The following is a 50977-nucleotide window of genomic DNA, read 5'->3' as shown; positions in this document are numbered from 1 at the left end:
AAACCAATCACTGGACAAAGGGATGGGACGGACCAATCATGATACATCTACCTGGGCCTGATGGATGTACGAACAATTGAAAACTTGGGATTCTGTTAGCAAGAAAGGTTTGAAGCAGCTGTTTGGTGGGTTACACTGTTTCTTTCAGGAGAAAGAAACAGTGTCTGGCTGTTGTAGCCAAAAAGGGAATTTATTGGGAAGAAAATATAGGGTGGGGCCTGGAGGAAATAGGCAGAAAACAGCAGGAGCTTTTGAAATAAATGCTTTTCAGCCAGAATGGCCTGGTACAGACCCCTCATCACTGGGAAAGAATTCTAGTGCCTCTGTGCCTTGCGTCACTTGTTCGAGACAAGTCTTGGCAGAAGTAGCATATTGAATCAGGCTGGGGTTCAGGTCTATGACCTGGACACCTGGGTGCAGAGAGGAGCACCTGGCCTGTTTAGTCTCCCAAGTAGCCACCTACCAAGACCTTATCCAATGGGAGATTCTCATCCAATAGGAAAGAGGAGTTGGAAGCTGCACAGACAACACAAAGCCAGACAGCACAGCTAATATCCAGGAATTAGAAAAGCCTCTGTGAAGCCTGTGGCTTGGGAGATGCAGTCCTTGGGAAGCAGTGGTTGGCCTTATTTATTTCCACCATGATTAATTACCAGGAAACAAAGTAATGACTATATGCTCCATATCATTTTGCAAATCTTATTAACTGTTGGGTAAGTTCAATTTATTTACAACACTAATATCTGTTTTTGTCAGCCAAGTTGGCAGTGTGGTTAGCCGTTGGCAACTTCAAGGAATTAGAATATGGTTAAAACAAACATTAGAAGGAACATCGTCTCTGAGGAGGCTGGGCTGGGGAGGAGTTTCATCTTAGGGCCTTAACTGCAGCTGCTTCTCCCTTGGGTCTTTTCTGCAGCCCCGTGCTGCCGCCACTGCCCCCCCCGGCCCCCCCCCCCGCCCAGGTAAGACATTGATAGGAGCAGAGGCTCCTGAGGGGCCCAGGTTACATCTCCAGTGACTTGGCGATGGGTTGAGTTGGTTAGGAGGAGAGAGGCAGGTGGTCTTGCATTTTACAAGTTCTATTGAATTGAGGCAAAATTTCTGGTCATCTGTAGGACCTTCAATTAAAATGAGTTGAATACGAGTTTACACAGCCCTGTTTCATCAGCCCTGAATGCAGGGACCTGGGTCTGGGATGGAGGAAAGGATGGGGCAAGAGTGCGGACAAGGGCTTCCCTCGTGGCACAGTGGTTGAGAGTCCGCCTGCCGATGCAGGGGACGCGGGTTCGTGCCCCGGTCCGGGAAGATACCGCACGCCGCGGAGCGGCTGGGCCCGTGAGCCATGGCCGCTGAGCCTGCGCGTCCGGAGCCTGTGCTCCGCAATGGGAAAGGCCACAACAGTTAGAGGCCCGCGTGCCGCAAAAAGAAAAAAAGAAAAGAAAAAATAATAATAATATATAAATAAATTAAAAGAGGGCGGACAGCCAGTGATGCGCGTGCGCACGGTCGCGCACACTCGCACCTGCGCATGCGCAGACTCGCGCATGCGCACAGTCGCCCCTGCGCACAACGGCGCAAACCGTGTGCGTGCGCAGTTCGTCCAGTCGGCGCCGGCCTCCTGCGATGTTCGTTGAGGTGAAGTTGGCTCCTGGAGCCAGTCTAGTCAGCCTTGAGAATCCTGTGCCGGCTGTTCCTTCTTCTGGAGAGGATGAAGCCACGGAGTCTGCTGAGGTAATGGCCTGGATATTAATTGGTGCTGAGTGACCTCTTTGCGGGAGGCTTCAGGGTTCGATTCATGCTTACACTTAGGGACAGACGAGGTTCCCTCTTCTTGGGGGCCCACGGGGGTGGGGATCGTCAGCTTAGGGCACGTCAAATGTCCTTGGCTACATCCACTACAATTTAGACGCTTCCGATGTTTAATATCTTTCCTCGCGGTGCACACTGAACCTTGGCGGAGAAACTCAACAGTGGTGGTTGGCACATCATGTAAAAAGAAACATTCTCTTATCAATAAAACTCCTGACTAGAATATTCAAGTCTAATCACTATGCAATTTTAATCATCTTCTTTAAACCCCGCCCCCCGGCCTGCCGCTTATCAGGCCCACTGAGTAGCGTCCTGAGGGACCATCACAAAGTCTCTTACCAGGAGCTCCATGGGAGGGATTGACCCCCGTGCTCAAATCACCAGGCCTGAGGCAACCCTACACAGCCAAAGAGGAGTGAGAGAGGGGGGAAGGGGAGCCCACCCTCCTTCTGCCACCTGGATTCCTCTGGGACTCAGGAACCCAGCTGAAGTTGTCTCTCTGCCCTCACATACCCCTCACACACTCAGATTTCCTCCTCAGAGCCTCTTCCTTGCCCAGGTGGAGCCATGGCTGTGTGTGACAGCTCAGTTTCCATCTACCCACCAAATCCAACCTTCTCAATGACCCCATGAAGGCCTGCTTTCTTCAAAGACTCCTTTCCTGACTGTCCTGCCCCTCCTAGACCTCGCACCCCAAACTCACTCTCTCCCCTACCATCGTTAAGGCAAGGCGTTTATTTCCCTCCAATCAGACACAGTGCTTCTTTCCTTGGTGATCTCTTTTACCTGGCTTAAAGGCCACCTCTGGTGTTTACTCAGCGTGATTTCCCCGGACTACAGATATGATGTGTGTAGCAAATAGAAGGGGTGGGAGGCTAAAGGTAGTCGTTACCATCCATGTATGACATTCCTTCCAGCTTTTTTCTTTCCCAGTTCGTTCGTTCACTCGTTCATTCACTCGTTCATTCATTCATCAGTCAGAGCTTGCTCATTTGTCATGTGTCAGGTGCTATGAAAGATAAAGGGCATGAAAGAAAATGGATAAGACATGGTCTCTGCTCTCACGAAGCTCAGAGTCTAGTAGGGCAGGACAGTTACACAAGCAGATAGTAGTGAGTGCAATGCTGAAGCATTACGGGAGCAGTGTGGAGAAGCACTGAACCTGGGTGGGGATGAAGCTGAATTGCAAAGGATGAGGAGGCATTGGCCGGGAAAGGTGGGGTGGGGGACTGGAGATCAAGAGACCGTGGTCTCCCAGGGAGAGGGGACTGCACAAATAAGAGCCTGGAGGCCAAAAGGCACCAGGTGTGTGTTGGGAACTAAAGGTAGTTTAGAGTTGCTGGACCTTAAGGCAGGAAGTGGTGAGCGCTGAGGCCAGAGTTGCTACACACCCAGGGTGTCATCATACTGTAGTCAGTGCCGATGGATCCCCCTGCTGGGGACAGTTTTTGTGACCTTAGACCATGGCCCTGAATGGGTCCCAGAGGCAGGTAAGGGCTGAGCTTGGTGGGCGTTACAATTTGAAAAGGGCCAAAGGACATGAACTTCAGCCTCATGCTAGCCCAGCTCCCTGGAGCTCCCTGGGCCTCACCGTATGTATCCTTCCAGACACCCACCCTCTGGCTCTCACTGTTGTGGCCTCTCCCGTTGCGGAGCACAGGCTCCGGATGCGCAGGCTCAGCGGCCATGGCTCACGGGCCCAGCCGCTCCGCGGCATGTGGGATCTTCCTGGACCGGGGCCCGAACCCGCGTCCCCTGAATCGGCAGGTGGACTCTCAACCACTGCGCCACCAGGGAAGGCCAAGTCCCTCTTTTAACAAAGAAAGACATGGAAGCCTGGAAAAGGGGTTGCCGGCGGTCACACCGCCAGTTAATGGCAAAATCTGCCCATCTGTTCTTCCCTCAAACCCAGCTCCCTACTGGCTGAGTGGACAACACACCCAGCATCCACCCCCTCCTCCCAGCTTCTCTGGGTATTTTCTTTCAGGCTTTCGGGTGTGCCTGAGGCGAATTTACTTAAACCTCTCCTCCAACAGTTCCTGTTTGGTGGGGGTGGGACCTGGGGTTGCACAGTAAGGCCGGAGGAGAGGTTTGTGGGAAATGCACTTCCTTACTCTAATGAGGACGTTTCCAGAAGTCCTCGCTCTCTGGTTGTGGGGCAGGGGCTGGGCACAACACAGGGTGGAAACTGTCGGAGGAGGTTCGGAAGAAGGAGGCCCCTGGGAGACAGACACAGATGTGAGGTAGGAGGGCCCCCCCACGTAACCTCTCGGTCAGGTGTGCTGGCGTAGCCTGGTGTGTGGTCTTGAGGAGAGCACAGAGAGCGGACACCAAACAGAAGGACATCTTGTCCTGTGGCCCTCCCCTTGGTAGTGCCCTCTGGGGGTTAGGGGCGGGGAGGGCAGCATACCAGGAATTATGGGAAGTGATCAGGAGGAGCGGCTGGCTTGCCGCGATGCTAGGGGTGATGCCTGGAAGCCCCTGGTGCATGTGCGGCAGTAGGACGGGGTCACACGTGTATCCGTTCTGTAGATGATCGCCTGCAGGTGTTCACTGTATCCTCGTCCCCTCCCCTTGATGTTGGTCTGTCCTGTGACTTGTTTTGGCCAAAGGAATGGAGCATAACATTAGCAGAAGCTGTAAATGTGCTCGTGTGGTTGAGCTTCACCCTGACACACAGAGCACGTCCTTAGTGTCCACTAGTCCCAGAATTCAGAGACGCGTGGGGCAGATGTGAACATGACCCGCGGTCTGAAGCAGAGCCACCGCAGCCCACTTGCAGGCCTTTGAATGAGAGAGAAATAAACATCACCATCTGAGAGTTTGAGGCTGGCCAAGAGCAAATCCTAGAATACAGGTTCCTTTGTGAGTGACAGAAAGTACAAATGAATTGTGCCGTAAATCAAAAAGGTTTTATTTTCTCACATCGAATGTCCAGAGGTAGGCCATCCAGGGAGTTGTCCAGAGCCAAGATCCTACTAGCTTTCTGGTTCCTCAGAAGCTGTGGCCCTCAGCTTCGTGGTCAAAAGTGATGTGGATGCTCAAGGTGCAACCATCGTGTCCACACTCCAGCCAGGAGGAAGGAGGAAGGAGGGGGAGAAGAGCATACCCATCTCTCTAAAGAGACTTCCCAGAAGTTTTTGCACACCAGAAGTCATTTTCCAAGTATTTACAACATGGATTTCAATTAATCAGAATGGATGCCCTCTGTCAACGACAGGTACATGGGTATCTGTACTTGTGGGTTGTCCTGATCACATCTTTCCACGTACAAATCTCATTGGCCACAGCTCAGTTGCGTGACCACACCTGGCTTCAAGGAACACTGGGCAATGTAGTCTTTATTCCAGACGGCCATGGGCACACTTAGCTACTATCAAAGAAGGAGAGGACCTTTACAGTGGGACAGCTAGCATCTCTGCCACACTATGGAAAGTACTTAAAGCTCTCAGTACAGGTCCACAAACCCTTGCCACAATTTGAAAGACAATTTTTCTGAAAACAAGTATTTTTCAGAAATCATTAGATGGCAAAACTTGACCCGAAGTGTGTGTTTATCCCTCTTGTGAATATTCGTATATTTGCTGCAGAAATATAACGTTTGATCATGAGGTGCTGCCCTGGATCCCTCTAGGGTATTTGTATGTGTGTGTGAGATACACACGCAAGTACAGTATTTCCTGTAAAATCTTTTAAAAGTCTGAATTTGAAACCCATTTGGCTCAGGGGTTTGGATAGAGTGATCATACATCCCAGTTTGCTTGGGATATTCTGGTTTGCCCTTGTCCTGGTGACATTATTAATAGCTCTCCCAACTTTCACTTTCACAATTGCTCAGTTTGGATGATACATTTATAGGGTCAACCTATGGATAAGAGACTGTGAACCTGTACAAACTAAGCTCTCAGTTAAGGGCAGCTGTTATTACTGTTCCCCAGCAGAGCTTCTGTAGTGCCTATTGATATATACAGATATGCTAAAATGTTTCTTCAAGTAACCATTCAGTTCCTCAGGGCTAAACGGTACCCTCCTGCCGGTTTTGTCTCCATTCTTCATGAATTGGCTTCCAAGATAGTGTGGCAGTCAGTTTCATCCCAGCCACGTCTCAGAGAGCACAGGCTTGGAAGCAATGAACACTAAAATCAAGGCAGTTTTACTGAGTCAGGAACATGACTAGCAAATTCTGAACCTTGGCAGACTTTTCTCTCTTCATTCCTGGCGAATTTAAAAAATAGGTCTGGAGATGCCTGTGGATGCAGCAGAATTCCACAGGCATGATACCCTCTTCGCACCTGAGCAGAGATGTAAGGGAAACAGCTGAGTCAAAAGGCCTTTTCTTGCTTTCGTTAATTGTCCTCTGGGTCTCATGGCCAGGATCCCAGCTGTGAGCAGGGCCGGCCCTGGACAAACCCATAGAAGGCCCCCTTGTGTTCTCTTCCCCTCTGCTCCCTTGGCATCCATGTACCCTCTTAGCTTTCCCACCTCGAGGTGCAGAGAAGTGGATCCCAAACTTGGCTGGTCTTCAGTCAGGCCTGGGGTGTGTGCGAAGAGAGATTGCTGAGGCCTGCCCCAGGTCAGTGATTTGGGAGTCTGGCGCCAAGCCCAGGAATCTGTGTTTTAACTATTCCCCTGGTGATTCTGAAGAGCAGCCCAGTTTAAGAAAACACTGCCATGGTGCAATGAGCAAGGACTTTGGAATCAGACGAAGCGGAGTTCAAGTTTAACTTCTGTCACTGTGGCCTGGGGCTGTTTCTAAGCTTCTCTGAGTCTCAGTCTGCCCATCTGTAAAATGTGAAACTTCAGGAATATAATGTATTTTATTTTATTTTTAAAAGAATTAAAAACTCTCCTTTGAATATATAGTTACATTGCATTTTTTAATGCTCAGTGTTTTTATTGTGTTCACGCATGTGGGATCTTAGTTCCCTGACCAGGGATCCAACCCACGCCCTCTGCAGTGGAAGTGTGGAGTCTTAACCACTGGACCGTCAGGGAGGTCCCAATGTATTTTAAATTTAAAAAATTGTTTTTCAGATTGAAAGTCTATTCTTCTTCTCAAACATAAAATCAGACACTCCCCAGGTAGCCCATTAACACACTGGGAGAACCAAGGAGAATCTCATTGCTGAAAAGAACAGGCATAGGCTTGCCTCCCACCTTATCCTCTGCTCCCCTCCCATCCGGGACAGCAAAGGGCAGAGTTCATGACCTCAGGGTGACAACAAAAGCAGATTTGTCTATGCTTGGCAGGTAGTGTGCAGTCAACAAATATTTGTCGATTGCTTGCTTGATTTTATGTTTTTGTTTACCCAATTTCCTCTAAAATCTTGAGGAATCTAATTCTTGTTTGTGGGAGAGGCATGGTGGGAGAGAGGTGAACTGTGGGATTAGATAATATTTTATAGATGGGCTTTTATATTTCTGCTGTATTTGTGTCAATACGTCTCAATGAGAGAGGATGGTCTTTAGAGTCTGATGGATTTGGTGCCAGTTCTTGCCTTCACCATGCGGTCAGGACAAACGACTCTTTTTTTTTTTTAATTAATTTATTTTATTTGTTTATTTTTGGCTGCACCGTGTCTTCATGGCTGTGCACAAGCTCTTTCTAGTTGTGGTGAGCAGGGACTACTCTTGGTTGCAGTGCGTGGGCTTCTCATTGTGGTGGCTTCTCTTGTTGTGGAGCATGGGCTTTAGGCGTGCAGGCTTCAGTAGTTGTGGCAGGCGGGCTCTAGAGCACAGGCTCAGTAGTTGTGGTGCACGGCCTTAGTTGCTCCGCGGCATGTGAGATCTTCCCGGACCAGGGCTCGAACCCGTGTCTCCTGCATTGGCAGCCGGATTCTTAACCACTGCGTCACCAGGGAAGCCCCAAACTAAACTCTTAGTGGATTTACATGGTGAAGGTTTACCTCATCCAAGTCACAGTCCAGTGCAGGGAGCAGAGGACAAGGTGAAGGGTGCTCTGTTCCATGTAGTCACTCAGGGAGCAAGCTCCTCCCATCTTTTTGGCTTCCTGGTACCCTGGGTCATCCAGATAGCGATGGGAAAGGGCATGATGTACCAAGGTTTTTATGGACTAGGACCGGAAGTGGCAAAATCACTTCTGTCCCTATTTCACTGGCAGAATTCAGTGATGCGGTCAGCCTAATAGCAAGAGGACCAGGAAATATAGTTTAAGACGTGCCTAGAAAGAAAAGGAGAAAGTGGATAGTAATGAGCAGTAGAAGGTTCTGCCAGAACCATTCATCAGCTCTGTGACCTTGGGCAAATGCCTTTAACTCTTAGCCTTAGTTTCCTCATCTGTACGATGGGAATGATACACATCTATTGGGCTAGTTATAAGACTTAAAAGAGATATATTACATGCTTGATACACAGTGTGCCCTTGCCTTTTACATACATGGAAGAGCATGTTTTCTTTCCTCTGAGTAGCCCCAAATACTGACTAGTTGAAAGTTTTGGCCTTCAATAAACTTTCCACCAAGCTAGGGGAACACAGATGAGAACACAGCTCCTGTCCCCTGAAGTGGAGGGTTCAGTTTGGATCATCTCCTTTAAGCGAAGCAGTGAGGCGGTCCCTGAATCTTGGGGGAGTTTGTCTTCAGGTGTTTTCATGACATGTGTTAAGGGTTTGCCGGTGTATTACCTTAAAAACGAGAAACGGGCTTCCCTGGTGGCGCAGTGGTTGAGAGTCCGGCTGCCGATGCTGGGGACGTGGGTTCGTACACCGGTCCGGGAAGATCCCACATGCCGCGGAGCGGCTGGGCCCGTGGGCCATGGCCGCTGAGCCTGCGCGTCCGAAACCTGTGCTCCACAACGGGAGAGGCCACAACAGTGAGAGGCCCACGTACTGCAAAAAATAAAAAACAAACAAACAAACAAAACCCAGAAGCATCTGTACTCTAGTTACCTGAAGGAAAGAACCAGAAGACAATGACGTCCATGGCAGCACCAAGCAATTATGTTAATACAAGTAAAAACATTCTGATGACGCTTGGTAGTCTGTTGGAAAGATTTTGGAAAAAGTATTTTCTTCTCTTGAAATCTTTAAGCAAAGGTCAGTTTGTGCCTTTTGGAGTTAGTCAGCACCTCCCAGCCTAGGGGCAGAAGAACGGAAGCTGTTTCTTCTGTGGCCACCTTCTTCTCTCCTGTCCTTTCTTGGAATGGTCCTCCTGCAAATGAGACGCCTAAGGCTTCGTGCCTGAGTTGACCTACCCCAGAGCTATCCTCTGAGGTCTTCTTTATTGGAACATCCAGACTGCTGCCTAACCACTCTGGCCAGGTTGCAGAACATTCTGTGTACTTGACCAGCCAGACCCAGTGAGGACAAGTAGAAGGGGGTGGATGTAGGAGATGCAAGAAGAGGGGAGAATAGCAGAGCGTTGTCATGGGGAGTGGGACATAAATAATGCCTTGTTTCAGAGATGCAGTAATGCCCTGGGTGCTCTGCCCTCCACTGTGTACCCCGTTGGGAGGTTTTGGCAGGGCATGGGGCGTAACCAGAGCTCAGAGCCAGGAGAGGAGAAGGGGGGAGGGCTTGGCAGCCAGATGCTTTCTCTTCCTCTGACTTTTGCTGGGTCACTTACTAATGACAGGGAAGCCAGACTGTGCTTCTTTTCTCCGAATGACTTCCAGCCACATCGCTCCCCAAACTCCAACTGGAGGCCACTCTATTTTTAAATTTCTCTTCGGAAGTAGATTCCAGAATTTCCCTAAGTCTTCCCGTCAGGGGAGCTGCTGATCTCCAGTAAATCCAGGGTCACATAGCTTTCTATACTCATTTGCCTTCAGTTTGCATAAATTAGCATGCCGCCAAAAGCAAGCAACCCCAGGAATTAACACAAAAGGACTCAGCTTTTGTGCCCCAGGGAGGTGATGAGGGAGGCAGCGTCATCCCCAGAGAGAGCGGCAGCCCTGACTTGTTGGCAGGAGGTTCCGTCGTCCCCTTGGCCTGCAGGTCCTCAGCGTGGGCTGGTGGGAGGAGGCATCCTCAGATCTGAGTAAACGTCAGAAGGGAGGGAAGCTGGGGGCAGGGGTGGGAGCAGATGTGGAAGGTCCCAGTGAGACGGAGTGCCATTCCAGTGGAGACGGAGACAGCCCGTGGGGCGGGGACAAAGGGAAGAGGGGAGAAGGAGCAAGAGTGGGTGGGTAAGTAGAGGCAAGTTGGTGGCGAGCACTACATGGCCAGTTAGGAGGGCACACGGTGGACATTTGTTAGCTAGCGAGCTCACGGTCCGAGAGAGCGTGTGGCCAGGCGAGTTTCCCAGGAGCCATTTGCATCCTCTCTCGGCAGGCGCGTGTTAGACTGGGTTTTCTCGCTGGGGTCTGGAAAGTCATCCCTTGGGTCTCTGAGGTGTCCCAGCCTGAAAGTGCAGATGACAGATTTTAAGGTGGTTCCAGATGAGACAGGTGACAGCAGGACAGGACTCTGGGTTGTTTTCCCAGAAGGAGGAGCAAGCTACCCCGTCCGCCAATACCGCTCATTTCCCCGGTGGCCGCGACACTCTTGAACCTGAGTGAAGGGCGCTGCCTGGCATAGGAGCAGAGGGAGGTGGAGCGGCCCTCACAGCCCGGGGAGGCTGGCACCTGATGCAGTGCCCACTGTCCTAGGTAACACACCTGTCTCTAAGCCACGGAGTTTACTGACTGCTGGCTGTAGGCTGGCCACTCTCCATAGTGCAGGGTCTGATACCTTCTAAGACCGTGCACTCCGTGGAGTCAGCCCGTGGTACGGTCAGTAGTGTGGACTTGGGTGTCAGACCCCTTGGGGTTTAATCCTGGCTCCACCACTGGGGATCTTGGGTAAGGTATGTGAACACATCTGTGCCTCAGCTTCTTCATCTGTAAAATGGGAATAACACTGACTACTTCATAGAGCTGTGGAGAAAGAACTAAACACAATAATCCCTATAGAAGTCTTAGAACAGCAGCTGTGTGAGAGGAAGGGCTCAATCGATACAAACATTATCATATGCGGCAGCCCCAAATAAGATGCAGTGAAAACGATTGCAGAACTTGGAGAGAAACACGGGGTGGGCTGCTAATTTCTTGGCCCCGTGCCCAGTGTGGCAGCTGCTCATACAATTTCTACCCAAGCTGATGCAGCCACAGCACCAGACCGTGTGGACAAGGGCCAGTCGTGGGGTCTGGCCAACCACAGGCTAGGAAATAACACTGTTAGCTGATGATGGTTCCTTGTTATTTCCCCCTCCCTCCAGCAGGGGAGTATGAAGGAAAAGAAATGGCTCCTGTGTTCGTTTGGCTGGAGAAAGGGACCCCAGCAAGAAAGAAAGGTATGGGACCCTTGGTGACTTGTTTCTACCACTCCCAATAGAGGGCCCCTAGGGAGGGCCTGGCATCGTGGGCAAGAAGGGACTGAACATTATGAATGGTCTCTCTCCATGTCCTGGGCCTCCCATCACTTAGAGCTGGCAGAGGGCTGCTGGAATGAGGGGAGCAGGGACTGTGGAAGGTCACCGTTGTGCCTGGATGCAGGAGAATGACGGATGGACTCGTGACTGTAGGTCTTTATAACAAACATTTATAGAGCCTCTAATATGTGTGCTGCACCTGGGGACTCAGAAACTGTAAGACATGGCCACTCCCCTAAAGGAGGTTACAGGCTGTACTAGTTGAAAAGAATTACTTCAATCCCTTCTTCTCAACACAGCCCTTCACAGGTGCCACTTCTCCCTCTGTCCTGGGCACTTAGACAGCCTTGGGGACTCTCACCGTTGGCCTAAGGTGACTTCCCTGACAGCACACCTGTGTCCCACTCTCAGCTTATCACCGACTTGCAGAACTGCTCTCTGCCCGAAAGCACTGGGCTGGCGGATTACAAAGAGTTCTGAGAGGCTTCTTAACAGGCTGTTCTCCACATCATTACTACTCAGATCCCAGAGCAACGTGCCAGCCGCCTGCTTTTTCTCCAGCCCATGCTCTTCCCTCAAGATCAAGCCGCTGGGAATTCCCTGGTGGTCCAGTGGTTGGGACTCCGTGCTTCCACTGCAGGGGGCAAGGGTTCAGTCCCTGGCTGGGGAACTAGGATCGCACATGCCTCGAGGCACGGCCAAAAAAAAAAAAAAAAAACCTCCGGCTGCTGATGTTATGGGATGTCTCATAGCCCAGCCTGGGCTCCCTACTCTGGGCCCCATAGTCCGCTTGCTTGAAGTGAACGGAGGAAATAGACTGTAATGTAACAGAGTTGTTGTCTCTTGGACCTGGCCTTAAGAGTTGTGTCTTCGGGGCTTCCCTGGTGGCGCAGTGGTTGAGAGTCCGCCTGCCGATGCAGGGGACACGGGTTTGTGCCCTGGTCCGGGAGGATCCCACATGCCGCAGAGCGGCTGGGCCCTGTTAGCCATGGCCGCTGGACCTGTGCGTCCGGAGCCTGTGCTCCGCAACGGGAGAGGCCACAGCAGTGAGAGGCCCGTGTACTGCAAAAAAAAAAAAAAAAAAAAAAAAAAAAAAAAAAAAGAGTTGTGTCTTCTTGTTTTACATCACCTCCAATTTATCCTCAGCCTGACTTCAGTCATCACCAGCCTAAGTTAAATCCTGGATGCCCAGAAAATTTCAAAACTGGCTGCTAGTTGATTCTTGAATTCAGGGAATTCTTGGACTTTGGGATCAAAAGAAGCTACTTGTGTCTGGAGTACAAGGAGGTGGTTGGAGGGGGGCTGGTTATATGGATCCCAACTTGCCGTATCTGTGTTCCCCCCTCCCCCCATCCATCCATCTCTGAAGGCCAAGACCCAGGCCAGGGCTGGGACAGGCCTCTCTGGGCACAAAAACCTGCCAGCATTGATTTCGCTCCTGAACCAAGAGGCCAAAAGGACATTGTGACGGTGAGGCAATGAACGTGAAACAGAAACGAGTGGCTTTAGTTTCAGGAAGTCCGAAGTGGAAAGCAAGTGTTGACATTCTTTAAGACCCACTGTAGGCTGTATTTTGTGCTGCGCTAGCCAGAAGTCTGCTACTTACTTGAAGTAAGACCTTGGGAAAATCCCCTTCCTCTCTAGGCCTCAACTTCCTCATCTGTAAAGTGCATGTGGGATTAGTCAAGATCCTTCTGGGCCTGACCTGATATGGTTCTAGGTGTTCCAGTAATCTGTCACTCAGAGGACAAAGAGCCTGAAGGTATGTGGGGAGAGATGGGGAGGAAGGGACTAAGAAAGGTTCAGTGGGAGTCCCTGTGAGTTTAGCTAACTGATAGCAGAGAGGAAGAGAGGGGAGTAAAAACATAAAGCAAAAATGGGGAAAAGGGAAAAGCGTTTAAGAGTGGGGACTAAGGGGGCCACCAGCATGACCTCAGCGCTCCTCGGGCACATCCGGGCCAGTTTACTTAGTTAGGATGGGGGGTAGGGTTGGGAAGTGGCAAACTGTATTTTCCAAAGAGGGCCACGATGATATTGCCACCCGCCATGTTCTTTGACATCGTGATCTTACCATTTCCCTGTCAAGAGGTGGAGTCTCGTTCCTCTCCCTTCAAATCTGGCCTGGCCTTATGACTTGCTTGTAACCACAGAATGTGGTAGAAGTTATGCTGGGTGACTTCTGAGGCTCAGTCAGAAGCAGCTTCCACTTGGTTATCTTGTGTCACTGGATCTGAGGGAAGCCATCTGACTACCTGAGACCATCATGCTGGAGAGGCCACATGTAGGCATTCCCGTTGACAGTCCCAGCTGAGGCCCACGTACCAGCCGTTTCCCTCAAGGCACCAGATACGTGGAAGAAGCTCCTTTTGACTCTCCAGGCCAGCCTCGCTTGATACCACGAGGAGGAGAAGATTTACCCCGCTGAGTCCTACCCAGATTTCTCATGTAGAAGAATCTATAAAATATAAGAAAATGACTGTTGTTTTAAGCCACAAAGCTTTGGGGTAGTTTGTTATAAAGCAAAAGGTACCGGCACAGGATGGTAGGAGATGTTTAAAAATATGAGCTCCCTTGCAATGAAAAATCCTTAAAAATGTATAAACAAGACTTTAAAGATTTCAGAGATGTGTGAAATTTCAAAATTAATTTGGAAACCAACTTTAAATTTTGCCTATTAAGGACATTACAAACAAAACTACCGTTTTCTGTAGGTCACCGTATTATATATTTGAAAATATATTTTTATCATGAGAAAGGGAGAAAAGTCACTATATCCCACCTGAATGGCTGAAAGGAAAGAGGTAACCAGTATCAAATGTTGGCAAAGATGTGGAACAACCAGGACTTTCATACATTCCTGGTGGGAATTATTATTTCCACAGTCATTTTGGAAGGAAAATAGCTTGGCAGTATAATCAGAAGCTGAACATATGCATATATTCAATTCCATTCCTATGTATATGCCGAACAGAAGTTTTTATATATTTTTACCAACAGATCTGTATATAGATGTTCATAATAGCACTATTTTTATTTTTATTTTTATTTTTTTATTTTTTATTTTTTTTGCAGTACGCAGGCCTCTCACTTCTGTGGCCTCTCCCGTTGAGGAGCACAGGCTCCGGACACGCAGGCCCAGCGGCCATGGCTCACGGGCCCAGCCGCTCCGCGGCATGTGGGATCCTCCCAGGCTGGGGCACGAACCTGTGTCCCCTGCATTGGCAGGCGGACTCTCAACCACTGTGCCACCAGGGAAGCCCAATAGCACTATTTTTAATAGCCCAAAGCTGGTAATAACTTAAATCAATAACAGAATAAGTTGTAGTATCATCACACAAAGGAATACTGGAGAGCAGTGAAAATAAATGGACGATCGCCAGGAAAGTCATGCACAAACCTCATAAATATGATGTTAAGGAAAAGAAACCCGAGTCAAAGAGTACATACTATGTGATTCCACTATGTAAAGTTGGGATTTTTTTTGGTTTTTTTTGTGGTACGCGGACCTCTCTCACTGTTGTGGCCTCTCCCATTGCGGAGCACAGGGTCCGGACGCACAGGCTCAGTGGCCGTGGCTCACGGGCCCAGCCACTCGGTGGCATGTGGGATCTTCCCGGACCGGGGCACGAACCCGTGTCCCCTGCATTGGCAGGTGGATTCTCAACCACTGCGCCACCAGGGAAGCCCTGTAAAGTTGAAAAGCAAACAACATTCATCTGTGGTGTTGGAAGCTAGGGTAGTGGTTACCCTTGAGTGGCTGCAAGGGGGCCCTTCCAGAGTTGCAGGGATGTTCTGATTCTTCGCCAGGTGCTAGTTTTGTGGGGTTGCTTATCTCGTGAAATGTCATCGAGTGGTATGCTTACGATGGCACACTCTCCTGCATGAATGTTATAAATTGACCATTGATCAACATTGGGGTTAGGAACCTCCCCACCCCCAGGTGAAAATCCCTATATAACTTTACAGTTGGCCCTCTGAATCCGCGGTTCCGCCTGTGCGGGTGCACCCAACCACGGACTGTGTAGTACTGTAGTATGTATTTAGTAAAAAAAAAAAATCCAAGTTTCAGTGGACTCGAGCAGTTCAAACTCGTGTTGTTTCAGGGTCAACTGCACTTCAGAATATAATGTTAACAGACAAGGAGGCAGGACATGATCTCAAGGCCAAGGATAGATGTTTAAAAAACTAATTTAGTTTTATGAGAAGCAATATATTTGTTCTTATTTTTCCCTTGAACCAGTGTATATTGCATTGTGGCAGGGTCCTGGGACTGTGAAAGTGTCAGTGGGAAAAGAAAAGAGGGGTGCCGTGGTGAGCATCAGCTGAAGCTGTGGGGAGCAGGCTAGCTGTCCAGGGAAGGCACTTCTCAGCAGCTCCTTGCTGCTGCATTCACAGTACCTGCAAACTGTATCATGTACATGCATGTGCCGATCTAGAAAGGTGTTTCCCAACCTTTCACAGGCTGTGGCACATGTGGAAAATGACATCATTGGAATGGCACACACTGGGGTACCAGATGGGGCTCCTGGCAGCCCAAGCCAAGTGGCCTGGTCCTCCAGGTGCTCCCACGATGAGGGGGGTAACAACCTCAGCACACCGGTGGGATAAGGTCCTCTTACAGAGAGTGTGGGAAGCCATGGGCCTCCATTATCCATTTCACATTCTCTGAACTGGCAAAGGGGAAGAGTCTAGGTTTCCATTGCCCTTCTGCTCTTGGAGAAACCAACTCTGCACACCCCTCGGCCCTGGGTTACAGGTCCCATTTGCAGTCATGAAGATCATGGGGTTCAGGGGAGTTGTGCGGCATTCTGGGTCTCTCCTCTATGCTGTGGCCTTACTTCTATTTCTAGCCTCATTTCCCACCGCACAGCCCGCTCTCTCTGCCGAGCACATTACACCCTGGGCACACTGCAGTTGTCTGTCATCTGTGAACATCTCCCAAGCCCTTCTCCCTCTCCATCACACCATTCCCTGTGCCAGAGCACTCAGCCCGCCATCCCTGTGCTAAGCCCTCCACTTCTCCGTGAAGCCTCTTTCTGTACACTGAGGCCACTACCACGCTGTGATTTGTATTATAGGCGCGCGCGCGCGCGCGTGTGTGTGTGTGTGTGTATTGTATGTGAACATCCTCATGGTCCCGGATTCCCTATCTTGCCCACAGTAGGTGCTCAGCAGTTGTTTCTCAAATGGCTTCCATGCTGCAGAGGGACCCTGGCACTAACTCCACCCCTGTTCTTGGCGGTGACTCATTGTCCCCTTGGGTTCGGATCCCCAGCCTCTCAGGGACCTTTCAGCCATTTCAAGCTCTACAGCTCCACTGCCAGGGGCCTGGAGCCATGCCGCCTGGATGAGACACATCCTCATTGCCCAGACCCCCCCACCTCCCCTAGCTCACACCTTTGGGGTTGGCATTAGACTAATTGTGGTGTGACAAAGCGAAAGGGTCACGGTGACTCAGCCTCAGTGCTGACTCCCCTCATTCAAGCGCCAACCTGCAGTACCAGCATGTGGCCACAAGGGGCTCTCTGGGGCGACTCTTTGCCCAGGGGAGGAGGGCTCTCAGATAAACAAGGAACTTCTCAGGGGCTCTGCCCCTCTCCAAGTGCTGAAGCCCCACTGACCGCCTCGGCTGCCTTATCCTGATGTTTTACCCTTAGCCGTCTAGCAGCTGTTGTTTTCTATCTGAACACATTACTCCTTGCTTTCCCGTTGAGCCTCTTTTCTGGCCACCCACTCTACTGACCAATAGCCGCCACAGGGGCAAGTCACCTCCACCTCTGTCAGTTCTACTTCCTTTAGATGAGGGCCAGACCTACACCATGAGCTCCCCGTCTTTCAGGATGTGGGCTGGAAAATTGTCCTGTTCCATCTCTTCAACACCTCCCGACTCTGCCCCCTTCTGTCTCCCCAGTGCCACCCAGGTTCAGGGCTCCCCAACTCTGCCAGGATTAATGCAGTGGCTTCCTGGAGGACCCCGTGTCTCCAGACAGCCCCCTGCCCATCAACTCTCCACCCTGGAGCCAGAGGGATCTTACTCCCATCAGACGCTGGCCTTCAGTGGTTCCGCAAGTCTCATACACTCAAATAGTACCCCAGGCTCCCCAAGACCCAGCTGCCTGATTCTCCAGCCTCACGTCCCTCTTCTCTTGCCCTCCAACCAGTGGTACTGACATACCTGTAGTTGCTTAACACACCGTGACGTTTCAAGCCTTTGTACTTTGCACGCGCTCTTTCCTGTGGCCTGATCATCTCCAACCCCTCCCCCACCTTTACCGTTGCTCCTCATACTTCCTTCACCTGGCTGAGCCCTATTCATCCTTAAAAGTGCCAATTCCCCTGTGAAGCCTTCCCTAACCCCAAAACCCCTCCTCTGAATAGATCCAGTCCCCAAACACACGTCTCTGATTGTATTTGTCACTCAGAGTTGTGATAATTACTCGTGCTGTCCTGTCTCCTCCACCATCCGTGTACCTCTATGCGGGACCGGGTTGGCACACTGTCTGAAAGTTGTTGCACTGAGGTAGCTCCCTCTCTGCACCATCACCTCCCACCCTGAGCAAGTCCTTTAAATGCTCTGAACTTCCGTTTGCTTATCTGCAAAATAGAAAGATGTGAGCATCGGAAGGGGGCACACACATTCAAGAACTTTATAAACGACTAAGGGCTATGCACATGGTTTTAACACTTTTTCTTCCTTCAGACTAGTGTTTAGCTGCACTTGCCTGTGTGGAAATCATAAGATCAAAGGAATGTGATGTGATCTTTTCGTAATTTCTCCACCTTGGGTCCAAGGAAAAGCTGGTGGAGAGTAAACCATTCATTGTGTCTCCCTGCAGCTCCTAGTCTTCTCGGAAGCTCTGGGTTAATCCTGGGGTCAGGAACCTTGTCTGGCCAGGGGCAACAGTGCCTATGTGTAGGTCTCGGGCTGTCTCGCTTTCTCATCAGTGCTCCCCACCAAGTGCCCTCCATTCCCTCCACCAACAGAAGAGACCTCTCCCCACCCTCCCGTGATGAGGTCTGTGGAAGTCACAAACTGAAGGTCCAATCAACAAGGATGCTCTGACCTAACAAATAATCTCACTCACGTGAGGGTTAAGGATTTGATTTTGGAGCCCCAAGAAGAAAAAAGTTCCTGAAGATTTGATATGGAAAAACCCTTCTGAGTAGGGCATTCCAAAGTTTAATTAGTGGCTGCAGGAGGACTGGACGCTGGGTGTTCCAGGAGTGGACGCTGGAATTCCAGGTGGGAGCGTGTTTATGGCTGCAGCGCGGGTCATGCCAGAGGCTAGAGGTAGAAGCCAGGGAGCCAGACGCAGCTCAGGGGTGGTCTGGATGCTCTCGAGAGAAGGCCAGCTAAGAGCTGTGAGCTCACTGAAGTCCGATAACCGGCTCCCAGCCCCCACCCCTCCCTCCGCTCACTCTAGTAAAATTGATGCTCATCTCTGTAGTTTTGGAACATGATGGTAAGAATGCTGGTGCCTCGGGTTCTTGTGCCGGTCCTATCTCAGGCTTGTTTGCTTGCCTCCTTCCCGTGCCCCGGACAGGGCTTTGCGTAAAGAAGTGGGCTGGTGGATGACTGTTCTGCAAAGATCCCATGTGCGACTGGAGCAGGTTACCTTCTCTGAGCCTCAGTGTTCTTACCTGGAAAGTAGGCATATCGTTCCTTCTTTTCCTAATAACCAAACCAGCGTTCTTGTACTTTACCTTAAATAAATGTAATTTAAAGATGCCAAACCTTTCGGACATCACCTTTGTGCATAAAGAAAAGTGAAAAATAGAGAAAGACATTGGCAATAACTTCATCACAAGTGCCGCGATGCTGATTTCAGAGTTAGTAAAATGTGAAAAATACACCACCTGTGTACCTACCATCTTGCCTAAGAGACGGAGCGATTCCCAGCAGCACTGACAGCCTTGTGTCAACCTCCTTGACCTAGCCTTTCCACCCTAGAGAAAACTGTCCCGAATTTTGTGTTTACTCTTCCCTCACGTTTAGCTACAGTTGTTTTTAAAACATGTACCCTATGCAATACATTGTTTGAGCTTGTTTCAGAATGGTTGCGTGAGTGGAATTGTATCCCATTCTTTTGATGTTTTTAAAAATCAGGAGAAGTTGATCTATGCTAATGTGTGTAGCTTATTTATTTTTCACTATTGAATATTGCACTCACTTCATAGTCTGCTGTATTAATTCTGTTGATGGAAATTTGGGCTGTTTCCTGTGTTTTGCTGTTAAGTTATTTTTGCTATACACATTCTCACAGTTGTTCCTTAGAACATGTGTGTTTCTCCAGGGTATATACCTGGGAAGGGAACGGCTAAGTCTAGGTGAGAGTGCTTGCTGTTCTGATTGCTAGCCACTACTGCTGCCCTTATTTCTGTCCACTGAATAGCCCGAGGGGACATGCGTCCCTGTTCTTGCTTTGTTTACAGGCCTTCAGAGGGAATAAGCATTTATAAAAAACAATACGGGCATAGTGAAGGAGAGCTTCCCAGGCCATAGTCTGACTTTCCACCATGGCTGGGGGTGTGGGGGGGCAAAGCCAGAAAGGAGTGGAGGCCAGATGGAGCACCGCTGTTGGCGCTGAGCATGTGTGTGAGGTGGGGCTGCGCTTGACTGGACACTGGGTCTCAGACTGTGGCGCAGCTGACCTCCCAGAATCCACTGTGAGGCTCCGTCTGGGCTTCGGGACCTAGAAAGTCAGACAGAACACGGCATGCATTCTCAGATTTTTATTTCAATTTCCGTAGGAAACTGCAATGGGCTCTCCAGGGGTATTTCCCTGAGCCCTGGTTCCCTTTGCAGCTCCCAGCTCTAGGTCCTTCAGCGGTCGCTGGCTCCGTGGTCTCAGATGTCACACCACCAGTGATTTCCAGGCCCTGGCCACTCTCTGCTGTCTCTGTGATGGCCTCCATTCGGGTCCCTTCCACTGCCTTCGGCGGGATGCTCACATATTCCTCGCGTGATGAGGCCACACTGTCTTTGTCGTAAGCTTGGCTCTGACATTCCTGAAGAAAGAGCCGATCCTGCTGAGTCTCTTGGTGATGGAACCTGAACTTGCTGTAGGTAAGCTCCTGCCCGATTTGTGCGAGGTCCTGGACTCGTTGGTGATGGGAGCACGGCTGATGGCTTTGTGAGCAGTGCCCTGCTTGTTGTCCCCCGGGCTGCCGTGGCCTTTCTCCTTTTGGTCGTCTCTAGTGGCTCTCCGGCTGCCTGAGCCCGGGCCGGCTGCTTTTTGGATGGTCTTGTTCCCCGCAGTGCCCCCAGTGGCTGTGTTGGTTTTACTTGCTCCTGGACCCTTGCTGGCTGTGGCTGCTATGGCCATGCTCTGCTCTTCGGGGGCAGGAGACTTGATCTCTGCCACGCTCAAAGCACCCGCTGCGGTGCCGCCTGCCACCTCTGCTGTCTCCACCTTTGTCGTTGCCCGCGATGCTGACTCTTTGTCAAGCACTGTAGGTTTTGCTTTGGCAGTGGCCACATCGGACATGGTATCGGGCTTGTGGGAGTCCAATTGGATCCCCTCCCCGCCAGCAAAAGCTGCAGACCCGACCGCGGCCACCTCAGAGGGCGTGTGGAGGCTCCTGATGCTCACCTGGTCCTCATCCCACTCTCCTTGGAAATCCTCCACTGCCGGGCTCCTCCCGTCCTCCTCCTCCTCCTCGAACAGAGTCCTGCAGATCATGTCCCCGGCTGGAACAGCGTAGGTGCGGCTGTGACCGTCCAATGGTGGTCGCAGGAGGTAAATCAGCTCTTCCCAGTAGGCGAAGAGGTCTTCCTGCGCGTCCAGAGGGGCACACAGCTGCAGGTAGAAGGAGCGGCCAGTGGCAAACTTCACGCGCAGCTGTCGTTTGTCACGATCGTGCGTGGAGATCCTCACAAACTTCAAGGGAAGGAGCCTGGTGAGCTCTAAGGTCTTGGCAACCTTGTGGCTCTTCCCCTTGGTGGGCTGGCTGTGCTCAGCGTGCTGTTCACAGCCGGTGGCCCGTCGGGCCAGCAGCATGATGTCTGGGAGTGGGAGGACGGGGCTGGTGGATGCGATGCCCACGGTCACCGTGCAGTCACAGTTGTGCACGTCAATCACGTGTCCCCTCTTCGTGATCTGGATAAAGTCGCTCTCGAATATCGGCGCGTACTTGAATACGTCGTATTCGCCGTTGTGCAGTTGCTGCTGCAGCTCCCCCATGGTGCTTTTGAACAGGCCCAGCCCGGTGCTGCTCTGGGCCGTGTGATACGGGAGCAGAGAGTCCCCACTCATGGCTGTCTTCGATCACTGCCAGGCAGCGTGGTTAAGGCGGGCCCCTGGCTCTTCCCTCCCTCGGCCTAATGGGCCGAAGAGCAGAGCGAGCTGCGGTGCTCCTGCGTCACGCAGGCGGCCTTACGGCAGGTCTTCCAAGCCCAGCCCACAGGCCCCCACCTTTGCCTCAGGGTCTCCCAGAGGCAGGGGTGTGGGTAGGGGCACCGCTGGTCACAGCGGGGACTCTGTAGGGCGGCTGGACCCCAGGCTGAATCTCTTCAAGTGTGTAGAGAGGTATGGTAGGCTCCCCCTCGGCCTCAGCTCACTTCCGCTTCTGGGTTTTTATCTCCCCAAGCGGCTGTGAACGTCAGTCCTAGTGAGAGAAGTAACCACTTTCTCGGCCTAAGGCCCTGGCACAGCCTATTTATCCTCTGATGCCCTTTGTGACCTATCACTGTCACATAGCCCTTTGCCTCATCCCCCAGCTGCCCCGCCCCGCCCGCCCAGTGCAGGGCCCCCATCCTCTCACAAACGCGCCATTGCCCCCGCGGAGGACAGGCCTATCCTGCCAGTGACTGAGGTGGCTACTAGAATAAAAATGTCTTCAACTGGGAAAATTTTGTGTGGGTCCTTTTTCTTTTCCTCCCCCAGATTTAGCTACTGGATGAAATCTATAGGAATGTATGATGATGGGCTAAATTTGAACCATTTAAGCCCATGGTTTAATTGTATCGAATAACGTAGAGCTGGCAGTGGCGATCCTTACTCTGTCCTTTCATAACATCTCAGTAAACATCGATGGTGATTTTTAATAATAACATTAAAAATTGGTAGGAGGAGGCAAGAAAAGATAGAGACAGACAGAAGACTACATTAACTATTTAGGGGTTCTGGCTGCTAAGATCAGGAAAGGAACCTCAGATCCAGAACTGCCCTCCAAGCCCAGAAACCGTGAGGTCTCACCAAAGATTTCTCTTCTTGTTTTTTTGGTTTTTTTTTTTTTTTTTTTTCCACTGCGTTGGGTCTTTGTTGATGCACGAAGGCTTTTTCTAGTTGCGGCAAGTGGGGGCTACCCTTCGTTGTGGTGTGCAGGCTTCTCATTGTGGTGGCTTCTCTTGTGGCAGAGCACGGGCTCTAGGTGTGCATGCTTCAGTAGTTGCAGCACGCGGGTTCTAGGGTAGGTGGGCTTCAGTCATTGTGGCGCGTGGGCTCAGTAGTTGTGGCTCCTGGGCTCTAGAGCGCAGGCTCAGTAGGTGTGGTGCACGGGCTGAGTTGCTCCACGGCGTGTGGGATCTTCCCCGACCAGGGATCGAACCCCATGTCCCCTGCATTGGCGGGTGGGTTCTTAATCACTGTGCCACCAGGGAAGTCCTCACCAGAGATTTCTATGAGACTTCTCTCCTGGACAGTTGCACGTGCAAGCCCCTTACCTGACTGAGTGAGATGGGTTGTAGTTTTTGATGATCAGCAAAGCCTAAGTAAATCAATGCCCACGTGGGAAGTCCTCAGTCATCTTTCAACTGCCCGTTCAAATGGTACCTCCTTTGAGGAGCCTCCCCTGAATTACCTAATCGAACCTATTCTTCCTTCCTCTGTGCTATTGTAGAATCTCATATGTGTCTCTTTTACAGCATTAATCTTATTTTATTCAATTTTAGATTTACTGTATTATTTTTAAAATTTCATATTAATTTAGAATTATCTTGTCATTGTCTAGAAACCATAGTTGTCTTCAAATATGGTTGCATTAAATTTATAGGTCAATTTGGGGAGAATTGACATTTGATAATCTTAAACCTTCTAATCCATGCGGGTGATACTATCTAGTCTTTTATTTAAACATTTTAAATATCTCTCGGCTTATACAATGTATTATAAAAATTCACTGTAGATGTGTTGCACATCTTCCAGTAAATTTATCCCTAAATATTTGATGCTTTCTGATATTATTGTCAATGGGATTTGTAAGATTGTAATTTTCCAGTTGTTCGTGCTGGTTTATTGGTTTTTGTGTGTTGATCATGTGTCCTTTCACCTTGCTAAATTCACTTACTAATTCTAGTTTTGGTGTTTTTTTTGTTTGTTTTTTTTTAAGGATTTCTTGGAATTTTCTCTGTAGACAATGATGCTGCCTGTAAAGAAAGTTTTACTTTTTCCTTTCCAAACTGTGTGACTTTTATTTCATGTTCTTGCTTTATGCATTAGCTAAAGGCTCCAGCCTAGAATTTAGTAGATGGGTTAAGAGCAGTTATCTTTTCATTGTTCCCTCTCTCAGGGGAAATCTTCAATCTTTCACCATAAAGTATGTTGTTAGCTGTAGTTTTATTTCAGAATTGCCTTTTGTCAAGTTTAAGAAATTCACTTCTAGTTTTAGTTTTCTGGGCATTTTTATCGTGCAGGATTATTGGTGTTTTTCAAATGCTTTTTCTGCATCTATTGAGCTGAATACTTGATTTTTTTTTTTTTTTTTTTCGGTACGCGGGCCTCTCACCGCTGTGGCCTCTCCTATTGCGGAGCACAGGCTCCGGACGCGCAGGCTCAGCGGCCATGGCCCACGGGCCCAGCCGCTTCGCGGCATGTGGGATCTTCCCGGACCGGGACACGAACCCGCGTCCCCTGCATCGGCAGGCGTACTCTCAACCACTGCGCCACCAGGGACGCCCTGATTACTTGATTTTTAATCCTTCATTCTGTTAATGTGGTCAAGTACACTGATTGTTGTTTAGATGCTGAGTTGGCCATTCACTCCTGGGAAACCCCATGTGGTCGTGGTGCATTATTTGAACATATTGCTGGATTCAACTGGCCAGAAGTTTGTCAAGAATTTTTGTATCTGTATTTATGAACGATGTCGGTCTGTGATGTTTTTCTTGAACTGTTTTTGCCAGAATTGATATAAAAGCTTGTTTTTAATTAAAATTTATTTTTAATCAAACATATACATAATTTAAAATCATCAGATAGTGCTAGAAGGCTGATGGAGTAAGTAGCATTAGTTTCAACTACAGATAATTTGGAACGCCAAATATCTGCACTTAAACAAGATATATATGTACTCTCATTTAAAAGCAGTCTGAAAGGAAGGGAGTCAAGCTGGTATGGCAGCTCCACTGTGTCATCAGAGACCTAGGCTCATTGTCTTTTCCTGGTTATCCTTAGGGTCACTTCATATTCCAAGATGGCTGCTGGAGCCCCATTCATCAAGTCCATATTCCAGGCCATCAGCAAGAGAAAGGGGAAGGAAAGAGAAAGGTGGTCTGCCTCTCACTTTTACAGAGCCTTCCAGAAGTCCCACATGACCCTTCTAGTTATGTTTCTTTGGCCATCATTGTATCATATGACCACATCTAGTTGCAAGGAATGCAGGGAAGTGTAATCTTTTAGCTAGGTACATTGCCCAGGATTTACTGAGGAAGAAGAGGAGGATGGATACAAACATTATGCTGAGGCAAAAAGGCCAAGACACAAAAAGGGTACACACTGTATGATTCCATTTATCGGAAACTCTGGAAAAGCCAAATCTAATTTCTAGTGACATTACTGATTGCAGGTCAGGACTGAATGGGATGGAGCAAAAAGAAACTTTGGGGAATGATGGAAATGTTCTGTAACTTGATTACATGGGTGTATGAATTTGTCAGAATTCATCCAAATGTATACTTAAAATGGGTGCGTTTTTGTGTATATACTTCAATAAAGTTAATTTTTATAAGTTTGGAAAATCTCAGCAACCATAACAAAACTACTCGTAAATTTTGTTCATGTCCGTCATGTCTTCATTCGTTTGCTTACCTTTGCATGACTGAAATCAGAACGTACCTAATGACTTTGAATCTTGCTTTTTTCATTTAACATTACATCATAAAATTTTCCATATTGCTTCATTAATTTTCATAATCACCATTTTAAATGACTCTATAATCTTTTGGGAATTGAAAATGTAATCTATACTTACAGTAAAAAAAAAAAAAAAAAAAACACAAACAAACTTCGGAGACCCCCTACACAGTAAGAGCTAACTCTTCCCCTGAACTCTGACCTTTAAGGCCCCTTACTTAGAAGTAGTGGACAATCCAGTTTCTAGTATGTACATTCAGAAATATTCTATGCATATAAAGACAAGATGTGAACGTCTTTCCCTCTCCTTTTAGACATAACTAAGACAATACAAGATGCTTGCTTTTGCCCATAATACAGCTTGGTTACCATCTCATGTTCCTACATCAAAAGGGGCCTTGTTCTTTTTAACCACTACATGTATTCTACAGTGTACTGAACCAATATTGATAAGCACTTAGGGTTTTCCCAGGTTTTTTTTTCTGTTTCCCATACCACAAGGTATAATGTTAAAGTTTTGACTCAGCTATCAATTTACAGTAGATGCCACATTCCAAAGGCAGTGCTAGCCTGTATGCAAAATGTACCACAAAAGTAGCTGAGAGCTTGTCACATGATCATTGAAACCTCTCAGCTAAGCTGAGGATATAAAAGGGTGGAGAGGGAAGAGATTGTGAAGGGATTTGGGAGGGCTTCCTCCACCCGTTAAGGTCAAGAAAGACTTTCTTCAACAGGTAACTCAAAGGGCTCAGTATACGTCCCTACAGTCAGGGGTCTGACTTCTGTCTAGGAAACACCGAGGAGGAAAGAAATACTAGAATGATCTCTTAAGGGTATAAAGTGGTGTGGCTCCTGCTGTGCTCATCCTGTGGGCTCAGGACTTTTCCAGAGAAAATTACACAAGTTTTCCCGTGCAGCGGTTGGCTCTAAGTCGGTGCCATCTACACCCCCCTCCCCCTCCCACTGGCTTCCTCTGGTCTGTCAGCTGGAGGCAAGGCCAGCTTTGCCCATGAATCACAACCTGTTTCTCTCATATGCTCAGCACAAGTCAGGGGCGGACAGGCCAGGACATCTGGATAAGGTCTGGGTCCAGTTCTCAGCCTGGCTCCTTGCCTTTGACCATCTTCGGCCCCTAGCCCACCTACCCTGTGGGCTGGGCTGAAATAGAGACCCCGTGGGTCACTGTGCTCAGCCTGAAGGGCTTCTCTCTTCCTTCCTACCACCTGCATCAAGACAGGTGCTTCTTCTCACCCCGCTGCTGCCCTCCCGGGAGAGCCTGCTTTCTGGGCTTCTTTCCCCTCATTTGCTCCTCTTGATCTAGAGGCCAGTTGCCAAGGTCATGACATGCACACACTCCCTACGTGATCTGTCCTTGCAGTCCTTGGGTTGTTCTCTCTCTGCTCCTCCCGCCCTCAACTCTGCCCAGGGCTGGCTGTCCCCAGGACAAGGCATACGCTCAGAGAAGACGAGCCCCTGTTAGCATCCTTGGGAGCAAAGCAAAATTCTGCAAGGAAAGTCACTGCCCATGAAGATAATATCCAACAAGGTGCTTCTCAAACTTTAATTTGCATTGGAAGCATCAGAGGATCTTGCTGAACCGCAGACCCTGACCCAGGCTATCTGGATGATGAAAGTGTGCATCTCTAACAAGCTCCCACGTGATGCCAGTGCTGCTAGTCTGTGGACCAGACTTTGAGTGGCAAAGACTTAGGACATTCCAAAGCCAAAGTGATTTTTAAAAAGTCATTCTTTGGGGTCATCTCATAGGTAGAGAGAGCAAACAGAATTAAAAATAAATTACTGGGACTGCCCTGGTGGTCCAGTGGTTGAGAATCCGCCTTCCAATGCAGGGGACGCAGGTTTGATCCCTGATTTGGGAACTAAAGATCCCACGTGCCGCGGGGCGACTAAGCCCGCACGCCACAACTAGTGAGTCCGCGTGTTGCAACTACAGGGCCCATGTGCTCTGGAGCCCGCACACCATAACTAGAGAGAAGTCCACACGCCGTAACCAAAGATCCCGTGTGCTGCAACTAAGACCCGATGCAGCCAAAAATACATAAATAAGTAAATAAATATTTTTAAAAGATACATCCTCAAAAATAAATAAAATTAAAAATAAATTATTGAAATATTGTAAAGCACAAGGGCTTTTATTTCTTTCAAGGATACGTATTATCATGGAGTGGAGTGACAGAGGGCTAAAAAAGAGGGTCCTGTGACTCTGCCGCAACAAAGAGGGAAGCACTAAGATTCACAGGTCTGTTTTCCTGCTACATGTGAGGGCTTCCAAACAGCTTGAAAATGCCTGATTCTCACCCATAGACCAGGGTGCTATGACGGATTCTCGTATCCATTTTTTTTTTTCTTGGCCATTTTTAGGGCGTTTTCTAACCCTCCTTGAGTGTGTTCTTATCTATGCATTGAACAAATGAACAAAGAATTGGATTAGTTTGCTAAGAAATTAGTTTCCTCACTGTACAAAAGTAAACTCTGGTCCCATCACTACGTTGTCACAAAGTCTGTGCACTGTTCAAGTTAATGATGCTTTCCCCAAACCTAAGCCAGGCTCACACCTGTTTCCTTCTATTGCCGCTGCTTGCCCAGGGGTTGCTCGGGGTTACATGAATGTGTTTTCCTGAGCAAGGCTGGGCAGTCACTGTTGCTGTCCTGCAAGGACAGCCAGAAACAGCTCTTCTGTGATCACCTCTCCCCGCCTGTGCCGGGTCGGGGTGGGGATGCAGGAGGATTGGCAGGGAAGCTAAGAGGCTGCTTTGAGAGGCTGCCAAGTAAAGTGCTGCACGGTTATCTCTGAGTCATCAGGGCAGGGACGAGCTTGGAGGAGTGGGGTTTTCCTGCCAGTATTGTGGTGTCTCTGGGTATGAGCAGATGCAATTGGCTGTGTGGACTGGCAACCAGCCCCGTGGCTACTGCCTCATTTGCATCATGATTTATATGGTTGGGTCTTAGACACTCATGGGTAGGTGTTTTTCTGAAAGGTTTAGACAGACACATGCTTTATGCCTATCTAGGCAAGTGAAGAGTTCTTTGGAGTGATGAGCAGATTTTTGGCTGTTGCTTAATTTGTGCATTTCTACCAGTGGTGCCAGCTGCTAATGCAGTGATAGCTGCATTAGAAGCTGGAGCACCTCACTAGGGTCCACATTATGAAAAGCTTCACGTTGGGCCCTTGGCGTTGGAGAGGAGAGGCGATAAAGAGAACTGGTAAATACAGCCCTGGTTTTTGAGGAACTGACAGTCTGAGGCAGGAGGAGAAGCAAAGAAAGATCCTGAGAAATCATGAAGGAACTTCTGTGCAAATGGGTTTAGGAAGCACAAGGGCACGGGGCGGTGACCGTGGAGAGAGCAGAGGTGCTGCAGCCCTAGGGGGCGGGGGGAAGCAGAGGGGAATTCGCTGTGTCCTCTAGGGAGTTACTTAACCTCTCTAGGCTTTAATTCCCACCCCCATCCCCACATCCCACAGCGAAATCCCACAGCAACTGCCAGCTCAGTTGCTTGGAGGATTAAATGAGAGAATGCATATAAGATGTCTGGAGCAGCACCTGCTGTCAGTGGCACCTGTCACAATTATTATTGTCAATAGGATGGAACCACGGACCAACCATGATGCTGTCTTTCACATTTAGCCTTCCACTGTGAGGAAGGCCTGCCCTGAGCTCCCTCACTCCCTCAAACCTTGGGTTTTCCTTGGAATCGACAGCACCAGTGAATGGCTGGACAGAGGGCAAAGTGCCATCTGTGGCCACCAAACAGGATAGAACAGAATGAGGCTGAGAGGACCACTTGAGGGTAAACGTCAGAAGTGCAACCTCAGGGACAGAGAGCATCACTCACTTTCTACCCCCAGCCAGCTGGCTGGAACGGGTTGGCAGACTGAGAGGTTGCATGATGAGTAGTTACGAGCATAGGGCCAAACCGGGTTCAAATCTCAGCACTGTCACCATTCATATCCCCTTGGGAAAGTGACCTTAACCTCGCTGCATCTCTGTTCCTTGATCTGTCAGATGGAAATAATCATAGTGTTGTTGTGAGAATCAGAGAAGTTAACACATACAAAGGGGTCAGAACAGTGTCTGGCATGGAGTCAACACACTATTCTTTAAAAAAAAATAAAAAATTATTTATTTATTTTGGCTGCACCGCATCGGTATCTTTGTTGTGGCACGCGGGATCTTTAGTTGCAGCACGTGGACTTTTAGCTGCAGCACGCATGTGGGATCAAGTTCCCCGACCGGGGATCGAACCACGGCCCCCTGCATTGGGAGCGCGGAGTCTTTTACCCACTGGATCACCAGGGAAGTCCCTGCTATTCTTATTTAGCAGAGATCCTTGGGTATGACGTTCTGGGTTTTGTCCCTCTGCGATAATTTTTGGGGAGGTGGCTGGCCTGTGTATGGTAGTGTGACGGGGGGCTGTGGCGGCAGAGGACTGAAGACACCCAGGTGGGCAGGCAGAGCCCTGCCTTTGCCCTGGTCTGTGGGTTGTCAGGGAAGGGGAGGATAAGGCTGCTTGCCAGGAGGGAGGAGGATGTGCTTGTCCAGGGTCTTAAAGTTCCTTTAAAGGACTCTAACGAATTTTCTAGGAACATCCATGAGGAGCTCGGGGCCCTGCCCAAGGTGTCATCTCCTCTTGCAGGTGGAGAATGGCTGTGTCTCCATGACCCTTCTGGGGCACCATGCCCACCAGCTGTAGCCTCTGCTTCCCAACCCGCCAGCAGCCCCTCAGCCCAGGCACTGGTGCCTAAACCTTACCCTGGCAACATCTGACTTTTCCCACCACTACTTTCCCCTCTTTCGTGTTCCTTCTTTACTGAAACAAAACAAACAAACAAACAAACAAGCAAAAAACCCTTGTTGTGTCATATCTAGTCTTGTAAGTCACTTTAGGTTGCTCTTGGAATAGGCAGAGTATAAATAAATAAACTTGTTCCTGGAGTTCTCGTTTACCTTTCTTCAAGTTTTTACAGCAGTGATTTTCAAACATTTTTTTCAGAGATATCCCCCCTCCTCCGCTTTTTTTTTTTTTTTTTTTTTTTGATGTGGACCTTTTTCTTAAAGAAGATGTTGGGTGTAGGAGTTTATTAATTTATTTTATTTATTTTTGCTGTGTTGGGTCTTCGTTTCTGTGCGAGGGCTTTCTCTAGTTTGGCAAGCGGGGGCCACTCTTCATCGCGGTGCGCGGTCCTCTCGCTATCGCGGCCTCTCCTGTTGCGGAGCACAGGCTCCAGACGCGCAGGCTCAGTAATTGTGGCTCACGGGCCCAGCCGCTCCGCGGCATGCGGGATCCTCCCAGACCGGGGCTCGAACCCGTGTCCCCTGCATTAGCAGGCGATTCTCAACCACTGCGCCATCAGGGAAACCCGATGTGGGCTGTTTTTAAAGTCTTTATTGAATCTGTGACAATATTGCTTCTGCTTTATGTTTTGGTTTTTTGGCCATGACGCATGTGGGATCTTAGCTCCCCGACCAGGGATCAAACCCACACGCCCTGCACTGGAAGGCAAAGTCTTAACCACTGCACGGCCAGGGAAGTTCCGAGAAATCCTTTAGAAAAATTTTTTTTTAAATTTTTGGCTGCATTGAGTCTTCACTGCTGCTCACAGGCTTTCTCTAGTTGCGGCGAGCGGGGGCTACTCTTTGTTGTGGTGCGCAGGCTTCTCATTGTGGTGGCTTCTCTTGTTGCGGAGCATGGGTTCTAGGCGTTTGGGCTTCAGAAGTTGTGGCGCACGGGCTTAGCTGCTCCACGGCATGTGGGGTGTTCCTGAACCAGGGCTCGGACCCGTGTCCCCTGCATCGGCAGGCGGATTGTTAACCACTGAGCCACCACGGAAGCCCCCGAGAAATCCTTCTTCAAAAATGAAATATTTCGGTCTTCCCTGGTGGCGCAGTGGTTGAGAGTCCGCCTGCCGATGCAGGGGACACGGGTTCGTGCCCCGGTCCGGGAAGATCCCACATGCCGCGGAGCGGCTGGGCCCGTGAGCCATGGCCGCTGAGCCAGCACGTCCGGAGCCTGTGCTCCGCAACGGGAGAGGCCACGGCAGTGAGAGGCCCGCGTACCGCACACACACACAAAAATAAATAAATTAAAAAAGAAAGATTTCATAGAAGCTCTACATATATTATATATACCTCGGGTATTGTGGGCTCGGTTCCAGATCACCACAATAAGGTGAATATTGCAATAAATCGAGTCTCACAATTTTGGGGGTTCCCCAGTGTATATAAAAGTTATGTTTACACTGTACTGCAGTCTATTAAGCCAAAGTAGTATGTCTAAAAAAATGTATTAAAAATATATAAGGGGCTTCCCTGGTGGTGCAATAATTAAGAATCCGCCTGCAAATGCAGGGAACACGGGTTCGAGCCCTGGTCCAGGAAGATCCCACATGCCGCTGAGCAACTGAGCCCGTGTGCCACAACAACTGAGCCTGTGCTCTAGAGCCCGCGAGCCACAACTACTGAGTCCACGTGCCACAAGTACTGAAACCCACGCGCCTAGAGTCCGTGCTCCGCAACAAGAGAAGCCACCGCAATGAGAAGCCTGCCCGCCGCAATGAAGAGTAGCCCCTGCTCGCCGCAACTAGAGAAAGCCCGCAAGCAGCAAAGAAGACCCAATGCAGCCATAAGTAAATAAACAAATTTATTTTAAAATAGAGAGAGAGAGAAAATAAAAATTTATTTAAAATATTTTATCACTAAAAAGTGCCACAATAATTACAATAGTAACATCAAAGATCACTGATCACAGATCACCATAGTGTAATAATAACAAAAAAGTTTGAAATATTACAAGAATTACCAAAATGTGACACAGAGACATGAAGCGAGCAAATGCTATTGGAAAAATGGCACCAATAGACTTGCTTGATGCCAGGTTGCCACAAACCTTCAGTCTGTAAAAACCACAATATCTGTGAAGCGCAATAAAGTGAAGTGCAATAAAAAATAAAATGATATATATATATACGTGTATATATATATATATATATATATACATCTGTATGTATATATACATATATATATCCATATATATGTGTATATATATATCTTGCTCAGTTAAAGCATGAGAAGGACCCCGAGCACCCAGGCCCTGGCCGTTCCCTTTTTTTGAGGCATCCTTAACAAGCCTTAGCTCTGGGGATCCCTGTTTGTAAACCACCAGTCTGCTCCATGGAAAACATGCTGCAATACTTAGTATGTCATTTTGATGCAAAAAATAAGGAAGTGAGATGGTTTCTTATGACCTTTTGGACAATTTGCTAACTAGTGGTGGAATGCTAAAGAATGAAATGCTAAAGAATTCACTAGTATCTAACAGAAAAGAACTGTGAACGAAAACAAGTCTTGGGGTTTGCCTGGTGGCGCAGTGGTTGAGAATCCGCCTGCCGATGCAGGGGACACGGGTTCGTGCCCCGGTCCCGGAAGAGTCCACATGACGCGGAGCGGCTGGGCTTGTGAGCCATGGCCGCTGAACCTGCGCGTCCAGAGCCTGTGCTCTGTGACGGGAGAGGCCACAACAGTGAGAGGCCCGTTTACCAAAAAAAAAAAAAAAAAGTCTTATTGACTCTTCTATTATAAAAGATAATCATTGTGAGTTTAAGTAACAATTTGGTCTTAAATATTACTGATGGAATGTCACAGTTAAATGTGGCTCCTTCATGTGAAATGTAGAAGAAAAAACTTCAGAAGTCATGATGGAACAGAGTTTTAACTGATAACTGACACAACATCTCTATCAGCTGCCTCTGTCTCCCCCATACCAGTGAATTCCCCATTCCTCAAAATGCCTCCACTTTCCGGTCTCCCTCCTTAAAGAGGGTTTAACCCTCTTTCTTCTCAACTCCCAACTCCATGAAGCCTCTTGTAAGCTACCTAGTCCAAACCTTGTAGCACTATGTCAAGCACAGGCTGCTCTGAGTTAGGATGCGGGCCTGGCTCCCCCAGGGAGGGGATAACGTGGTGTCTGAATCACTTTGCACTTAATGGTCAGCCTACACTAGGGCAGTGGCACCAAATAACTGCCACCGTTATGCTCTAATTCTGCCTGGTACCTAACACAGTGCCAGCTTCTAAAATAATTCAAACTTTTACGGCCGTGTTGGTATAAGTCAAATATATTAATATCATATGTCAAAACATCTTCTTCAGACCTAAAATTAATTGTTTTCTTCTGATTAAAATACATTGCAGCATTTTTGTAAGTCTCCCAAAATTCTGTAGTACTTGGTACTCGGCAGGTATATAAGACTGCTGCTTGCTAGCTATGTGGACTGGGCAATTTACTTAACTTCTCTGGGTTTAGTTTTCTCATTTGTAAAATGAGGATAATAATAGGACCCAATTTGCCAAATTAAACGTTATCTATCACTTGTTTTGCACAGTTAAAAACTGGGAAGCAGGGCTTCCCTGGTGGCGCAGTGGTTGAGAATCCGCCTGCCGATGCAGGGGACACGGGTTCGTGCCCCGGTCTGGGAAGATCCCACGTGCTGCGGAGCGGCTGGGCCCGTGAGCCATGGCCACTGAGCCTGTGCATCCGGAGCCTGCGCTCCGCAAAGGGAGAGGCCACAACAGTGAGAGGCCCGTGTACCACAAAAAAAAAAAAAAAAAAAAAAAAAAAAAACTGGGAAGCACAAAGGAGAAAATCTTAATTTCTTCTTGTGCTCTGATCCAACCTCAAATCTAGTGTTTCACTGTACTCTTGGCAAAAACAGACTTCCTATTTCAAAGGAAAAGCACCACAAAAAACAAATGAAACCAAACCAAAAGCCCTTTCTGAGACATCCAAGGACTCTTGCCAAGCACCAGCTTGATGAGTTCATAGTAAATGAATCAGAGACACACGCTTTAGATTTCCCTCTCAAAGTCCCAAGAGAGAAACAGGAAGGTGAGGATTTGAGAGAGCTCCTGGCTGTGCCAGCCCCACTCCACCAGCTGAGCGAGAGATCAGAGTGCCCAAGAGCCCCTCAGACATCCTTCCCCTGGGCTCAACTCACATTTCTCATTTGAATGTGTCCTGTCCCAGAGAGTAGATGCCATCGAGGGGCCCTGACAAGAAACCAGATAGTAAACACGGCACCCCAAACCCACTATTTGGTTATTGCTTAATCCTCCACCTCTATTCTGTCCATTTCTAGCTGCAGACAGGTAGGATTTCTAAGAAAGATCTGGGGGGTGGAGGTGGTGGACTGGCTCTCTGTGGGTGATGTTCTCCAGGAAACTCAGCTAGCTTCCTGAAAGATGTCATACACTGGAATGTTCTCAGGGGCTGGCAGGGGAACCCTGGAATGACTCAAGTGAGGACCTGAACCAGGAAAGGGTGGGTTATGGCCTAAAACCACACTCTCCTCTCACTTTGTCAAACTGCCTCCATTTTACTCACAGCTTTATCTCCTACCCCAATAACCAGGAAGACTTCCTAGATGAACTAGAAGCCATTTCCACCCCAGGTCCCGCTCACACCTCCAACACCCTCATTTGCATATGCCGTTAGATTTTATTGACAGCTGAGTGATCTGTGAATAGCTTCAGCAGGGTCCACTAATGGAATGCAATGAGTTGGATCGCAGCTTTTAAAAAGATCTGCTCGACATCCAGTTTGGTTGAGCCCCCCCCCCCCACCAGAGCCAATTTGTCAGAAAGTCAGTCAATACACGTGGAGTGATCGTGCACTGCTAGCAAGTCCTTTTGCCAAGCACTGGTTAGTGCAAGACCGAGACAGATGTTAAAGAAAGACCTGACCCTGACTCCTAGAGATGGAGAAGTCAGGGAAAATATAAACGGAAGCCACAAAGAACTCCAGACGCAAACATCTACAACCTGACTTGTTAACCTGTGTGGTCATGCCCAGCAGAGGTAAGTGTTCCCCACTGTCTTAATCTGGCTAAGGGTCTAGAGGCGGCTTCTTCCTCTCTGCCCAAGCAGGCCTTTATATGGAGCACACAGTATCTCCAATCCTAAGTGGAAACAAAACAAGTTTGGCACTACCGCTCACCCGCTCTAGGCATCCCCCCAGCCCCAGGAAGCAGGAGGGGCTTCCTGCCTAGAGGAGAGTAAAAGGCTCTCATCACTCAAAACTGGGCACCACACATCCCACAGCAGAGAAGGGGAACACTCAGCAGTTGCATCAGCAGATCTGTGTAAGAACCCACCACCTGGAGAAGACAACATGAATGCAGAATTGTAGCTGGAGGCTGTGGTTTGCGGTGACCACTGTGACCCACTGTAATTATCATGCACCAGGAGAGGGCCTGTGCTGGGCGTTTTGGAGCACAGAGATATATAAGACAGCTCTCTGGCCTTGGGACATCCTATATGAAGAGTCAACCAAAAGCACAAGGCTGTCTGCATTCAATGCCAAATGGCTGATGTGCACAGTGTATCAGAGGAAAAGAAATAATAATGGTAACATTTATTGAGCGCTTCCCATGTGTCAGAGCGCTATTCTAAATGGTTTATATATACTTAATTTTTCCAACAACCCGTAAGGTGGGTACTAGTAGTATTCTCATTTTATTGATGAGAAAAGTGAGGCTCAAGGAGATTAAAGAATTCACTTGGTGTCACATGATTTTTAATGGTAGATCCAGGATTTGAACTCAAAATTCCACTTCCACAAGCATGTTTTTCTTAAGAGATGGGAAAGGACTCTGGGAATGAGAGGTAACAGAAGGCACAGGACTCTGACTCTTGTTTTTTTCTTTTTCCTTTTTTTTTTTTTTTTTCTGTGTGTGTGTCTGTCTGTGTGTGTGTGTGTGTGTGTGTGGTACGCAGGCCTCTCACTGCCGTGGCCTCTCCCGTTGCGGAGCACAGGCTCCGGACGCTCAGACCCAGCGGCCATGGCTCACGAGCCCAGCCGCTCCGTGGCATGTGGGATCTTCCCGGACCGGGGCACGAACCCGTGTCCCCTGCATCGGCAGGCGGACTCTCAACCACTGCGCCACCAGGGAAGCCCTGACTCCTATTTCTGTTACTTATTTTTGATATAGACAGGGAAATTCAATGGCTGAGTTTTAAAGTAGGAGCATGCCTTAACAGTCGAGAGATCGTTTCTGATGTTTAGTTTTGCAATATTTAAAATCCTCAACTTGTGAGCATGGTTTTAAATTATATATTCAGTATCTTGTAATAATTCTCTCTATATATATGAATCACTTTGCCGTACACCTGAAACAAACACGATATTTAAAATCAACTATATTTCAATTATAAAAAAATTATACAGTGCGAGAGCAGTGGGCTGGGACTGTCTGGCTGGCGGGGAAGGGGAGGAGCTGAGGGGCAAAGAGGAAGGGAGGGCCGGGAGGGAGAAGCAGCTCTCCTGGGGGCTGCCTGCGTGTCGCTGCGGAGTCCCAGGCTTGCCTCTGCATCCTGCGCTCCCTGATGCGGCCTCCGTGTCACAGGCGGGACGGAGGACGGAGGGGAGGGGCATCCCGGTCGGGTGGGCGTGGGAGAGCGTCCTCAACAACCTCTTTCTTCCTCCTTGGGGTCGAGTCGTTCGCGAGGCAGCTCTCTTATCCTGGTGGGTCCCGTCCCGCAAGGGTCCCGGGTCCTGACCCTCGGTCCTCGGAGACCCTGTCAGGCAGGACCCAGAGTCTCCTGAACCACAGCGCCATCGTGTGGCCGCTGACAGGTGCCTCTGGGGCTCCTCTGGCTCCGCTATCCCGCGCTCTACCCACCTGTGCTGGTGGGTTTCAGTTGGCTGTCTTCTGGGGCAGGGAGCCGAGAGGGAAAGTGGGCCTGCCTGCCGAGGCCGGGAGCAGATTTGCCTGGCTCTGAGAACTGGCTTCTCAGAGCGTAGCATATTGGAAGGAATGATCATTAGAGCTGGGCGGGCCAGAGCCCTGCCCCCCTTGCTTAGGAGCTTTTGTCCCTGAGCCTCTTGGGGCCTCAGTTTTCCCATCTGTTAAAGGGGCATAATCATACCTGGTGGAAGATAAATCGCGAAGCCTCTAGAAGCCTCCACCTCCTGCAAGCGGTGGGAGCTCAACGTGTCATTGATGGTGCCATAATCCTCAGTCACCCCAACAGGTCTCAATGCTGCTGAGACTCAGGCTTGGCAGACGGCAGGTGTTCGGGGTGCAAACCACTAGGAATGCCTTCTTAGTGCCAGCTTAATAGTGGGATAGCCCCAGGGCTAAATATTTGCCTATTCTCATAAAAGATAACAGTCCTGTTGGTCTTGCAAACCACATAGGAACAGCTGGCTAATCTGTTCACCAGCCCAGGGGAATGCTCCGTCTTCACCATTTACTTCTGCCTCCCACGTCTGCCCGAGGGAAGCCCTCTGGGAACAAACACATCCCACTTCTGAGAGGCACTGCAGTTGCAGTGGTGAGGGGGAGGCAATAATGTAGGGGATCCCGCAGACCCAGAGTTCACTTGCCAGGTGAGGACCTGGGGCAAGTCACTAACTTCTCCAAACCCCTGTCTCTCACCTGTGAGTCAGACATCTTAGCTCCCAATTCCTTAGGCTTTGTGGAATTAAATGAGGTATTCATGTGAAACGCTTAGTACACTGGATTTAGTATGTATTAACAACACCAGAGAACTTATTAAAATACTAGTAACCGGGCTCCACCCTGAGTTTCTGAATCAGTATATCTGGGGTGAGGCTCAAGAGTGTGCATTTCTAATTTGCATTTCACAAGATGCTGCTACAGTCTGTCCCAGGACCAAACTTTGAGAAGGACTAATCTCGCATATACTAGACCTGCAATTCATGTTCACGGGGACTCCCCAGCCATCCAAGTACAAATCAAAAGGGAGAATGAAAAGATATGGGGGAATGTGAACCCAAACCCTATCAAGCAAAAGCTGCAAGCCCAACATCCAGCTAGTAGTAAGAAGAGTTCCATTTAACAAACGTAAATTGAATGTCTTCTCTCCATTGCTTCCATATGCTCCGTTGGACAGTGCTTTGCTCACATGCACCGTCTCATTTGATACTCATCCTAGCCTTCTGAAGTGTGTGACGATCAGGAGGAAGGGGCTCTCGGAGAGGTCCAGTGATTGCTGAGGGCACAGAGCTCTGGAAGGCAGAGCACAGGCAGCTGGAGCCGGCTGACTATGATGGGGGCCCTTTCAAGCTGCCTCTCAGACACCTGAGCATGCTTGGCCGAGGCTGGGTGGGCCCCTGTGAACCTGCCTCGGGCCCTGCCCTCTGACGGCTTCTGTCCCGTCTGAATTCCCATCGCGAGCACACTCTCTTAGCCAGCTGAGTCTGCTCTGGGGTCAAGGGCCGAATCACCTCGCCCTTGCCAGGCTCATTGGCTCTGCCTCTCTTCTCACCCACAGGACACTTTGTCCTTCTAAGAGTGTGGCATGTGTCCTCACCTCTGGCTGTTTGCTCTGGGCTCCAAGGCTCCCAGCAAAAGGAGGAGGTCCTCAGGGTTTGGGGTAGAACCAGTAGGCCGTCCCTTGGCAAGCAGCACATACCAGGCCCTGCAGGTCTCAGAGGGAGTCCTCCCTTCCCTATCTTGGGCATCTGAGAGGCTGCAGAGACCCAGCCATAGCAACACCCCAGGAGCGAGCCACCTCGAGAGGCTCAGATGGAGGTGCTGCTCTCCCCCACTCAGCCTGGGTCGGGGAGGGAAGGGGCACTAACTGCACGGACTTCAGGATGCCAGGGTTCCCTCCTCCAGGCCCAAGATCCATTTGTTTTTATGGTTGCTGGAGGGAACAGGGGCTTGAGAGCAAAAGGCCGTCATCTGAAGCAACGCTGGGTCTCTGCTACCGAAATAGCTGTGTGGTCTAAGGAAGTCGCAACGTCTTCGCCTGCATTTGTTTCCTCCTTTGCAAAGAGCTGAGGAGGACCCGCCTCCTAGGGCCGCTGGGCGGGCTGAATGACATGGGTGTGTTCGAGCTGCTGGCACCTAATGAGCAGTGAATAACCCCATCTTCCTTCCTTTGGTGAGCCTGTTCCTGAAGGTACACAGGCCGTGAGACAAAGACCCCACCTGCTAGGAGCTTCTACCCCACAGTCTTGCCCAAACAGGGCAATGGCAGGAGGTCTGAGACTGGACCCGGCTGGGGGCATTGGGTTCAGGAGGTTGAGGCTGCTGGTCCAAGGGATGGGCACCCAGTGTGTGAGCTCTGCAGCTGGGTGACTGAAGCCTGCTCCGTGCCAGCTGGGCTTGAATCAGAGCTAATGGCCTGCTAATGGTTTTCAGAGCTTTGCCTTGGAGGTGTGGAGAGCCGTGTGACTCACTGAGAGCCCCGTGTGGCTCACTGCCGTGGCAGCCGGTGCGACTGGAGGCTCTTCCATCCAGCAGCCTCTGCTCTCAGCACCTTTCGTTTCAGGTTCCTTCATTTATATTTATTCATTCTGCAAACACTAGTCAGGAACCCAGAATGTGCTTGGCCCTGGGAGCACAGGCCCGGCTGAGGAAGACAGACTTGAAGGGGGGAAGGACTGAAGGTGGGTGACCTCCCACCCATCACCCCCTCTCCTCATCAGGCTCTGAGTGGCGGGGGGTGGATGAGTCAGAGCTTTCCTCCAGGCTCCCGAGGCTCACCCCCTTTCTCATGGGGTCACAGGAAAGGCCTGATGAAGGAGAAGTGTTTGAGGTTAATTGTGCTGAACTTGGCTCCTGAAGGGATGTGGGATGGGGAAGGAGGAAGCATGGAAGATAGTGCCCGGGGGACCAAGAGAAGGTACCACTGACAGCTGCGGCCATAGAACTGCCTTGGAAGGGGAGAAGATCAACTTGGTTTCAGTTTGTTTTCTTGAGTTTCTTTTCTTTTAGAAGATGAAAAGGGAGTCAAGAAGCCCAGTGTAAGGATCCTGGGGGATAAAAGTGAGGACGGAGAAAGGGTAAATGAAATGCTTCCTTGGCCCCAGCTCCCTCGAGCCTTCCTTCCCGGTATCTCTGTCTCCAGCATCTCCCCTCTTCCTCTGGCCATCCTCTCTACCCTCTTGTCTCTTCAGTGCCTCTCCATCCCAGACTACCTCTGAAGCTCCCGAGGAATAACTGAAAAGTACAGCGACCGCCAAAATTGCTTCCCCGGCCCTGGCTCCACCTCTGCATCTGCTGTCCAGATTTTGTTTCAAAGTTCTGCCTGCCACTCACAACCAGAAAAGAAGTACTGATTAGAAAAGAAAAAGAAGTTGGGAATTTGAGTTGGAAAGTGGAAGGAGCAAGGGATCTCTTTCATATTCAGCTAATGGCACTGTGGCTAGTGAGCTGTAGTGGGACATCAATACCAACTCCAAACCCCACTCACATCCTGCTGAACTGAGGTCTGAGTAAAGGCTAACTGATGGATGGTGACAGTGAAGTGACTTGTCTAAGGGTATTCGATAAAGACTAGTTCTTCTCTCCCTCTCCTCCTCCAAATTTCCTGGAGGTCCCAGGACATTCCTAAGACCCCCCCCCCCATCTTCTCTGTGGCCTTAAACTAGCTTCTAACCGCTTGTCCAATTGCCGGAGCCTAGAGGCGGTTGGGAGCTTTGGAGTAACGAGCCTGGGCTCTTACTAGCTGTGGGAACTTGGGAAGTACTTAACTTCTCAGAGTCTCAGTTTCCTCATCTTAAAAAGGGGGGCAATAATATCTACCCAATGGGATGCTGTGAGGATTCAATGAGATCATGAGTTTGAAGGGCTTAACATGGTACCCAGAAGGGAGTATGTTCTCAATATGTGTCAGTCAATAATGATTCCAATAAAATCTCTACTTGGACGACCTACGAGTACCTTACACTCAGTATTGCTTGCCCACAAACCAGCTCCCTGGCCTCACTTTCTAGTTCCCTTACTGGAGTTAGCATTCCTCCTACATGTCCTCGGTGGTCTGGTCACCTGGATTCTATTCTGTTTTTTCCTCGTGTGAACTTTCTACCATCTCCTCATGCCCAAGTTCAGCCTTTCGTTATGTTTTCCCTGGGCCCCCTGACATCAGCGCTCCTGTTCAATCCCTCTCCACAGAGCCACCAGATTTAGCTTTTGGATTATGTCACTCTCTGCCTCAGGAACCTCCGGTGACTCCCCAGTGACCACTACTAATGTAACTACACACTCCTCACCCTGACGGTTCAGGTCCTCCACACTATGGCCTGATGCACCCCACCCCCCTCCTCCCTGTCCTTTCCCTCTCCCAACTCTTCCCCTCGGATGGGACATCACTGTCCCCACCACCCTCTTGCTCCCCAGGGTATGCTCTGTCAACAGAACAGATTGTAGAGACTATCCTAGGCAAAAAAAAAAATAAATAAAAGGAATCTTTTGATGCTACCCTCAACCCACCAATACACTGGTCTACTCAGTCAAGGTTCCCCAGAGGAACAGATTTATATATAGAATATATGTTATTTTGGAAAACAGTGAAATTTAATGAATCAGTATATCAGGATGTTTCAGCTGCAAATAACAAAACACTTGGAATAAAGAACTAAATGACCGGGCTGATTAATCACAGCAAACCTGCAGGTCAGAGACAGGTGATGCCAGGATTGGTGTGGAATCTCTGAGAGATCATCAAGGACTCAGGCCCTTCCACCTTCTCTCTCTGCCTTCTTCACGGCTGCTGCGGTCTTCCCTCATGGCGGCAAGATGGCTGCAGTGGCTCCAAGCTTCCATTCTCATGTAGCAGCTTCTCAAGTAGGAAGAAAAGGGGTAAGGGTGAAATCAGTGAGGAAAAGCTTTCTCAGAGCTCTAGTAGCTTCCTTCTGGGTCTCTGGTCAGAACTGGGTCACAGGTCTAATCTTAAACCAATCACTGGACAAAGGGATGGGACGGACCAATCATGATACATCTACCTGGGCCTGATGGATGTACGAACAATTGAAAACTTGGGATTCTGTTAGCAAGAAAGGTTTGAAGCAGCTGTTTGGTGGGTTACACTGTTTCTTTCAGGAGAAAGAAACAGTGTCTGGCTGTTGTAGCCAAAAAGGGAATTTATTGGGAAGAAAATATAGGGTGGGGCCTGGAGGAAATAGGCAGAAAACAGCAGGAGCTTTTGAAATAAATGCTTTTCAGCCAGAATGGCCTGGTACAGACCCCTCATCACTGGGAAAGAATTCTAGTGCCTCTGTGCCTTGCGTCACTTGTTCGAGACAAGTCTTGGCAGAAGTAGCATATTGAATCAGGCTGGGGTTCAGGTCTATGACCTGGACACCTGGGTGCAGAGAGGAGCACCTGGCCTGTTTAGTCTCCCAAGTAGCCACCTACCAAGACCTTATCCAATGGGAGATTCTCATCCAATAGGAAAGAGGAGTTGGAAGCTGCACAGACAACACAAAGCCAGACAGCACAGCTAATATCCAGGAATTAGAAAAGCCTCTGTGAAGCCTGTGGCTTGGGAGATGCAGTCCTTGGGAAGCAGTGGTTGGCCTTATTTATTTCCACCATGATTAATTACCAGGAAACAAAGTAATGACTATATGCTCCATATCATTTTGCAAATCTTATTAACTGTTGGGTAAGTTCAATTTATTTACAACACTAATATCTGTTTTTGTCAGCCAAGTTGGCAGTGTGGTTAGCCGTTGGCAACTTCAAGGAATTAGAATATGGTTAAAACAAACATTAGAAGGAACATCGTCTCTGAGGAGGCTGGGCTGGGGAGGAGTTTCATCTTAGGGCCTTAACTGCAGCTGCTTCTCCCTTGGGTCTTTTCTGCAGCCCCGTGCTGCCGCCACTGCCCCCCCCGGCCCCCCCCCCCGCCCAGGTAAGACATTGATAGGAGCAGAGGCTCCTGAGGGGCCCAGGTTACATCTCCAGTGACTTGGCGATGGGTTGAGTTGGTTAGGAGGAGAGAGGCAGGTGGTCTTGCATTTTACAAGTTCTATTGAATTGAGGCAAAATTTCTGGTCATCTGTAGGACCTTCAATTAAAATGAGTTGAATACGAGTTTACACAGCCCTGTTTCATCAGCCCTGAATGCAGGGACCTGGGTCTGGGATGGAGGAAAGGATGGGGCAAGAGTGCGGACAAGGGCTTCCCTCGTGGCACAGTGGTTGAGAGTCCGCCTGCCGATGCAGGGGACGCGGGTTCGTGCCCCGGTCCGGGAAGATACCGCACGCCGCGGAGCGGCTGGGCCCGTGAGCCATGGCCGCTGAGCCTGCGCGTCCGGAGCCTGTGCTCCGCAATGGGAAAGGCCACAACAGTTAGAGGCCCGCGTGCCGCAAAAAGAAAAAAAGAAAAGAAAAAATAATAATAATATATAAATAAATTAAAAGAGGGCGGACAGCCAGTGATGCGCGTGCGCACGGTCGCGCACACTCGCACCTGCGCATGCGCAGACTCGCGCATGCGCACAGTCGCCCCTGCGCACAACGGCGCAAACCGTGTGCGTGCGCAGTTCGTCCAGTCGGCGCCGGCCTCCTGCGATGTTCGTTGAGGTGAAGTTGGCTCCTGGAGCCAGTCTAGTCAGCCTTGAGAATCCTGTGCCGGCTGTTCCTTCTTCTGGAGAGGATGAAGCCACGGAGTCTGCTGAGGTAATGGCCTGGATATTAATTGGTGCTGAGTGACCTCTTTGCGGGAGGCTTCAGGGTTCGATTCATGCTTACACTTAGGGACAGACGAGGTTCCCTCTTCTTGGGGGCCCACGGGGGTGGGGATCGTCAGCTTAGGGCACGTCAAATGTCCTTGGCTACATCCACTACAATTTAGACGCTTCCGATGTTTAATATCTTTCCTCGCGGTGCACACTGAACCTTGGCGGAGAAACTCAACAGTGGTGGTTGGCACATCATGTAAAAAGAAACATTCTCTTATCAATAAAACTCCTGACTAGAATATTCAAGTCTAATCACTATGCAATTTTAATCATCTTCTTTAAACCCCGCCCCCCGGCCTGCCGCTTATCAGGCCCACTGAGTAGCGTCCTGAGGGACCATCACAAAGTCTCTTACCAGGAGCTCCATGGGAGGGATTGACCCCCGTGCTCAAATCACCAGGCCTGAGGCAACCCTACACAGCCAAAGAGGAGTGAGAGAGGGGGGAAGGGGAGCCCACCCTCCTTCTGCCACCTGGATTCCTCTGGGACTCAGGAACCCAGCTGAAGTTGTCTCTCTGCCCTCACATACCCCTCACACACTCAGATTTCCTCCTCAGAGCCTCTTCCTTGCCCAGGTGGAGCCATGGCTGTGTGTGACAGCTCAGTTTCCATCTACCCACCAAATCCAACCTTCTCAATGACCCCATGAAGGCCTGCTTTCTTCAAAGACTCCTTTCCTGACTGTCCTGCCCCTCCTAGACCTCGCACCCCAAACTCACTCTCTCCCCTACCATCGTTAAGGCAAGGCGTTTATTTCCCTCCAATCAGACACAGTGCTTCTTTCCTTGGTGATCTCTTTTACCTGGCTTAAAGGCCACCTCTGGTGTTTACTCAGCGTGATTTCCCCGGACTACAGATATGATGTGTGTAGCAAATAGAAGGGGTGGGAGGCTAAAGGTAGTCGTTACCATCCATGTATGACATTCCTTCCAGCTTTTTTCTTTCCCAGTTCGTTCGTTCACTCGTTCATTCACTCGTTCATTCATTCATCAGTCAGAGCTTGCTCATTTGTCATGTGTCAGGTGCTATGAAAGATAAAGGGCATGAAAGAAAATGGATAAGACATGGTCTCTGCTCTCACGAAGCTCAGAGTCTAGTAGGGCAGGACAGTTACACAAGCAGATAGTAGTGAGTGCAATGCTGAAGCATTACGGGAGCAGTGTGGAGAAGCACTGAACCTGGGTGGGGATGAAGCTGAATTGCAAAGGATGAGGAGGCATTGGCCGGGAAAGGTGGGGTGGGGGACTGGAGATCAAGAGACCGTGGTCTCCCAGGGAGAGGGGACTGCACAAATAAGAGCCTGGAGGCCAAAAGGCACCAGGTGTGTGTTGGGAACTAAAGGTAGTTTAGAGTTGCTGGACCTTAAGGCAGGAAGTGGTGAGCGCTGAGGCCAGAGTTGCTACACACCCAGGGTGTCATCATACTGTAGTCAGTGCCGATGGATCCCCCTGCTGGGGACAGTTTTTGTGACCTTAGACCATGGCCCTGAATGGGTCCCAGAGGCAGGTAAGGGCTGAGCTTGGTGGGCGTTACAATTTGAAAAGGGCCAAAGGACATGAACTTCAGCCTCATGCTAGCCCAGCTCCCTGGAGCTCCCTGGGCCTCACCGTATGTATCCTTCCAGACACCCACCCTCTGGCTCTCACTGTTGTGGCCTCTCCCGTTGCGGAGCACAGGCTCCGGATGCGCAGGCTCAGCGGCCATGGCTCACGGGCCCAGCCGCTCCGCGGCATGTGGGATCTTCCTGGACCGGGGCCCGAACCCGCGTCCCCTGAATCGGCAGGTGGACTCTCAACCACTGCGCCACCAGGGAAGGCCAAGTCCCTCTTTTAACAAAGAAAGACATGGAAGCCTGGAAAAGGGGTTGCCGGCGGTCACACCGCCAGTTAATGGCAAAATCTGCCCATCTGTTCTTCCCTCAAACCCAGCTCCCTACTGGCTGAGTGGACAACACACCCAGCATCCACCCCCTCCTCCCAGCTTCTCTGGGTATTTTCTTTCAGGCTTTCGGGTGTGCCTGAGGCGAATTTACTTAAACCTCTCCTCCAACAGTTCCTGTTTGGTGGGGGTGGGACCTGGGGTTGCACAGTAAGGCCGGAGGAGAGGTTTGTGGGAAATGCACTTCCTTACTCTAATGAGGACGTTTCCAGAAGTCCCCTCTGGTTGTGGGGCAGGGGCTGGGCACAACACAGGGTGGAAACTGTCGGAGGAGGTTCGGAAGAAGGAGGCCCCTGGGAGACAGACACAGATGTGAGGTAGGAGGGCCCCCCCACGTAACCTCTCGGTCAGGTGTGCTGGCGTAGCCTGGTGTGTGGTCTTGAGGAGAGCACAGAGAGCGGACACCAAACAGAAGGACATCTTGTCCTGTGGCCCTCCCCTTGGTAGTGCCCTCTGGGGGTTAGGGGCGGGGAGGGCAGCATACCAGGAATTATGGGAAGTGATCAGGAGGAGCGGCTGGCTTGCCGCGATGCTAGGGGTGATGCCTGGAAGCCCCTGGTGCATGTGCGGCAGTAGGACGGGGTCACACGTGTATCCGTTCTGTAGATGATCGCCTGCAGGTGTTCACTGTATCCTCGTCCCCTCCCCTTGATGTTGGTCTGTCCTGTGACTTGTTTTGGCCAAAGGAATGGAGCATAACATTAGCAGAAGCTGTAAATGTGCTCGTGTGGTTGAGCTTCACCCTGACACACAGAGCACGTCCTTAGTGTCCACTAGTCCCAGAATTCAGAGACGCGTGGGGCAGATGTGAACATGACCCGCGGTCTGAAGCAGAGCCACCGCAGCCCACTTGCAGGCCTTTGAATGAGAGAGAAATAAACATCACCATCTGAGAGTTTGAGGCTGGCCAAGAGCAAATCCTAGAATACAGGTTCCTTTGTGAGTGACAGAAAGTACAAATGAATTGTGCCGTAAATCAAAAAGGTTTTATTTTCTCACATCGAATGTCCAGAGGTAGGCCATCCAGGGAGTTGTCCAGAGCCAAGATCCTACTAGCTTTCTGGTTCCTCAGAAGCTGTGGCCCTCAGCTTCGTGGTCAAAAGTGATGTGGATGCTCAAGGTGCAACCATCGTGTCCACACTCCAGCCAGGAGGAAGGAGGAAGGAGGGGGAGAAGAGCATACCCATCTCTCTAAAGAGACTTCCCAGAAGTTTTTGCACACCAGAAGTCATTTTCCAAGTATTTACAACATGGATTTCAATTAATCAGAATGGATGCCCTCTGTCAACGACAGGTACATGGGTATCTGTACTTGTGGGTTGTCCTGATCACATCTTTCCACGTACAAATCTCATTGGCCACAGCTCAGTTGCGTGACCACACCTGGCTTCAAGGAACACTGGGCAATGTAGTCTTTATTCCAGACGGCCATGGGCACACTTAGCTACTATCAAAGAAGGAGAGGACCTTTACAGTGGGACAGCTAGCATCTCTGCCACACTATGGAAAGTACTTAAAGCTCTCAGTACAGGTCCACAAACCCTTGCCACAATTTGAAAGACAATTTTTCTGAAAACAAGTATTTTTCAGAAATCATTAGATGGCAAAACTTGACCCGAAGTGTGTGTTTATCCCTCTTGTGAATATTCGTATATTTGCTGCAGAAATATAACGTTTGATCATGAGGTGCTGCCCTGGATCCCTCTAGGGTATTTGTATGTGTGTGTGAGATACACACGCAAGTACAGTATTTCCTGTAAAATCTTTTAAAAGTCTGAATTTGAAACCCATTTGGCTCAGGGGTTTGGATAGAGTGATCATACATCCCAGTTTGCTTGGGATATTCTGGTTTGCCCTTGTCCTGGTGACATTATTAATAGCTCTCCCAACTTTCACTTTCACAATTGCTCAGTTTGGATGATACATTTATAGGGTCAACCTATGGATAAGAGACTGTGAACCTGTACAAACTAAGCTCTCAGTTAAGGGCAGCTGTTATTACTGTTCCCCAGCAGAGCTTCTGTAGTGCCTATTGATATATACAGATATGCTAAAATGTTTCTTCAAGTAACCATTCAGTTCCTCAGGGCTAAACGGTACCCTCCTGCCGGTTTTGTCTCCATTCTTCATGAATTGGCTTCCAAGATAGTGTGGCAGTCAGTTTCATCCCAGCCACGTCTCAGAGAGCACAGGCTTGGAAGCAATGAACACTAAAATCAAGGCAGTTTTACTGAGTCAGGAACATGACTAGCAAATTCTGAACCTTGGCAGACTTTTCTCTCTTCATTCCTGGCGAATTTAAAAAATAGGTCTGGAGATGCCTGTGGATGCAGCAGAATTCCACAGGCATGATACCCTCTTCGCACCTGAGCAGAGATGTAAGGGAAACAGCTGAGTCAAAAGGCCTTTTCTTGCTTTCGTTAATTGTCCTCTGGGTCTCATGGCCAGGATCCCAGCTGTGAGCAGGGCCGGCCCTGGACAAACCCATAGAAGGCCCCCTTGTGTTCTCTTCCCCTCTGCTCCCTTGGCATCCATGTACCCTCTTAGCTTTCCCACCTCGAGGTGCAGAGAAGTGGATCCCAAACTTGGCTGGTCTTCAGTCAGGCCTGGGGTGTGTGCGAAGAGAGATTGCTGAGGCCTGCCCCAGGTCAGTGATTTGGGAGTCTGGCGCCAAGCCCAGGAATCTGTGTTTTAACTATTCCCCTGGTGATTCTGAAGAGCAGCCCAGTTTAAGAAAACACTGCCATGGTGCAATGAGCAAGGACTTTGGAATCAGACGAAGCGGAGTTCAAGTTTAACTTCTGTCACTGTGGCCTGGGGCTGTTTCTAAGCTTCTCTGAGTCTCAGTCTGCCCATCTGTAAAATGTGAAACTTCAGGAATATAATGTATTTTATTTTATTTTTAAAAGAATTAAAAACTCTCCTTTGAATATATAGTTACATTGCATTTTTTAATGCTCAGTGTTTTTATTGTGTTCACGCATGTGGGATCTTAGTTCCCTGACCAGGGATCCAACCCACGCCCTCTGCAGTGGAAGTGTGGAGTCTTAACCACTGGACCGTCAGGGAGGTCCCAATGTATTTTAAATTTAAAAAATTGTTTTTCAGATTGAAAGTCTATTCTTCTTCTCAAACATAAAATCAGACACTCCCCAGGTAGCCCATTAACACACTGGGAGAACCAAGGAGAATCTCATTGCTGAAAAGAACAGGCATAGGCTTGCCTCCCACCTTATCCTCTGCTCCCCTCCCATCCGGGACAGCAAAGGGCAGAGTTCATGACCTCAGGGTGACAACAAAAGCAGATTTGTCTATGCTTGGCAGGTAGTGTGCAGTCAACAAATATTTGTCGATTGCTTGCTTGATTTTATGTTTTTGTTTACCCAATTTCCTCTAAAATCTTGAGGAATCTAATTCTTGTTTGTGGGAGAGGCATGGTGGGAGAGAGGTGAACTGTGGGATTAGATAATATTTTATAGATGGGCTTTTATATTTCTGCTGTATTTGTGTCAATACGTCTCAATGAGAGAGGATGGTCTTTAGAGTCTGATGGATTTGGTGCCAGTTCTTGCCTTCACCATGCGGTCAGGACAAACGACTCTTTTTTTTTTTTAATTAATTTATTTTATTTGTTTATTTTTGGCTGCACCGTGTCTTCATGGCTGTGCACAAGCTCTTTCTAGTTGTGGTGAGCAGGGACTACTCTTGGTTGCAGTGCGTGGGCTTCTCATTGTGGTGGCTTCTCTTGTTGTGGAGCATGGGCTTTAGGCGTGCAGGCTTCAGTAGTTGTGGCAGGCGGGCTCTAGAGCACAGGCTCAGTAGTTGTGGTGCACGGCCTTAGTTGCTCCGCGGCATGTGAGATCTTCCCGGACCAGGGCTCGAACCCGTGTCTCCTGCATTGGCAGCCGGATTCTTAACCACTGCGTCACCAGGGAAGCCCCAAACTAAACTCTTAGTGGATTTACATGGTGAAGGTTTACCTCATCCAAGTCACAGTCCAGTGCAGGGAGCAGAGGACAAGGTGAAGGGTGCTCTGTTCCATGTAGTCACTCAGGGAGCAAGCTCCTCCCATCTTTTTGGCTTCCTGGTACCCTGGGTCATCCAGATAGCGATGGGAAAGGGCATGATGTACCAAGGTTTTTATGGACTAGGACCGGAAGTGGCAAAATCACTTCTGTCCCTATTTCACTGGCAGAATTCAGTGATGCGGTCAGCCTAATAGCAAGAGGACCAGGAAATATAGTTTAAGACGTGCCTAGAAAGAAAAGGAGAAAGTGGATAGTAATGAGCAGTAGAAGGTTCTGCCAGAACCATTCATCAGCTCTGTGACCTTGGGCAAATGCCTTTAACTCTTAGCCTTAGTTTCCTCATCTGTACGATGGGAATGATACACATCTATTGGGCTAGTTATAAGACTTAAAAGAGATATATTACATGCTTGATACACAGTGTGCCCTTGCCTTTTACATACATGGAAGAGCATGTTTTCTTTCCTCTGAGTAGCCCCAAATACTGACTAGTTGAAAGTTTTGGCCTTCAATAAACTTTCCACCAAGCTAGGGGAACACAGATGAGAACACAGCTCCTGTCCCCTGAAGTGGAGGGTTCAGTTTGGATCATCTCCTTTAAGCGAAGCAGTGAGGCGGTCCCTGAATCTTGGGGGAGTTTGTCTTCAGGTGTTTTCATGACATGTGTTAAGGGTTTGCCGGTGTATTACCTTAAAAACGAGAAACGGGCTTCCCTGGTGGCGCAGTGGTTGAGAGTCCGGCTGCCGATGCTGGGGACGTGGGTTCGTACACCGGTCCGGGAAGATCCCACATGCCGCGGAGCGGCTGGGCCCGTGGGCCATGGCCGCTGAGCCTGCGCGTCCGAAACCTGTGCTCCACAACGGGAGAGGCCACAACAGTGAGAGGCCCACGTACTGCAAAAAATAAAAAACAAACAAACAAACAAAACCCAGAAGCATCTGTACTCTAGTTACCTGAAGGAAAGAACCAGAAGACAATGACGTCCATGGCAGCACCAAGCAATTATGTTAATACAAGTAAAAACATTCTGATGACGCTTGGTAGTCTGTTGGAAAGATTTTGGAAAAAGTATTTTCTTCTCTTGAAATCTTTAAGCAAAGGTCAGTTTGTGCCTTTTGGAGTTAGTCAGCACCTCCCAGCCTAGGGGCAGAAGAACGGAAGCTGTTTCTTCTGTGGCCACCTTCTTCTCTCCTGTCCTTTCTTGGAATGGTCCTCCTGCAAATGAGACGCCTAAGGCTTCGTGCCTG

The 50977-nt window shown here is 49.4% G+C and overlaps 1 protein-coding gene and 1 long non-coding RNA gene across 3 annotated transcripts; one reads left to right on the top strand and one right to left on the bottom strand.

The window, feature by feature from the left end:
• The first annotated feature begins 1577 nt into the window (after positions 1-1577).
• LOC136793621 (uncharacterized) lies at positions 1578-40282 on the top strand. Of its 2 annotated transcripts, none has more exons than XR_010839218.1 (3): positions 1578-1731; positions 19984-20244; positions 40196-40282. It is a non-coding gene; the product is annotated as an uncharacterized lncRNA (long non-coding RNA). The 2 variants fall into 2 exon arrangements; XR_010839211.1 differs by lacking the exon at positions 40196-40282 and adding an exon at positions 24572-25147.
• Positions 20444-21433, bottom strand: LOC131754550 (Golgi-associated RAB2 interactor protein 4-like; the record flags this gene model as incomplete). The annotated part of the gene is made up of 1 exon (XM_059060324.2): positions 20444-21433. A coding segment is annotated over exon 1 (990 nt), but the record flags the coding sequence as incomplete, so codon positions are not given.
• Positions 40283-50977: the final 10695 nt, after the last annotated feature.

The sequence above is a fragment of the Kogia breviceps genome, chromosome 1, assembly GCF_026419965.1.
Source record: "Kogia breviceps isolate mKogBre1 chromosome 1, mKogBre1 haplotype 1, whole genome shotgun sequence".
Lineage (NCBI taxonomy): Eukaryota > Metazoa > Chordata > Mammalia > Artiodactyla > Physeteridae > Kogia > Kogia breviceps.
This window is presented reverse-complemented; position numbering and strand designations above follow the sequence as displayed.